Genomic DNA, 53,314 nt, shown 5'->3' on the forward strand with positions numbered 1-53,314 from the left:
TACGTATTATCCTGGGATACCTTTATTTGCCAATGTCGGATTCAACTATCTGCAGCTCTTGTGTGCGCTCCTATATCTGTTCTGTCATGTATTCAAGACTCTTCATTGAAGGACATTCTTCTCGTTTCAAGTATACCAGTGACATCTTTACTTAATAGAACACACCTGAGGTCTCACTGAAAAAAAAAACAATAACGTCTGAAAGATCGGCTTACGCTATTGTTGTATTGCCGTTGATGCTTCAGGACTTTTTGTCAACGATGTTTTATTTCAGTATAAACAGTATGCTAGTTGCATGCTGCAAATATGGCGTCTATTAATATATATTTTATCCATTGAAATATCTGCAATTAGCATTACATTGTAGTATTGTTTATTGTAACTAAATCAATACTGCCACTCCTTGTTCCTGTATTAGACTTTAACATAATCTCCATATTTCTTATTTATTTCCCGACTTTTGAAAAAAAAAGACACGTTGGCACTTTATTTGCATTACTTAATATGAAAAAAAGACAGCACTAGTCGATGTCTGTTTTCATCCTTTTTATCCACACAACAGGATATTATTGTTCGCTACCTGTCTGAATCATTACGTGATTTCCTGTGTCTTTCTATCCGGTCACCTGACTTTAGGAAAAAAAAGGAGAAAGGCAGTTTTTAGCATTTTTGAAGAATCGAAAGCCCACAGCTCTTGTGTCTGATCCTATATATATAATGTATTCAATGCAGTTCGTTGAAGGATAGAAGTCGGTAGACATTCTTTTCTTTTCAAGTGTGTCAGTGACATTTTCACTTCATAGAACACACCTGAGGCCACACTGAAAAAAAATGACAAAAAAAACCAAAACAAAACAAAACAAAAACAAAAAATTTAAAAAAAGTTTCCATTGAGATTCTAATGAGTAAATGCTTCTTAACTAATTCTTAACAGGTTCAGGTAAACTGGATGAGGTACATAGCAGCATATTACCCATATTTGCAAATGAAAAAGTGTAATTTCATAAGCATATATACTTAAACGTACAAATTAATAGTGTGCTTGATATGAAACAAATAAGCGCTTTTTCAACACTTAATCGCCCGTTAGCCGGAACAATATTTGCTCCCCTTTAGCATATTTTTGTACTGTGAATTCCTTATATATATTTGTTTTTTTCTATAATTAAAGTCGTCATTCGGACAAGCGATAAATTTGTTCACGAGAATGACATTTGCAACGAAAACCTAGTTTTGCGAGTATTTAGGCGAAGATAAGTTTTCAAGTTAGGCGATGCCGATAAATTCACCCTACATGATTTTAAAAATAATGAATTTGTGAACGATAACCACGTTTAAATGTAAAAAATGAACTAAATACAAATAAAATATGAATAAACGTAAAAAAAAAGTGATAAATGTGAGCCCACATTTTCGACCTTACGGCCTTCGTCTGAGGCAAAAGTGCATGGTTTATGTACATGTGTTTTTGTAACTTGTTGTCTGGAATGTTCAAAGTTTTCATCATAGTGTTGTATATGAGATATAAGGCTGATGTCTTTTTACATTTATGCACACAGGTACTAAAATATAATTCTTGACATCACTTGGCGTCCGTCGTCGTCGTTAACAATTTTTCAAAAACTTTCTCCTTTGATACTATAACTTGACCAATTGGAACCAAACTAAGTATGAATGTTTCTTTGGATATCCTGCATAGAAATGACATGGGGATTTTTGATCCGTCGATAAACCTGGCCGCTGTTACTAAAATAGAACTAGGGGTCAGACAGTAGTTTTTCAAAATCGTTAGGTTAAGATAAATTCTGACAAAAATGAAAGTACTTAGCATGATGAGATCTATGTGTGGTCAAATTTTCGTTTTAATCCATGAGGCCATGTTGGAGTTATTGCCCTTTTTCAACGTTTTTTGCTGTTCTTAATGTTATTTCTTTCAAAAATCTTCTCCTCTGACACTACTTGACCAATTGGAACCAAACTTGGTATGAATGTTTTTTTTTAGGATATCCTGCATAGAACTGATGTGGGGATTTTTGATGCGTCGAAAAACATGGCCACCGTTACTAAAAATATAACCTAGGGGTCGGACAGTAGTTTTTCGCATATTTTATACCCAAAACCGTTGGCTTTAGCCAAATTCTTTCAATTGCTGAAATGATCCTTATTGTAAGGCCTAAAAAAGTCTCCAGAGATAAAAATTGTCAGACGACTCCTTGTAAGAGTTATTGCCCTTGGATGGTTAAAAATTACCAGGTGAGCGATTCAGGCTCCTAGCTAGGAGCCACTTGTTACACATGCTTATTACATTCCTAGAGTATTTTGTGAGCAAGGTTTATTGTGTAAGGCACCGATCAGCTGATTATCGAATGGGTGGAGGGGGAAAGGTGGGGGAGTTTCTGGGAACCTTAAAAAAACCTTCCAAAGTTTGGAGAAAAATGTTAAAATTATAATTATTTATTTCCTCACAACTTAACAAGACAGATTTCAAATAATAGCATTGATTTCGATTGCTGCTGAAACATTTTGCGCTTACGCGAAAAAAAAATCTTTTTCCGACATCAAATCCCATCCCCTCCCCAGGATAAAAATGGTTGGTGTCTAAACAAACAGTACTCCGAAGGTAATTAAATGTTGATACTAATTTAACAAACCTCATTTTCTCAAAAAAAGATTCTATCCATAACACGTGTCCTTGTTACATGTACTATTGTAAAATAAGCAGATTATTAGACAAATTTCTCAAAATTATTTCACCAGCTCGGTGGTCTCATGGTAACGTTTCCGCATTAATTGCGTGAGGTCGTGAGTTCAATCCCAGGCCGAGCCATACCAACGATATTATTATTATATATATCTTTTTTCTCATAATAAATTGATAAAGAGAACATAAAAATACAATTTGTGAAACAAGAAAAATATGCACACGCACATACATACAAAAATATAAAAAGCATGCACATGTCTTAAAAAAGACAATAAAACAGACAAAAGGGGTGGATGCTTAGCCAGGAGTACCAATGAGGGAATTTATATTTTTTTATCAAACAACAAAGTTTAATAAGTAGATACGGCTTTTTTAGTTGACATCAAGTTCGAACACTTTAATGTAATGCATTTAGAAAGTACAATGTATCTTGGTAAAATCTGTTCGCTTTTCTCTGAGAAAAGGAACATTCGAGAATATAATGATATTCATCACCTAGTTCCTGGTTATTGCATAATACACAGTTCTATACCTTGCCATTTACAAGTTTCGATAGGCAAAAAATAATTTGTAGTTCTGAATATACAAAATTTCTTAGCTTTGGAGAAATTTAGATTACTAAGAGTTCCTTCGAATTCAAATTTGGTTTTGAAAATTCTATAGTTTAATCCCTTTAGCGAGTCATTCACTGTTGATCGCCACTTTTGAACAAATTGATCAATCAGTATCTGTTTGATTGCACAATTTAGCCATTCATTATTTAGAAAACTATCAAAATATTTGGATAACCACATTCGTTTAAGATTTTTTTAACATAAAGAACAAAATTAAGGGTAGTATTACCTTGATCAACCAGACATCTCGCAAGTTTATGTAACATACCAAGTTCACCATATATCATATAATTCAGAGTAGACGTTTTTTAAGTTCAAAAGTATTTTACAAAATTTTAGATGATTTTTTAAAAAAAAAATCGGTTTTTCCAAAGCCCAAGATCTGGCAACCATATAATAAAATAAGTTTCACAATTCTAAATATATTTGTAACTTTATATTTAGTTTAACTTTCCTTCTAATTTCAAGTACTTCATACATAGCTTTTGTTGCCTTGTGTCTGCTAAACTCTTTTTAGTAACATCAAAATTTCAAGTTTTCGTAAAAATAACTCCAAGATAATTGAATTTTTTCACTATTTCAATTAAACTCATTTTAAAAGTGAATGATAGGACGCGAGGGAGACTCCCCATACCATAAACTTGCAATCAGCTTACCGTACTGGGCATTCTACGGAGACAGCTCTTTTAAGAGTTCACCATGACATTACATCTGCACTAGACAAAAACTCGTGTGCGGTTTTAGTTATGCTGGATCTGGCAGCTGCGTTTGACGTAGTTGACCACCAAATACTATTCAAACGTTCTGAATATTCCTATAGAATATGTGGGTCTTCTTTAACATGGATTAAATCAAATTTAACAAACCAAATTCAGAAAATCTCAATTGGCTCAGTTGATTCAGTAGGAATGCATCTCAAATACGGTGTGCCTCAGGGATCGGTGTTGGGACCGAGGCTTTATTGCATATTTTTTAAACCGATTGGACAAATATGTCAACAACACGGCATGGAATATCACTGTTATGCAGATAATACCCAGGTATATCTTGTCATTGAACCATTAGACAGCTGGGGAGGACATTTGAAGTCGCATTGAAGCATGCCTAGCAGACTGGATGCGATCAAATCTCCTTAAATTGAACCAAGATAAGACCGAATTGGTCGTTTTCACACCAAAACACCGGATTAAAGACTTTTCCGATTGTAATCTTTCGTTCGACGGAACAGTTGTCTGTTATGTCTCCTTTGTTCAAAATATTGGTGTTATTTTCGATAAGACACTCAGTATGGAGAAACACATCAGTGCAACGGCTAAATTATGCTTTTTCCATGTCCGAAACATCGGACGAATACGATCTTACATTACAACCGATGCTTGTAAAACCTTAATAAACTCGCTATTAACTTCGAGATTGGATTATGGAAATGCTATGACGTTGCGCACGCTATTGCGGTTGTGTTGAAAAAAAAAACACACACCTATCTAAACTATAAATGAATATTGTTAACAATCAAAACTGTGATTGTGTGAAAGCTGTACACTGTTGAAATCAGGACAAATAATAACTGAACATTTGTCACAAATGGTACTTCTAGTTCTTTATAATCAATTAAACTTTCCAAAACCCGTAAAAAAACGTCAAAATTCCGTATGTCGGGTGTAACACAGTGTAAGTTCAAAAAAGCTAAAATAGTGAATTGCGCTATTATAGAAGGTACGAAATTCGCCAAACTCTGCATACGTTCTTTTTGAGATAATTGTCGAAATTGCGTTAATTTTAGTGTTGGTAAATGGTCAGATTTCTAAAAGTGTTCAGTAATCAAATTCTGTTATTAATGTAAGAACTTATTTACACAATATTTTTTTCCGATTAAGGTTTCCTAAAAACGTACATACTTTCAACAATTCTACGGCGGCATTTGATAAAATTTCAGTACAAACAAAAAAATTACGTCCTTTTGAAAATGTCTAACGAAATGTCAGATGTCAATATTTTTCGGGTTCGGGTCATACTTCAACGCAAATTCTACAATCAATTGGCAATTTCTTCTATGAAATAATGATACTTTGTAATTGTACATACACTTTGGAATACACATATTTCATTTTTTATGGTTTAAACTGTTTAAACGAATAAAAAATACGAACAAAAAAATGTCTAGCGATTTGTCGAACTTTCACTCTTTGAACGTTTTGAACGTTTTCCATCGATCGGGAAATGGGGAAATAAAACGGAAATAATTTCCGCTTTATATAACAAGAACCACACACGTATACTCGTCTCTGCAATTACAAGTAAAAAACATGCAACTGAAAGAGACAAAAAAAAATCGAAATCAAAGGGATATAAAAAGACTAAGAATCCTGTATTTTGTGTTATTAACAGACGAAAGAATAAACAAAAAAACAAAAAAAGAATAGAATATTTTTTTTTTATAGTTAAGGATATTCGATCGGAGTAGAATGACTGACGCGCAAAATAGGGTAGACAGAACTTTAAAAATGTATAGAAAAGCAGAATGCTAATAGATAAAATGAATGCAGAAAATGGAGTCATAAACATTTTTTATTTTGGAAAACGCAAATGAGCAAAGGAAAAGAAAATCAATGAGCGGCTATCTAATGGGTGTTGATAAAAGCTCGATTTTCTGATGATAACAAAAACTAAGAAATATAGTTATATCATTCCGACTCTCGTTTCTCTCCACTGGCTACCTGTGCGTTACAGTTGCCAGTATAAAATTTTAAAGTGCATTTTTAAATGTCGTTGTGGCAATGCTCCATCCTATCTACGAGATTGACTTGGTCCATGTTTATCGGCCTACACGGTCACTACCATCAGAGAACTGTTCATTACTCACTGAACCACGCATCCGCCCCAAAACGTATGACGAGAGACGCTTCGATAAAGCAGCTGTTAGTCAGTGGAATAACCTACCTGGTGCTCTCAGGAATGAACGATCGCTCTGCTGTTTTAAAAGAAGTCTATAGACACACCTTTTTAGATTTGCATTTCAAGATTTTTAACTGTCGTTTAATTATTGAGTCTCAGATTTTTATTAGCTGTCTTTTAATATTGAGAATTTATTAACCGACTTTTACTGACTATTTATATTGCTATGCATTTTTACAGTACGTTTTATTGCTTTTTATGCATTGCTCAATATTTCATTATTTTTACTTCACATTTTTTCATCTCTACATGATTTATTTATTTTTTTATTTTTTATTTTTTATTCTTTTTTTTTGCTTTTCATAAATTTTTAATTTCTGTTTGTTTCATTATTTTTAAGTTTGATAACAGATAATTTAAACTTCCATAAAACACCATTTTAAGTTTGTGTAAATAATTTTAATATTTTATTCGGATGACTGATATGATAATTTTAAATCTTGCCTTGAATCTGGCTTTAAATTTTAAATTCCAACTTGATATTTTTTTCTATTCATATTTTATTTCCTTTATTGTTCACAATTTTATTTTACTGTAAATGAAGTTTACTAGTTTCTGGGTTTATATGTATTATTAATGTATGTTGTAAAGTGCTTAGAGTATTTTATTGTAAATATATAATGCGCTATAAAAGAACCTCGTAATAATATAATAATAATAATTTGAATTTCCACTTGATAATTTAGAAACTGGAAATGATCGACCAGCATTTTGTAGTTAAATTATATAGGAATCTTGGAATGTCGGAAAGTTTTGTGTTCATTCACCAAAGTGTTCCATGTAAACCGACAATGTACCTGAATATTACGTACACTGGTGAACTGCTGCTACGATGACACGTACATGTACATATCTGTGTGATACATGTATTTTGAAGATATTAAACTGAAAGTCATTCATACGGCGAATTTAAATAAAAGCTTAATATAAACAATTTACAACAATAAAAAAGAAAAGAAAAAAAGAAAGTTTGAAAATGATCCCGCTTCTTTCTTTGTAACTTATCCCTTTTTGCAATTTTACGATTATTCGAGGCGTAAAAAATAAACAATCGATATTATTTGACTCAGTTCATGAGTAATTTGATTTTCCCTGGTAAGCTCCTTGAAAATATAAGATAATATATTTCATTTTCTTGAAATTAGAAATTTTTTTCTTGTTATTTCCAGGAAGTGTGCTACCGGTGTAGCATCGAATAATATCCTGTGTAAAAAAATATTTCAGGATAAGATTCCAACTGAATAAAATTATGTAAATTATGTCCTACACCGGTGCAGCTGGTTCGTACTCCCAGTTTTTAATGAAGTCCGAATGGGTCAATTACTTTTGTTTCTTTGTACGTTTATAATGGCTGTATTAGTTTTCCCTATATTGACTTTATCTCTAGATTGCTTTCTTTTGATTTCCGCTAGAATCTTGGTTCCCCTTTATTACTCTTTCCACCATTGTCAACCCTTATAAGGAAAGAATGTCAAATGTGAAAAAAAAAATAGTTATGGTTTAATTAAGCTATTGTAACTTATATGATATCGGAAATACCTCATACTGGGCATTCATTAAAGAGCTGCTTTAAAAGGTTTCCAAATATTGATATTTTGAACGTGCTTTGTACGTCTAACGGCAATACACGAGAATAGGAAAGAAAGTATCCCTCTTCCTTTGAGAATTGATTTAATCAGCAGTAAGACGGAATTATTCTTTTGTTCTGTAGTAGCTACTATTATCACTAGTCTACGAAACTTATGGAAATACAGTAAATATAAAGTCTAGAAGACATCAATATTTCGAATTTCAATTAATCTTTTTTTTTTATTGATCGATTGATTGATTGATTGGTTTGTTAATTTTACGCCCTGTGGATGATCTATATCTTCTGCATTGCAGGTGCAATCGTACCTACTCTGCTTTTTTGCCAGTACGATACGCCGAACCGGATTTTCAATTAGCTACCTCACAGAAGCAACAGTCCACAGGTAGACATGATACAGCACTATTCGTATATTTTAATCCGTTTATATTGATATGGCCCCACTCGGACACATTATTCTGACTCCGATCCATCCATTCATCGCTCTATCTCCTTCGTGTCGTTTTCAACTCGAGAGAAGCAAATCGGCCGGGGATTGATCCACGACCTCACACACTGCAGGCTAATACGCTAAGTTACGGGGCCATCAAGACAGTACGAAGTACATAACACTGCATGAAAGGTTTGATCTAAAAGGAAATATTTAAAATTATAAAATAAAATACTTGAAATCACGGTGGTTGGTGGACAGGGGATCTTTAAATGAGTTTTAAGCGACAATTAAACAAACAAAAGATCCGTATCAAAACTTAACAGATTTAACTACAAAAAAGAAAACTTAAAAAAAAAAAAATCAAAACCCTTAAAGCACTTTGGATATCATCCTGTACATGTGGATGGGCGGGTGGCATTCAAATGGACAGCAATTAACCTGCAAACAGACCTTCGTTTCCTCTTTTTCGAAATTATTCAAGGGAAGTACTCAAATTGAATATAGACTGCAAGTCGACCAACGTTGCTTAAAATCATTTACTTTTCCCGATTGCAAGCTAGATTCTTGTTATTTTATAAGACCATGATAAGAATCCATAATCCGGTTGACAAAGACTACACCGGAAAAAGAGGTCAAAACAACACAAATGAAGCTGATTGACTCAACGTGTTAAAGAACAAACAGGACCTAAAGAATAATTGAGCTTGTATGACACATACATATACGTAGGTGCTGACGGAGGTGGAAACTTGACGCTTCAAGTTCCCTGTTATTATATATGACACGGAAAGTTTAAGAATTCAACATTCTGATAACATCACTACTGACTGCGCTCCCGAAACAATTAGTAGACTTGCTATCAGAGAGATGCATAAAATTATTGATCTTTTAAAATGCATTCTTTTACTATGAGGAGGATTTGTGACTTGTCTGGCTCGAACTAAGAAGGGATTAGAAGCAAATCTAAGTCGAAGTATATTTGTTTGTTTGTTTGTTGGGGTTTAACGTCCGAGCAGCAATATTTCATCTATATTCAGACGACGAACATGATATGGATGATAAAATGAGCATGAAATGATGAAATGAAAAAGGGATGGGACAGAAGGACAATGGGGTCGACAAATTTTGATTGCCACTGGAAATTGGGAGAGGTGGGTAGGGTCGGGCAATTTAGCCTCCTGTGGCGGAGCCCTATGGTTCCTACTCCGGGAGAATACCACAGTAGGGGTTTTTTAACGTGCGAGGAACGTGGCATCTTTCCCAACACGGTGTACCACTATGGTTTGCGGTCAGGTTTTCCGTATTATAGCCTGACAACCCCAGCATGTAACACGCCAGGGGTACCCTATTCCATCACCTGGGGCACACATCCCAGTTGCTCTGTGGGCAAAGCGCCATAGCCCCCGGCTAGGGTTCTGAGCACTATTTAGTCGCCTTTTACGACAAGCTTAGCGCTGCTGCGGGCCTATTCTTTTAACACCCGGACCTGCACGGGGCCTAAGTCGAAGTAAAAGAAGGCCTTAAAACAAGTCTAAATCAAATTAAGAGAGGGGTTTGTAGCAAGTCTAGGTCAAAATAATCAATAATAGAGGGAATTGCAACAAATTTGAATAAAATTAAGAGAGGAACTGTACCAAGTCTTTGACTAGATCAAAGTAGTAGATTGACTTGTAACAAGTTTAAATCAAACAAAGAGAGGGACTAGTAGCAATTCTAGGTCGAGCTAAGTGGGGAATTTATAGCAAATCCATAGGTAGAGTACGGAGGAACTTGTAACTTATTTCATTTGCAACAGAAGAGGAAATTGAAACAAGTCTAGGTCGATGTAATAGAGAGACTTACAACAAGTCTTTATAAAAACAATGGAGGAACTCGTACCAAGTCTCGGTCGAAACGTAGTAGTCTTATTCACGGCAGGCAAATCTCATCTACAATAACTATTAAAGTTAGACAGCCGAGAACCACGATCGAGCCAAGATCCGTCTAAAATCTGAGGTTGGAGCTGATGAGTCGTCTTAAATTATGCCTGTCTTTGAAGTCTATTTGATGTGGGAGCTGATTACTCGTCCTAAATCTTGTCTGTTTTTGAAGACTATTTGATGTGGGAGCTGATCAGTTGTTCTAAATCTTGTCTGTCTTTGAATCGAACTATTTTCACCTCAGGAAATCTTAGCTCGGAAATCGAAAATGCATTTTTCGGTTGGCCCAGTCGATTCCAAGGAATTAAAATGAGTGTTTTTCTTGTACATAAACGAGGCTTATCTGTCTTTCATCATGTACCGCCCACCCCGGGAATGTGATCAACAATACCAGATCCCGACAAGGACACTAGGAATATTCGTTATTTCATATCGCATCTGAAATGAAAATTGTAATTAAAAGAAAATGGGTTGTTCCCATGCTTTAATAAAATTCCAGGATAGTAAGAACGGGGAAATGTTGTAAATCCGGAAGTAGATCTAGAGGAGACTGCTGTTGCTGCGTTGACATATAACGACGGTGTATATTTGATAACTAATTTAAGTGCTTCATGGGGTGTAGCTTGGTGCAACCGTAGAGGTAAAACACTGAACAGTTAGGGCAAGTTCTGATACGACATCAAGCTTACAAACATCTCTTAATTAAGTATAACGAAACAAAAGATAATTATCACCGGAATGAAACTACTATACAAATTATTGAGGTCTCAAATTTTTTACGAAATTACGTGGGGAAACAAAATAACCTCGGGCGACAATGATGAGCGCGACAGCATCATATTTGAATTACTTTATGATCGTTACAAACACGATTCGTCGACTTTCTTACAGTTTGAAAAAAGTTCCAATTCGTGTTCGACTTATGCTGGGCTTTTTGTACCCTTTTTGTTTCTCCGTGAATATTTTCGCTCTTACTATTTTACACAATTCTATTACTATATTGATAGTTTCGTTTCGCTTATTTCCATACAATTTGAAAGCATTTCGTATAACGTTACCAATAAAAGAGTATTTATACATGACTCTGTTTCGTGTCATTATTAATCTAGATACTTGACAGAGCAATACGACTCTGTCCACGACATTCAAGGGTGTATTTTTCATACTTATTGACAGTGACAACATAAGAATGTCAAGACATTACGAAATTCCAATTGAAAATTTATATCACTTGATTGATCAAGGTTTTGTCCTATTAAATTGATGTTTGATGTTAAACCATGGCTGGAATTTTTATAGCTTTGGAAATTATATAGGGCATTCTTAATGGATAATCGAAGATAAAGAAAGCAGATTGACAGACTGTTATATAAAGAAAACACCAGGCAAATGACACTAACCCAACTCCCTGTACAGTTTTTATAAAACAAAACTTGAAATAGTTTAACACACTTGAAGTTACTCAGATCAGACGGGCGCAGATCGACAGATTTTGGAAAATGCCCCCTCCCCCCCCCCACACCCCGCCAAATCACTTTTCAAAATCTCTCGATTCCCGGTCGAGCTTACAAGAGGCCACTTTTTCACCCTAAACATACTCGCAAATAACAAATTCATGCTTGCTCCGTCGGCATTTCCCTCCTTGATCCGCCAAACTCAATGATACCCATAGGTCATTTTTTTAACATGTCAAAATCTGTTTCTGCCTTTTCCAAATTTTCAAACTTTTCCTCCTAAAGCCAAGTAATCTACATGTACAGTATACATATGTAGCAGGGGTAAGTAATTTTAATGAGTTTCATTCAGTGATTTACTGCAGGATAATCAACTTACAAGGGTAAGTGAAAAAGGGTATTGGTCTGCACCCTAGTAGGTGTAACTTGGAATATTAAGAGAGTATTTTCAGTCGAAATGATCTACATTTGCTGTTCAACCCAAACGATCCCATCATTTCTATGAAAAACAATATACATGCAACCTTTCAAAGGGGATTATCATTGTAGATGTGAATGAGAGTATGCGTATGGTCAAAAATAATAGGAGAAGACAAGAATTCATGCTGAAGAACGAAATACCGGATCAGTGATAGAACCAACCACTGTTTTAAATCATGACTACGAGTTTTTGTTCGTTTTTTTCTTGTTTTGTTTTTTTTTATCCTAATCCCGGAGACTCAATCTTGTCGCCGACGACTGATAACAAGAACTTAAAAATTTACAATTATTTCTCATTGATGGATTCTCTCTGAGACATGTAGACATGTTAGGGATTCGCAAATGGTCTAAAACAGGTTTATTTTTTCACAAAAGACTGGACAATAAATACTGTTAGAAGAATACAATGATAATATATCGCACCGAATGACTTTCTTAGGGGGCAGACAGGTCTCCCGACCTTTCCCCACCCGCGCGGATAAGAGTCTTGAAACTGAGATTAACAACCAAACAACCGAAATACAACAATCGAATCAGACATGCGCAATTTAGTACGTTATCTTTAGAAACCTCGCGTTCGTCCTAATAACCCCTATTACCACCGAATAGTACTTTGTCATTAGCTGTGAAATATCCTAACTGAAAATGTCTATATTTGACCGAGAAACAGATACACGTATAACAATGATTTCGAAATTTTCATGATTGACGGTGACCCAAAGAACTGGGAAAGCGAGGTATAACAAAATACCTGTGTTGCAATGAATACTATTTTATCTTTCGATAACTAAGTTTGAATTAATTCATACGCTGTTTATCTATTTATTGACTTTGTTGTTTATTTTGATGTTCCCCATTTTTGACGTCAGATTAGATTGGTCTCTTGTATTTATTATATCTGTTATCAAGCTTGAAACTTTCTGAAAAGAACACCCTTGTAGTCAAAACGTAAGTATCATATCGAATTATAAAGCTTTTAAAATTACAACTTTTTAGAGTACTTTAAGGACAGTTTTGTGTTATTGTTTATCTGTTTGCGAAGGGGTGTGATTAGAGTGCGTCCTGTCCAAAATGACAAAACACGCATAAAAATGAAAAAAAATAAAGAAAAACTTTGCGAAATCGATTTCAATAACACTTTCAGTTAGCAAATTATGCACTCGTACTTTCAATTTGTAGTGTTAAAACATTAATAACTTATTTATAACTGTAGGACGGGTCCATATTTTTCAATAATAATTTTCCGATTAAGACAAAAGAATAAATATGAAATCTGAAATACATATAAAACTTACTTGTAAGTACTGATCAACTATATACAGCGACTAACAACCCTACAAAAAATGAACAAAATCCGTTTAGCAGTGTTGGAGAATTCACCTAGTTCTTCCTATTGTGTCAATGTACCAAAAGAATATAACGTCCATTCTCCTGAAAAAAAAATGTCGAATTTAAATGACGTTGTAATATGATCAATTACATATTGTACATAAAAACGGACAAACTCCCATAACTCCTGTAAAATTTGTCGAATCGAGATGGCGGAATGATATGATCAACAATATATTGTTTCAAACAATCGTACAAAATTAGTCCGTCCTGGTGTTTCATAGGAGTTGTGTTCACAAAATCATCCTATTGTGTCAATGTTAAAAAGAAACGTCCAAATTCTCCTGAAAAAAAATGTCGAATTTAACTGACGTTGTAATATGATCAACTACATACTGTACATAAGTATATTAAAATCGTACAGTTTGAACAACATTCATCCGCCGGTTTCTGGAAAGTCGCATAACAAAATCTTCATGTTGTGTCAATGTACAAGAAAAGGTCAAAGTCCTATATAACTCCTGTACAATTTTTGAAAACAAAATGACAGTGCGATATGATTAACTACATATTATAAGTAACACCTTGACAAAACGAACTATATCCGTTTAGTGGATTAAGAGGAGTTGCGTTTAGGTGAATACGGACGCACGGACAGATGGGATCATTTACATGTCCCTCCTTCTCACCGTAGCAGGGGAAAATTAGTTTTAGTATCATGACAGTATGTAGCCAGAGATTAGATATTATCAGGCATTGGGAACACTGAGAAAATTATAAAGTTGCCGATAAATGGTTGTTCGGTGGTTTCATCAGTTATTTTTTTAAAATGCTATTTGGTTGTGCAGCGAAGCATTGCTGATTTTTTCTTGTCTTGCTTTTCTCATTTTTTTTTATGTAAATGTGTCTTCTTTGCTGTGATTTATTGTAAGATTTGCTACTCATCTATCACGTGTTTTGTTTGTATACATTTTTTGTCCTCTTTCGTGTGCTCGTAAGTCACTTTTATTTGTTTTGATTTAAGTGGTAGAATTCGTTAAACTTTCTTCTTTATCAAGTGTCCCTATTTATCGGAGAATTGCCCATTGATTAAAACCGTTTTGTGTTTGGTCGGCGTTAGGTGTAATTCTGGAAACGCTTATCTTATCATATGATCGCCAAGTGAACTGAACATTGGCTGACCGTGTTTGCATGTTTCCTGGGAATAAACCTCCCGGGCCACTTCCTACATTTGTATATATATTCTGACAAAATATTTGAAAAGATCGACAATTTTTTCAAAAGCAAATTATATGAATAGGGTGGCGTTACAAAATCTCAGCCGCACTCCCTATCAATGAAGTATTGACGTGCCCACCCCATCGAGGGATAAACTGATTCACAGACAAAACAGTTCGAAACATTGTTGACTAAATATGTCACAGTTTAAGTATTAATTTAATATCCGGCACAAGAAGTACTGCTAGAATGGTGAAGCATATATTGCATGGATAAACTTGATACACATTAAAAATACAAGTTCAAGTCGTGCCGTCACGTCGGTAGTACGCACATGTATCCTACTTGTCTACAAGAATAGCTGCTATCCCGGCCGAATGCCTAAGACCAGCTCGATTCGTTGACATTCGTTACTGGACTGCAAGATATACACAACGTTTGACATGAATGCAAATTTAGGGGGAAACCGAAAACGCTACAGTGCAGGAATTATACTAAAATATTTTTGGAATGAACATGTCTTCATTATGTTAGCAGTATTTTGTTTAAAAAAACATAAAAGTATAATCGGTGTTTCAATACTTCTTTTGAACTGTAAGTTGATCTATTTATACATTACAAGTGTACATCATAGACATTTATAATGGAAATGTCAAACAGAATTAAAAAAAGACATTCAAATACGCTTTAAGGAGGTAGACCTAGGGTTAGGGACATAACTCTTGAAATCAGTATTATGATTATATCATATTCATTTTCACCAAAGCCTCTCAAGCTTTCCTTTGAAACAGAATGAAATTAATCCAAGTTACTTTGATGTTTACGTGAGATTGATGTTAAATGCTGAATACAAGTGTTCCAATGATTTGTTAGAGTTGTGCCCCCTACCATCGGTCTACCTCCTTAAGTTGACGATACTAAAAAAACAGTGGCATCCGACATTTTTTTGCTGACGTGTTCGACCTTGGGTTCGGAGCAGACACGTTTCTTTTAGAGCCATTACATAGATCTATCTAACTAGCTGGAACAACATGATCTAATTAAGAGAAATCTGGAGAATATGGTTTCATGCATGGTGTATCGATGAAAACTACCTGCTCGTGAATTCTTCCTGGTGACAAGTAATGTTCGGAAGGACGACCCATCTCCCGTTGAAACGTGATGGTAGTTCATTATCCCTTGACTAATAATGATTATATCGTTTTATGTAAATAACTAAGATAGGATACGCGTTTTCATTTCAACAAAATATTCTGCTCCCTGGGTATAAAATGTATCACTATTTATAATGAATTTAAACGGAAACTACTTTATCTGACGTGTAATCTTATGTTTATCCCGGATTTTTAATCATTTTTTCAACCATAATGACTCGGTGTACATTTTCGTTTCCCATAATTTTAACTATTTATAACTATTATCTTGACAATCTTGTCATGAAAGTTTCTCCCGGACTTGCAAGGATATTATACATGACCGAAATGGTTTTGAAAACAACGTAGTCATAATTGTGTGTGGTTGTTCCGGCAATGCGCGCGCATCCGATACGTCATGCGTGCCAGAATTTTTTTTACTTGGGTCACGTGTCCAATTTTATTATAGGCTAAACAGAATAAAATTGATTTTGAAATAAAATATGTCCAATGGCATATTGTGATTCAGAATATACAGATGCTTGCCAAAGTGCTCCTTTCTGTCCACCCTCAAAGACAAAAATCAGGTCCAGAAAACCAGCCCACCCCACAAAAAAATATCAAATAGATGGTACCTTAAGCAAAAATTGTTCTTGCACGTTTATCATAAAAAAACGGACTTATTTTGGCAGAAATTAAAAACAACGCTTTACCGCATTAAAGTGGCGTTATTCTTTAAAACTGGTATTTTTTATATGATTCAAGTTTTGAGATACAAATGTATAAACCTTTGATTTCATTTTACCGTATCATTGTCAATAATGTTTTCTTTTTTTGTTCAATACTTAACTAAAGGGCGGATAGAACTTAACTTGTCTATTTATTGTACAGTTTGTTTAATATGTACTACTTGATAAGCAACATAGTACTTTATTATTTTACAATTGAAGAAGCATTTCAAAACTGATATTACAGTAGCGCCTACGAGGGTATACGGAGCTTTTTTTCGGACCCCCCCCCTTTTGCAGGAACGTTTGTTAATATCTGCAAAATATGGGCAAAAATCAGCAGATGATAGCCTGGAACACTCAACTGAAATTTTCTCGATTCCTCCCCTGCTTTTGAACTCACTGATTGACCTTAATGTTTACAAAGACCCAGTCGAATGAGTTATTGGCTGCTATGTATCTATTAATTTGCAGCTTATCTAAGTTAATATACACAAACGCTAACAATACATCTATTCAGAAGTTTGTATGACCTTCAAATGGGAACATCAAGGTATGTTTCTGTGCGTAAGTTTCGTACTTAACAGTTACATAAAGGACAAAGTCCAGTACGATTTAATCCTTTGATCTTAGAACACTGAGAAGCCTAATACCAAGTAAGGATCTTTACTGGTTTCGTATATTTATCTATAACAGATGTTCTGTGTTTATATCTCAGATCTTAAAATTTTGTTATATTATAAAGAAAATAAATGCATGCTGATGAAAAACAGTAAAAAGCATGATTATTTATAAAAAATAATGTCAATTTATTCGTCCTCTTATAGGTTACACTTACCCCATGTTATACAACTGTATATAAATACATGTATTACATGTATCTGTTCTGACGGTGCTGCTTGAGGTAAACGGATCGAAAGGTATATAGTGTAAAGTTTCGAATACCGCTCCACAGTTTTGGAGATACATATATTAAAACTGAATGCAATTATGTAAGCTCAACTTCCTAACGTTTTGTTTACTTTTACCAATGTAATAAACAAGTATATGGCCGACTGAAAAAAAAAACAAACTATAGATCTACCTATATGGTAAGTATTGCTTTAAACCCATAGAGTGTCGACTTATAAGGGTATCAATCCTCCTTTTTTTCAAGTCCAAAGTACCCTCACTTATTGGTTCAGAGGTGGAAATGATCTCTTGATTAGTGTTTATTGTGTTTGTACCTTCTCTGACCCTTTATTATAACACAACTTACTATGTTGGTCTTGTACAAAGACTGGTACATGTATATGTATGTACTAGACTAATAAAATGATGGTTATCGACAGGGGCGGATTCTGGAATTTTGAAAAAGAGATGGGGTTAGAAACTGGTACCAGAAAAAGGGAAGTTCCAGCCTATAGTTTGCAAAGTTTGCCAAAATTTTGCACCAAGTGAACAAATTTTCCAACAAAAAGGAAGGGATGGTTCCGACCCCAGTAAATCATCCGAATCATTTGTACGTGCTTCCTCTCAACTTATATACTCTGTTTGTGGTATTTGTTTTCTCTGCTGTCTCGACAATGTCCTTATGTCTTATCGGCGTTTTTCGACAACTTTTATGGATTGTTTGTGACTACCTATTAATTAAGTCGATTATAGACGTTTTAGCTTAGATTAACAATTGCAATAATCAATAAATCACACTTTTACAGCGACGGTTAATGTTCCCTATACCGCCCAGTATGTCAACCCAGTATACCCTATACATCTATTTTTCACGCTGTTATCTGACTTGACAATAATTTACCATGAACCTTACATGCATCAGAGCTGGCACTTTGCCAATTACATGTCTGGAATTAGTCAACTGGTTAAACCCAATTAGGTAGGTCAGAAAGTATACAGGACAGATTATTTTTCTTGAGAGAACGTAGAAAGTTTACAAAAATGATTTAAACGATGTTAAATATCTATTTAGCCCCTTTTTATTCACTTTCATACAACTGAACTATCCTTATGTGCAGAATTCGATGAGTATTAACAAAGCCGAGAGACCAGTTCGGTAATCTCTTTGCAGAGGACTTGAACAGTCATAATATTAGGCATATTTTTTACTTTTTGTTTCTCAATTAAGTGGTTTTTTTTTTGTTTTTGTTTTTGTTGTTGCTGTTATCTTATCCAAATGAAAAGTATCCAGCTTTATGATAGTTATTAAGTGTTAAGTGTTAAACTAGTTCCAGGTCAATATCATAAGCAACCCAAAGATCGCTACAACTTACCTTTTATAAAACATATCATACACATGTCGATGCGCGTTTTCGTTTGTTTGTATTAGAACGGGAAGTTTACATTAAAGGATAAAATAATCAGTTAGCATTGAATTTATGTAATATTACCCAGTTGCCGATTCAAACACAGGCGTTTCTTACTATTGATTATAAAGTTCTTATATATTATCAGTACATGTACACCGATATCTATATATAGCCATTCGGGTCATAACGGTTACGAAAGAGTACGCAATAATATCAAGGGAACCAAAATTTCAACGGAAGTCCCCCGATTTTAGAGCATATCGCATTTGTACAATTTCGGATGTTTAAAGTATGCCAAAATCGGTGACAGTGAATATTTGACGATTAGCGACTTTGAAGACGTCAGTCTTTGATTTCTATTTTTAAAAGTCATTATTGGAACCCATACAGAGATTACATACTGGTATACAGGGGTTACCCCTTTAATAGGGTGAAATTTAAATAGTTTGACATCTACATCACTTGTTTTAATTTTGTGACTACGGTAAAACTAGTTAATACCACACTCAAATTGTCGATCTTTCCCGGCCGCCTAAAAATTGAAAAATACTTAAGTCTGAGAATACTCTTAACATTCAGGGTAACCCCAATCAAAGTCTTTTGAAATTGATGACGTCACAAACAGTTAAGCATCTTCCCATACTAAACGATGCTCGCTGCATTTTGTTAGATTTTCGGATTTCTCTGGTTTTCATGGCATACATATTTTTTGCTCAGTGGCCCCCGATTTCATGAAGGCCATATTAAAGATTTTTTTTGAGAATTTTTTGTGGTTTTCTTGTTATTTCTCTGGGGTTTTCATAGATAAAACCTACACAACCCTCCGAAATCATTGTTATTTTGAAATAGAGCAGCGTTTAATCTTAAAATAGAGTAAGTTTTAATTTGACATGAAAATGTTAATTCGACAAGAACAGAAAAGGACAAAATAAGCGCCTCAAATTAAAAACAAATGGTTGCTGCCTTTGCTTTTAAGAACGTTTATTTGGGGTTTTTTTAAGACAGATTTTACGGTATATATTAATATCATTTCTTTAACATTTCTATTACAGAAATAGAATTCCAAGTATTCAAGTACGAATCTTTTCAGAAGAAACACATATTTTTATACATTTTAAACGTTATAAATGTTAATATATCTTTTAAACTTAACAAATTTGCATAATTGGCCCACTTTTATTCATGATTTCTAGTAGTTATGCAATATTCATTACATAAGAATAAAACTCATACCATGTTATTTAACACATTAATGAATTCAGTTTCATTCAGGAAGTTACAAAAAGGAGTAACTCGAAAAATTCTTATATCACTTAATATTTCATTAGTATGATTTTCTTTAGTCCGCGTGTCCGTTTATTCGTCACGCCTCAAAATACGATACCTTTAAGTGTAAGTGTTTGTAAGAATCAGGCAAAATGGGAAAATCAGAAACATGCATGACAAAACCCCACGGATCTGACAAAATCTGACATGATATGGAAAACATTGGCTTTTTTCCTTGTTTCTGGTATTGCAGTCAAATTACAGTATCAAAACGATGGGTTTTTTCATACCATGTTTCACCCACTGCCTGATTCTTACAGAGACTGACACTTAAAGAACCTGTTTTTTGTATGCCCTGATTCGCCTGCAATTTTCCACAATCACACGATTTTCGGAAAAGCACTGTTTACAAGTATCTGACTGGTTTTTGGCCTTTTCTTGAAATGTTTTTTCTGTTACCCGGATGATCGTCACGGACGAATGAAGAATGGGGATACTGGGAAGTTAGGACGAATCGTGAAATTATTTCGATCTAGAAGTTCCAGACTAATATTTGCTCAATATTCCTATACGGTGCATCATTTTCAAGCAAAAAGAAGCCATAGAACCCTCATTCATCCGCCACTGGGAGCGCAACCCATATGTAGTTTCCCAGCGAGTGTTTGAATTCTCCTGATATCTACCAATAATTTACTTCATATGCATTTTGCTCTTTTTTTTCTCAAATGTATTAATGGTTTGATTTGTTTATCAGTGCCTTTATTTGAGATCGCTTTCAAATTTTTGTTATTATACAAGCTTTCAGATTAAACCTAGCTGCCCCAGATCCATGTTTTAATTCCTAGACTACAGAGACTTTCAGATTGGAATCATTTCTCCCGTATTCTGCTTCTAGCTCGTCTTTTATGTTACTTAAAGACATTTGCGTCGTTTGTTTTTAAAGTCGTCTTAAAGTTTTTGTACCGTGAAACGTTTTCGACGCCCACTTTAATGCGCAAACCATGTGATATTTGTAATATCTAATAATTGTTACTAATATCACGCCATTTCATTTAGTGTAAGATTAAATCACGTCAAAAAGGGTTATCAACCTTTGACCCATTGGTATATTTGTACACCCATTAATGCCATGCGTTACTAAATGTGCTAAAATTTTCAATGTACGGCGATAATACGCGTCACCGTAATAATAAAGTATCCCTACAAACTCAATACTCAATATATAAGGAACATTGTTGTACAAGCTAATCAACAAAACCTCTGTTTGTAGTTGGCACTTAGACGTTGAATTTGAGTATGAACCGTTCTAAGAGTCATGCAGAACATGGGCAAAAATCTGTTTTAGTTTGTACTTTTTGTATACGTATTTTATCTATATATTTATCATTGTTTGTTTGTTGCTTGTTTGTATCTATTTATCTATATGTTTTTGATACATAGTTAAACTTCATGGTTTTGATAATATATTCCTTCGAGAGCTGACATTTGATTTTTAAGGGGACAGGGTGGGGTGGAAAAAATTTGAAATATAAAAAGGCAGGATTTTAATTTGGAAGAAATAGAAAACCAGAACATGACTTAAGGATAAAAATTAAAAAAAGGCTGGATTTATTATTGACTTAATAATTTTTGTTTGTATTAATTTAAAAAAAATTTTGGCGCTTTGCGCTGAACAAAAAATAGGCAGGAACTTAATTTTCTCAAAACAAAGAGTTGCGCTCTCTAAGAATCTCAAGTAAATCGAAATACGAAGCTGCTGTATGTTTAGCTCAATATTTTCCGACCACTTATGATTACGGGCCAAATGATGATCGCATCAGTAAATGAGGTAAATGGGGTGTCGCTTTACACCAATGGCAAATTCGGAAATTCCGAAAGGGGGGGGCGCTGACCGAAGAGGAGGCCCACTTCTTTGGTTATTTTTTACTGTCTAATTAACCGAACTTTTTGAGCATATTGGGGGCTGGTTAACATGTCAACGACTACATAGATTTAAATTCTATCATCAAACTTCCCAGTAAGACGTCATAAAGCGAAACTGGCGAACTTTCTATTCCAATTCAGTAGGATAAAACAATTATAATTGTTTCCAATGAAAGGCAATTCTTGACAATTCTTTTTATAAGATACATATATTTGCTCGCAAGCGACGTTGCCACAGAGACATTGAAACGCTATCGTTACGACCATCCGTCCACCCGTCTGTCCTCCCATAACTCTCTTGAATGCCAAATTAAACGATGTTGATGTCCATTTTTTTGCACTTCCTTTATGTGGCATAGTAATTGAAAAAAAAAAAAACAACACATAAATTAATGATTGAATGTTTTTGCTGCTATGAAAGGCACCTCTCGACGAGGGCGATCTCTTGACCTTTTATCGAGTTCTTGTATCTTAGTTGCGATATTTACAAACTACCAACGTCATGTAGGCTATTGTAATATAATTCACACAAAATCCCAGATTTAAATTGACAATATGGGTTTAGATTATACCAGATGGGAGATAGAAGCTATTACAGGAGTAAGTTGCTTAAAATATTGTTCATCTTTAACGTATATTAGATAAACATTTCGTGGTTTCAAAATGTGCCCTCGTACGGTTCATTGTCAAATACAAATGACTGTTTTAGCATTTATGTTTAAATTATGCATAATATCACAACTAGGGTAACTCTTTCATCCTGCTTTATACGGTTTTATAAGCTATTTATTAAATAGATAGCAGTGATTTACCGATTGTTCCCAGTGTAATTTTTTTTTCGATAATTCACACTGTGAAATAAATTCGGTAATGTCACTCTCGCGCTTTCTCCCGCCAAATCGTCACAACACGAATATCAATCCGCCATTCACAAAATTTTAAATTTGTGTTGAAAATAATAATGAATAATGGAGGAAATCGATATAATAAATAGGATAATCAATTGGTTATCGTCAATAACCACAACATGATCACTCGTTCCAAGAACGCATACAGATTTAACTCATGCGCGGATTATGTTCCGCACACTCGTTAAATCTAGGCGTTCTTCGGCACTCGTGATCATATTTTAGTTTACACTCTTCCAATTAATTATTCTATTATTCACTATACCAAAAGACGATACATTTCGAAGACATGCATTAACGTAGAAGCGGATCTAGAGATTTCGAAATTTCGACGTTCTAGGCCATTATTTGCTCATAAATGACATAATGAATGGCGTCTTCATTTATCCACCCACAAGCACTACCAGGATCATTAAAGAAACTTATTTGGAACTGGTGTCGATTTCACAAAAAAGTCGTAAGTGTAAAGTTGAACGTAAGTGATAACGTCACAACCTAAAATAGCATTGTGACGTCATAATATACGATCAATTTTACTCTTACGATTTTTTGCGAAAAGGACCACTGGTCCGCGTTCGAGATCTTTATCGATGACGAATTCGTGTGTGACTTATGTTCAAAAAGCGATTTCCAGCAAAATACTATGAAGATGGTTTCAGGAATAAAGCAACAATATTAGCTTTGTGAGCACTTTTAAAAGATGATGAAGTTGGTACCTATCGTATATTCAAATCACGAGCATTCAATTGCATGTCTAATGAGAGAGGGAAAATATGCTAGAATATGTAAATAAGACGATAATAAAACAACAGTTGCGGGAATCCGGTTTCGTCCTGGGTGTCCAGGGCGTTGTTTTCCCCTAGACCCCCTGCGTTGTTTTGTCCTTGATAACCCCGGCGTTGTTTTGTCCTGGATGTCCCCGGCGTTTTTTTTTCTCTAATTGTCTCGGGCTTTGTTTTTTTTTCCTATATGCTTTCGGCGCTGTTTTGTCCTAGGAGTCCCCGGCGTTGTTTTTTTCCTTTTTTTTTCTGTCTAGATCTCTCATGCGTTGTTTTGTCCTAGATGTCCCCGGCGTTTTGTCCTAGATGTTCCCAAAGTTGTTTTGTCCTAGAAGTCCCCGGCGTTGTTCCCTGGCGTTGTTTTGTCCTAGATGTCCCCGGCGTTTTGTCCTAGATGTTCCCCAAGTTGTTTTGTCCTAGAAGTCCCCGGCGTTGTTCCCTGGCGTTGTTTTGTCCTAGATGTCCCTGGCGTTTTGTCCTAGATGTTCCCAAAGTTGTTTTGTCCTAGAAGTCCCCGGCGTTGTTCCCTGGCGTTGTTTTGTCCTAGATGTCCCCGGCGTTTTGTCCTAGATGTTCCCCAAATTGTTTTGTCCTAGAAGTCCCCGGCGTTGTTCCCTGGCGTTGTTTTGTCCTAGATGTCCCAACAGTTGTTTTATCTAAATGGTCCCGGTGTTGTTTTGTCTTAGATGTTCCCGGAGTGTTTTTTTTTTCTGCTGATACATCCGGCGTTCTGTAAGTTAAGCCCGGCTTCCTATTTCTAATCCATTAATGTTGAACCTTATTGTGAAATATTACATTGATTAGTCTCATATGACTTCTTAGTTCATTTTAAAACTTAAGTTTTCAACATGTCAATACCTGGGGCTTATCCACAAATGTAAGGCGAGTTTTGGATTTCAGGAAATTCCAGATATCGATAAATGGATTTCTTTACTCAAGTAAAAATAATAATTATTCACAATTTCATGAATGTCTCCCGTTTCCTTTGAAATATCATAAATGTTATTATTACTTCGAATGAAATATCTTAAGATATTCCAGAGGTTTATGACTTGATAAGGAGTAAAATATATTCATGAAAAACATAAAAGTAAGGATTTTTTTTTTTTTTTTTTTCGTTTTTTAATATTTATCGTAATAGTATATATAGACGCAGAACATCCTTCTAAGGAGAGAAATAAAATAGAAAACTCTTATTCATGTTTTATTGTCTATATTTAGACGGTTATATTGTCAGAGAGAAATATCTGAAAGAATAAAACATTCGGAACTACTCGGTTCCCTAGGTACGCTGAAGTAAAATCTCGTATGAACTAGGCGATAGAATATGTCCTAACGCTATCCGATCCGATTAATTGAATGATTTTTCGGGTTTAACGCCCGAGCAGCAATATTACAGCTATATTCAGGCGATGAATATGAAATGGATGATAAAATTAACATAAGATGATGATGACATGAAAAATGGGATGGGACACAAGAATAATGAGGTCAGCAAATTTTGATTGTCACAGGAAATAGGGAGAGATGGATAGGTTCTGGCAATTTCGCCTCCTGTGGCGGAGCCCAATGGTTCCTGCTCCGATAGAATATCACAGAAGGATTCTTTAACGTCGTGCGAGGAATGTGGCGTCTTTCGCAACAAGTTGCATCACTATGGTTTGCGGTCTGGTTTCCCGTATTATGGCCTGATAACCACAGCATGCAACATGACATGGGTACTTCATTCCACCACCTGGGGCACACAACCCAGTTCCTTTGTGGGTAGAGCGTCCTAGCTCCTGGCTAGGGTTCTGAGCACTATTTAGTCGCCTTTTACGACATGCTTAGAGCTGCTGCGGCCCTATTCCTTTGACAACCGGGCCTGCATGGGGCCCGATCGGATTAAAAAAAAATAGTACTAAACTGGTTGATTTTTTCCATTGTTTTCTTTCCTTAAAATGGGAAAAAAATCAACCTAAACTGGTTGATTTTTCTCCATTATTTTCTTTTCTTAGCTCCTCTCCTCATTCCACAGTTTTTTAAGGTGTGTCTATTTTGTTCATTTTTAGTGAACTATTTATCTCATAAATAAATCGCTATAATTTCGGCAAAAAGTTCAAGAATTTCTTTCCGCAGCCGAGATTACACAAAAATATGTATAATTATTTAGTGTTGCGAATTAGACGAGTTGTTCGGATTGAGAAACGAATGGGCTTCGGAAATATACATGTATTTCTAACACCCAAAAGCTGACCGTAACGGACATATATACATAAAATGAACTTAATTGGTAGTTCCACACCCATATGTATTTTCTATTTAACAAATTGAAACTGAGTCAAGGAAACTAAATTTTATAAAAAGGGAAGACAAGACATCTTACATCACGCAAATATTTACGTTCGGTATACATTTAAATGCAGATTTACATATTATGCCTCATACAAAGGGTGATGAGTTCATATCTACTGCTAACTTTCTTAACAGTATAAAATAATGCAGTATTTCCATTTAGTGGTTTAAAAACCATACAAAGCAGAAATGATGTTTGTAAAGAGGATATAAATTGACTAAACAGTGATGTGTGTCAGTTTCACAAGAAAATCTTTAATTCTCTCAAATCCGTCCTCAACTAAAACTTTGAAAAGTTAAGCCCTTAAAATATTATAGGTTTTGAGGATATTCTCAACTTGAAATTGTTTTTAAGAAACCCAGACCAATTGTGAAAAAACGGAATGCTTTTCAACTGCCATTTAAGTTTTCTTTATACTGCCTTGCCTGGTCATCGTCGTTTTCTGTCCCCACTTCGTATTGATATTGCTGTTGCAAATTGAAATGAGTCGTTGGATGATATCCTTGACAAGTTATTTATGAAGTTGACTCTGACTCATCGCCTGGACCTATACTTCTCTAGCAAGCGCCACGCAGCAACATTCGTTCATTTTCTCTCTTACCGACCGCTGCAGACAGACCTTTTAGAAACCCTCGGACATTATCCAAATTAAACATTGTTTACAACCTGATAACGTCGCGTAAAATAAAATCATTCGCTTTGCCCGAATGAGAGAGCTTGTTTCTGTAGTTGCACATATTTCAACATACTTTAAATTTCGATATGCTTTACACGTGTTGCAAGAAGTTACCTCTCACTAGTTGCATTAGCATTAGAAACATAGGCATAAACGGATAGGAAGATCTTAATTCAAGAACTAATTGTACACAAAAAGTACTCAAAACCAAAATAATCGAAGTAGGATGCCGAAACCATCCAGCAGCTAGAAGTTCTGCCACGTGTAATGCAAGAAAGGAAGCTTCAACGTAAATTCGTAATCAATTATGTAACAATGGACAGAGCTGCTTTCGAATGCATTTCGTCGGAATTTTAAACGGAAGATGTTACGGTATTTAATTCCGAAAAGATTTAAATGAAAACCACAGAAATGTGTTTTCTAATTTTCTAGTTTTCTATTCAACAAAGACGGTTTTAAAATTATTTACAGGTATTTTGCTCAAATCAACAGTGTTTATAATCTGTCAATTTTCATATCATTTTATATGATTATGTAATTCAAATCTTTGACGTATAATTTTGTGTGTGTGATTTAGCTTTATAATACGATTCTTCAACAGTCCAGTTATTGAGGTTTCAAGCGTGGTTATACTTTGCTGATTTCTCATTAAAAAACGAAAAATAAAACTAAGCAAAACATTACTTCCCGCGGACAGATACGATTTTATTACATTCATTCACGTACCTACGTATACCTCCCAAAGCCCAATACATAAAATTAATATCACTTGCAACTCTAAGCAGACATAGTTTCTATTGTACACAGTTTACAGTGAAGCTTGGCTTTTACAGTTGGTAAACATTGAGATGTTGTTATTTCAACAATATCTTAATGTTTCTCCGACGTGATACCTATACCTTAAAAAAAGGTAAAAAGTTGATCCTCTTTCTTTAAATTAAAAGCGACCACACTCTACGGCCATCGACTGTGCTTCTCGTCCTGTCGCAATAAATTGTCGTCGTGGGATAATGCCGCGGTGCGATCTGTGGGAACGAAAAGCCCACGTTGTCAGTTTCAATCAAATAATTAATAGGGAGCATCAATTTGATTTCTGTGGTTTGTGGTGGACTAGGACTAAATTACATGTATATGTCCTGGATTTTTCTTTTGACCTGAGTTTTTATGTTTTACCCTGGCCTGTCCTGTCCTGAACCAATGGTTCGTCCTGGTATTTTAAGCATGTATCATCGTCCTGTCATTTTATTTCAAATTTGATTCTATCCTGCCAATAAATATCTAACTTAAAGGTCGCTCCCTTAATTACACAAAACAGTAATGGGTTTGATCTAAAAACTCTGGCCTCGTTAATTTTCATCAAATATAATAGTTAGAAATATGCCAATTATATACAAAGAGTTAATGAGTTAATTTTGGATTCTATTACACCACATAAAATCGCCTACAATGTATCTTTCGAAACTTGGTAGAGATTCTATATGTCTTCAAATGAGAGAGGAAACAAATGAAGCATTTTTTTAAGAAAAGGTGGAAAATAGATAACTTAAAAATTGATGCATTTAGTTAAAATATTCAAAATTTTAGGAGAATCTTGAATTAAGTCAAGCGATTTTGCATTATTTATATTTTTAATGTTCACACATTGGAGTCCGAGTCGCTCATTTGGTTAATTTAATGTTCTTTGTTTTGTTTGTCTGTTTTCCATGTCTGGTCTCTGTCCTTGGATTCATTCTTTTGTTTTCCGCTAGAACCGTGGTTCCCTTGGTTACTCTTTATGATAAATATCATTTTCATTGTCTTATAAATTGTCAACAAGAAACACAACGTAGAACGTGGGCGTAGTCGGCTTAAAATGTATAAATTTGGTTGCCTGCGTTTTATTTTCAGTTTGGCATGGGGTGTGTATGTTTACTATGTTTACTTTACTAATTTAATATGCAATTTTTAAAGATTCAATATTGGCATTAACGCGTTCACAAATTATTGACTTGTCACCTTGAAGTTGAAGTGTCCTGGTTCTCTGAAACGTAATTATTTTCTAATGTAAGAAGATTTAGAATAATTTATGTCACCGGTACATGTACTTGATGCAGAATTTCACCACGACTAAAATAAATATTCTTTAGAAATTAGTTAATTAATTCTGTTTACATTTTCCCTTCCGACGTCGCGCAAGATGTTGGTACCACGCCTTCATACGCGTTCACCATATGACGTGTTATATATCAAGCCAAAAATGATATTCCACTAATAGTTTTTTACTGGTAATTTTTGCCGAAGTAACAATAAGCTCTCACTAGTGAACGAGAAATACGTTAAAACGGGCCCCGTGCAGGTCCGGGTGTCAAAAGAAAAGGCCTGCAGCAGCGCTAAGCTTGTCGTAAAAGGCGACTAAATAGTGCTCAGAAACCTAGCCGGGGGCTAGGGTGCTCTGCCCACAGAGCAACTGGGTTGTGGCCCCAGGTGGTGGAATGGGGTGCCCTTGGCGTGTTACATGCTGGCGTTTCAGGCTATAATACGGAAAACCTGACCGCAAACCATAGTGGTGCACCGTGTTGGGAAAGATGCCACGTTCCTCGCACGTTAAAAAACCCTACTGTGGTATTCTCCCGGAGTAGGAACCATAGGGCTCCGCCACAGGAGGCTAAATTGCCCCACCCTACCCACCTCTCCCTATTTCCGGTGGCAATCAAAATATGTCTACCCCATTATCCTTGTGTCCCATCCCATTTTTCATTTCATCATCATTTCATGTTCATTTTATAATCTATTTCAAGTTCATCGCCTGAATATAGCTGAAAGGCGTTAAACCCCAACAATCAATCAATCAATTGTTAAAACGGCATTTCAACGCTGTAGACGCGTAAAACTGTCATTGGTCGGGTTTTGTATTTCGACACCCCCAAAAGGGGTTAACGTGAACACCACCAGAGAACAATTACGTGTATGGCCTATGATCACCAGTTGTTGATGCATCTAGGTCATGAAAAAATACGTCAATCGATTGGTGGAATGGGGGGGGGGGGTACAGGAGGTTGTCACCCCATTTTGATTGAAAAAAAATGTCATTTTCTTGAATGTGTAAAATTGACAAGAAATGGCAAATATAGTCCTAGTACCCACTTTTTTTCTGAGAAACCCCGGCTGGCATCCCCTTTTCAAAGTGTTCGGATCAGCCCCTGCATTAACTCAAATCACGTTTACATGGCATGAACATTGATTATAAATGCATAAACTAATATTTGTCGAATATGAGGTTTTGACTTTTAAGTGGTATACATAGATATAAGGACATGATTAATAACTTTGCCAAACACTGGATAATTGACGATACACACTAATACTATAAATCGTTTCGGTCAACATTAACACCTTCCTTAAAGTCAATGGAGCAGAAATAATCAGTAACGACATAGAGTTCATCATTAAGAACGTACGTTTTTGTACCTAGCGAGAGAATAAGGATTTCCGGTAACACGAAAAAGCCGTACCCAACTACGGTCTACTTCAAGGGATTTCCCTTGATTTCTAGAACAAACTTGTCCTCGGCCCTATTACTCCCATCGTAGCAATTGAACTAAAGATCTTCTACTTGTTGTGAACTAGTAGTTTTCGAAATTTTGTTTATAGAAATCATATTGGCGAAGAGGGGTGTTTGGTAATGGAAATACACCGAGTTTTCTTCTGGGTTAGATAATTAAAGAATATCGGGTTTTTCAGTGATTCGCGGTTAAATTTCGTCAGGAAATTTCATTATGTGAGAAAAAAGGGAGCATTTTTGCATTGGCTATTTTTTTTTATTGGACTGGACATTATTTAAATACTTAATGTATTCAGTTACTCTGCTTGATTTATACATGTATGGTTTTTCACATATCCTACATGTACATGTGTCTTAGAACTTTCTCCAAAACTTCATGGTCATAAGATTGACCGGCTGAGGCCCGCCCGACAGTGCATTACAGTAGGTCGTTATAGACAAATGACTCAAATCTATGTATACCACTGAGTATAAACATATTGCCTTTGTTTTGAAGGAAGGTCATTTGTGTTGATGTAATTGCATAATCCTCCTTATAAATACCTAAAATATGACCTAATATGTGAATTTTTTATTTCTTTTTATTAGCATAGGACTTTTATAGTGCCGACCAAAAGGGTGAAAGTAATACAGGAAAAGCAACCGATCAGAAATCACAACGAAAAGAAAATCAGGGTAAAATAGTGTTCCTATGCCCTCCATTAAAATTAAATACTCACTCCCTAAGGACCCTTTTAAATTTAATAGTCAGGAAAAAAAACACTTTGATCTCTGCGGGAGTTTGTCTTCATTTTCACCACCACCACCACCACCACCACCATCATCATTATCATCATCATTAATATTTCATCAACAACAATAAAAACGATGATTATATCGATGAAGATCAACATTTGTTGAATTAACTAAGCATTCGTATAGAAACAATTGACAGTAGTGGATCCAGGATTGGGAAGCCGGTGATTTGAACCGTCTTTTTGTTGAGAGTTTGTTAATTTTATGGCGATAATGAGCAAGAATTATGGTATAAAAATAATAATTAAAAACATGATGTGAAAATTAATGTAGGGTAGGTCACTTTGAGTCCCCTTTCCAAAATCCCAAGTTTCAGGTTATATCATACTGTTACCCGTATAGCGAACGACCAGGTTCCCATGTCACTCGTGTCAAATGAACTATAAACCTACGGAAGGCAGTTACGTAACTTTGAGTGGTTAACGCCTTACAATCATACTTGAGTTTTAATGCATGTCAGTTGTTTTTAGCAATAACGATATAATTTTGGGCCTCGGTAAAAGTGCTAATGTTATTATAATAACATATATTAATACGGAAAAGGCATTTTTTCCGTAGATCCATGAAATGTAAATTTACTATCAGCAATTATGAACTTATATAGCATTTTACTTTAAAAATGCACTTACTTGCAAAAATTCCATCGTAAATTTAAAGACATATTTTCCGTATTTTGTAGCTTCTCGAATTTCCAATGTTTAGTTTTACCTCATATAATGATTATAATCTCAACATTAGCATAAATTTGAAATATATATTTTCAAAATGAGAGTTGATCATGAATCGTCAAATTTCTCAAGGATATAGATTAGCGATATTGAGGCGTAAATGCATTTGTGTTAGTGTTAATGAAAGAAAGCGGAAACGTCATTCACCTTAATAGATTGAAGTACATGTACCAATTCAACTCCACGGGTGCAACTATATCAGTGTCGCATCGGGGTGGGGTGTTTCGGGAGTATGACCCCCTTTCGTTGGAAAATTTTGTTAATATATGGCAACATTTGAACAAAAATGGGCAATTAACAATCTTGGATTGAAATTTAAAAAAAATACATGTGGACCCGCCCTTGTATTGTTAAATAATTCTTTTTTTAGCATTACTGCATGATTCATTTCCACAGATTGAACATATTGCTTTTTTGTTTTTAAAAAGACTCATAAATTGAGATATTGTAGTATTTTCTTAAACGTTATAAAGAATTGAACTGAATGAAATTCGGTATATTTTTTTGTAAGTTTATGTAGATACGAGGTTGTCAATATTAGAAGTTAAGTTATTCCCAGATCAATAAAACCTAATTTGAACATAATTTCTTTTGAAATTATGCTTTGGAGTATTCAGTATTCCAAATGATGGAATTGACTAAGATCTCGACGCTAAGCCTTTACATTTAAGAAGATAGACCTAGTGTAAGGGACATAACTCATAAAGTTGGGGATATATTTGTATCATATTCAATTTCACCAAATCAAGCTGTCGTTTGAAGCAGAATAAAATGAATCCAAGTTTATTAGATGCTTACATGACATTGATGTAAAATGCTGAATACAAACGTTCCAATGACTTTTAAGAGTTGTGTCCCTTACCCTAGGTCTACCCCCTTAAAAAATACCAGTAATAAATAAAATCCAAATCAAAAAAAAACACACCCATTTTCTTTGGTCTTTGAGAAATCATTTGACTGGAACCTAAACAAGTTCTAAACTACTAAATCCAAATTAACCGTGATGTAGGTCAATAGTTGAGCAAATTTTTGTAGTAAAAACGAAGAAAATTACAAATTACGTATTTCATAATAGAATACATGTATATATGAATGTAGTTTACTTATATATATATATGTATATTTTCTCATAAGTTTACATGAAAATAGTACCCTAAGGCCTTGTGTTTTCGCTACACAATTTACAGAACATGTTGTCCTGGTACCTAATTAACACAGTTGTAATGTTGCCATTTCCGGTCGAGTTAGTGAACAAGTTTGCGGAAATATTGTCGAGTTTTGTTCAATCTTCGCCCATTAGTTTCCTTTGTTTACACAACAATGACAAAAAGTAAAAACCATGTCTATTTGTACATTCCTCTGTAGACATATAATACAATTCGGGACAGGACATTGATGGCATTTATCGCTGTTTTGATTGGTGAATTGACCCTATTCCATATGGGCATGTGGCTACCTTTCTGTGGTATAAATATGCACAAAATCAAAAATTATTGATATTTCAATCACCAAGGATTGATTTGCGGTAAGATAACTATAAACCGATAGGTGAAAAAAATTACTTAATCGAATAAGCGGATCTAGAATATTAAAAAAGGGGGGGTCTTTTCCAAATTGCTCTTTCTAGTTCATTGGATTTCATCGCTCTATTAGTTCAAAACTTAGTCTTTATGTTATGGTTTTTGTTTTCTTCAAAATATTTTTTTTTCTTTTATGAACCAGAGTCTGGACCAGAATCATGGCTGGCGAGATAGTATTACCGAAGTGCCGCAAAAATACTTAATTTTTTTCCTACCATTGACAAAAAAATTGAGTCAACTTAGATGAAATATACGTATAGAATTAAGTATATGGACCTCAGAATTGGTCTTCCAGCGGCGACAAGGTCAAGAAAGTTGTAAAGTTTACGCTGTATCTATTGATATAATCATTTAAGTATACATAGTCCCAGTTAGTATCATTACCAAGTATTTGTACTGTCAAGATCCCCAGTTATCCTATGTTGACTATTTGTCATTTTCAGTCGTCAGATGTACCAACATTCAACGGTGGGGTACGTTCATATTTTTTTTAACCGTATTTAAGTACTGTGATTAAAAATTGTCTTCCTGTTTCTTTATCTGCTATTGGGTGTTTTAAATTAAAAAGTGCAGTTGTGCATATTTGTGCACCTTTAAGTATGATTTTATAACTTTTACATTATTTCCATGTAAACAATTATGCACTTTACGTGCATCGAATGTAAACAACCTAACGCGGATCCACGGCAATATAATAATTAAGGGTTTATAGCCTTTCATGATCAGTATAAAGTTCCGGATCTCTTCCGGCACCTATCCTGTTATTTAACAAGTATATTTCGGAAAAGACCCCGAGGTACCTTGTGATTCCGAATGACTCAACTTTGCACTATCAAGTGTTATGAAAAACGTAACGATTTCCGAATAAGAAAATAGCTGAGTACCATTGAACATACCGAAGGGAATATTTGACAATCCGGTTTTATTATTTATAATGAACTTATAACAACATTTTGATTCGCTCATATACATTTTTGCAGGAAAAATAAAATCGAACCACGGTAAGAGATTGTTTAAACTTTTAAAAATATTTTTTTCATCATCAGATGTTGGTGTTTACATTTAATTATAATGCATTTCGGTACATCTGTATTAAAGAGTTAGACTTTGTTTATCAACTTCATCTAAATATATCTTCGAACTTTAATGTGAAGGCTTCATTATTGTGTTGCTTGGAAGCGAAACTATTAACTGTTTTAATATCCAATGATCAGCTGAAATGTGTGAAAACAGGCTTCGTTCTTGGGTACGCTGTAACAATCAAAGTTACGAAATGCTTGTTTGTAATTTCAGAAACTCATTATTTTAAAGGCGCATTCAGTTCACATTTCGCTGTAAGCGTCTATATTATATAAAAAATATGTAAGCATAAGAATTGTATTTTCTTTAAAATATATTGTTAATTATAAAATGCATACATGTGTGTCTTTTACGATATGTACCAAATCTTTTGACTGTTTTTATTCATTTTGTCTTTGTCTTTCAGATAGTATACAAATTAGAATGATGTTGCTTTATTACTCGTGTTTCCTCGTCGTGGTGCATTTAGCAACTATATCAGTATGCGGTAAGATCAATATTTTTTATCTAATTAAGTTTTATTCATAAGACACATGCACAAACCCAGAAAAGTCATATTTCCACAAGGTTTTCGGTTCTCATTAAAAACAAAACCCTAAATATTTATAATTCTTAAGTTTCCATAACTGGATATAGATCCAGAAAAACATCACTTCGTTTCCTATTATTTAATATTTAAATTTATGTACATTTTATTAACCATGTAATTTCGCACGCCCCGAAGAGACCGGGAAGTAAACACGACAGCATGTAGTCTAAATGGTAATGTTATAATTGACAACTTCATATTCTTCCCATGTCATGTATACAGGTCTGGTCTTTACGGTGTAACCACTTCCGTCGAAATTTCCGGGTTATTATCTACCCCTAAATATTGAGTTTCTGTTTTAGTGTTTTTAGGACAAAACAGTGCGTGTGATAATTAGTGATTCCGGCTTGAGACATATCCACCAATTTCAGTTTTATTTCGTGTAACCTTCATAGATCACACAACTAGTCTTAGTTTTTCATTTGGGTGTTGCGCTTTTGAATTAAAATTTATAGAGACTGTACATAAAATTAGCACTTTGCAAGAGTTATTGTTCTTGATTTGGTTTGATTTGGTTGATTTTAGTGGCAGGTTAAAAAGTAGTTTTCAGTACAGATCTATATACAGAAAGGACTATTGCCACTTAAAATGCACATGTTGACCAAAAAAAGCATCGTCGGATCCATGGGTTTTCTACTCAATGAATCACCTTACTTAGGCAGTGTCTGAATTTTATATGAACTTGTACTAAAGTTGATCAGGTTGACATAACGGTAGTTTAAACTGTGTCTATTTAAGACAGATTTTCGGATTACTCAGGGTTCGGTTCAAACATGACGAATGTGTCACTGTATTTTATTGAAAATTAACAAGTACAAGTTTGGTAAACATTAAAGAAAAAAACAAACAAGCAAAACAAAGCAAAACAAAGAACAAAAAAAAAACAATAGGATTTGGTAACTAGCTTGTACAGAGCATCTCATATGTTCGACCGACTTAAAGAATATACAAATACAACGCTCGATTAATTAAGGATTTATACTACAAAAAATGGTCGATTAATGTGATTTTTTGATAAAATTATTTCACTGACAGAAGAAAAGATTCGGTTTAATATACAGATATACTAAGGTTTAAAACACACTTAAATTGATATGAATGGACTGAAAAAAAAGCGTCTTGTTCATAAATACACGATATGAGATTACATGTATTTAAAGTTCGGTTTAAGCGTAGGTTTCACTATATATAAAAGCTTTGTGTCAAAACTGCTTATCAATACTTATGAAAAGATTATTCAGGTTTCCATTAAATGCATCCCCCACTTGATCAGTCAAACAGAAACGACTCTAAGTATTCATCCAATATAGCGTAGCACCTCATCACAGAAACCATTAAGAACAGACCAGTGACTACAAAATCCAACACTAGATACATGTATCCTTAATCTTTGTATCTGGTTACATGTATGTTAATACTAGTATTTTTTCTAACTAAATTTCGCCGACTTTAGGTGTTGGTTCACGGTTCACACTTTCTTCATCCATGTCTACTTGAATGCGACGGAACATTATTTCGAAGGGTAATACGTGAATTATAAATGCTCAAAAATTAACGAAACATAAAAACAAAAGTATGGAAATATATGATATTCCCCCAAAAGAGAATAGGATTACTTTCTACATACGTCATACATTTTCTGGTGTATGACACAACATCCCTTTCTTTACCGCCGCGCACTTCCTGGATTTCAAACGAAAACTTAAAGGTGGTAATTTCCTATAACCCCGACATTCTTCGCCAAACCTACAAGATTAAGCGATTTAGTTTCTCCTAATTTAAGTTGTGAAAGCACTAAAAGAAAATTGTCCAATTTTAAATTCTTGTGAAATCTGGACTAACAAGACGAATGTTTCTAATTTTATGTGACGACCAGGTGAGGCGTTCACTTCAGCTTTCTGTTTGTTACCTGTTGATACATATATATATATGTAATGGTTAGGGGAAGACCATATTTGATTCTGTTGGAGTGGAATTTTTCGGGTCAGAAAATTTATCGGGGCAAGATTTATTTCCTTTTCACGGTATGAAGTATCTGACCTGAGGTCAAATTGTATCTATTTTCTAGGGGGTGTTGGCCAGGATATCTGTTTTCATCTTTTTCATGGCCAGAATATTTATTTTCCAAAAAAAACTGCCAGCCCATTCCTCTCAGAATCAGGTATCCCTTATGGTTTTTTTATACGTGACAATTTGTGAATGTTTACGTCTAGACAGTTGTAATAACACTGCCATATCCCTTGTTTCACCTTACAAAATATACACATAATTCACTCATAGAGTACTTTAAAAACTTGATTCCTCCTTTGTAGACCATCAAATTCATCAACCAGATTACCAGTTCAACCTTGACCCTGCAGGAGGTGCAATTGAAGGATATGTGACATCAAAAGCTAAGGAGGGGTCAAAAGTTCCAATAAAACTGGTCGAAGGTCAGGCGTTTGAAGAGGACGGGAAAGAGGTTCAATATCTACAAGTCATAGTGAGGTCCGGGGCAGGAAATGGGGTAGGTCGTCAGAAATAGGAATAAAAAAACAACGGCAACAAAGCGACCTTCAGTCATTAAGGCAGAGCAAAACATAATTATAAAAATCTGTTATAAATAAATATTAAACAAACAGTCAATTTGTTTGAGTTAAGCATTTATCTATCATTGAAAATTATATAGAACCAATCATAAATTGTCAAACATGACCCAAACTGACCCAGGTTCAACTCTTAAGGTTTGCTTGCATGATCATTGAAATGTCAAAGTCTTGTCTAGTATACATACTAAGAGGCAAATTGAAGCAACACACATATTAATCCTGATTTTTATTCTATTTCAAGTCTGAAGAGTTTGTCGTTGAAAATACAGATGCGTTTCGAGTGGGCAATAATGGTTACATACTAGTAAACAATACTGAAACATTCGATCATACTCAAGCTATCGAATTTTATGTAAGTATCGATCATATATTTCAAAGCTGTTGACATTTCAATTTAACATTTTATACTGAATAAGCATACTAGAAATGAATTCAGTAAAATGTAATTAAGCAGTATATACATGTATATATATATATATATATATATATATATATATATATATATATATATATATATAAGGGTCTGAAAAATTCCCAACGACGGTAGAACTGTCAAATTTGCGAAGCAAATTTTTGGTCGTTCCCTCCGCGGGACTCGAACTCGTGCCGCTGTGACATCAATGGCAACACCGCTTGCACAAAGTCCAGTGCCCTAGACCACTCGGCCAGCTAGGCTACATAAGAATATAGCTTTCGCTAGCAAAAAGCTTCGAAAGCTATATTTTTATATATCACAATGGATTCGTGTCTGTCAGTCTTCGTGTGCAAAATCGGTCAATTATTGACAAACGCCAACACGTTTTGTACGGTTATGCGTTGCGTTGACCACTCGTAATTGGATACAACCATTCGTCCAAAACACCGATGCAGCAATATGCAAATGGAGATGATACATAGAAAAATCTATCTGCCATGGATGGAAATATTTGAATGAACAATATAGAAATGACCATCAAAGGAAAATCCCTACACCAATGATGTTGGGACTATTAGCACTTTCAAACAATTTAGCCTCAAGGTCGTGACAAAGATAGTTCAATCACGCCACTGCCCTATGTGTACATTCGACCTGGACACCAAGACAAAAATAGATTTTACCTAGTGTAGTAACCACCGCTTGATTTCCAAAAAAAGATTTAGAAGAAATGTAGTTTAGTGCAAAGATTAATTCATTTCCCAGTAATGTAGATAAACAAAACCGTAAGCTGTCGTGGGGGCTTATAACCAGTGTATGCTAAGAAATTCCGAAAAGAAGGGCAGGGGCGTTCCATTAATTTCCAGTTTGTTCTATATAACCGTTGGAGTATAAAGTTGGGCAGCCCTGTGCCCCCAAGTGAGAACCTCCATGGTTATATAAAAGTCTGGACATATTTGACATATATAGCAGATGACGCTTACCCTACCGGTGCACCTGGTCCATGCTCCCAGTTTTTAGTGGAGTCCGAGTTGCTCATTTACTTTTTTTACTTTGTATGTATGATTTTAGTTATTTAATGTTCTTTGTTGTGTATGTCTGTTTTCCATGTCTGGTCTTTGTCCCTGGATTACATTCTTTTGATTACCGCTATAACCTTGGTTCCCTTGATTACTCTTTTATCCGGTTAGCAACAAAAGTTAAGATCATGCATACCTATTCATCTTTAAATTGTTTTCATTCTAAAATCTGCCATTGTATTTGCAGGTTGTTATGTTCAGAGGTGATCTAGTAGTTTCAGACCCGGTACCATTTATTGTTCGTGCTCAGAAACACACAGACGACACAACATATGACTATAACCAGACAGCAGCTATATTTGCTGGTGTACTTATTTGTTTGATTGTTGTCTTTGCCTTGTTAATACCGTTTGTTGTGCGAGCAAAACGGAGGCATAGGCAAGGAAAACCCATTTTTAAGCCCGGAAGTTATCCTTCAGCTTTATCAAAAACAACGGCTAATGAGAAAGGTAGTCAGACTAATTTAGCCGTACACATGGTCGAAAATAACTCAGAACCACGTCTAAAAAACAGAGTGATGACGGAGGGAGACTTTTATGACAATTACGGATATCGACTTGAAAAGGAAATGGAGCACGGAAAACACGTGTTATCCAATGATTTATTGGCTATTGCTAGTCACGTGAATGAACTTGATGAAGCTGAAAATGTAATTCAGCTGCGCAAAAAGCATTCTAGTGACGATTCCGATTCGGGCGTATCAAGTGATGTAAAAAATGACCAAACGAAAGGTATTTTAAGGAATGGTAACGGCACAAGTGTATATTCAATTGAAATGGAGCGAAAAGGTTCAAATAAGGATAGAAAACCGAAACACATAGAAGAATCTGCACATTTGTAGTATATGTCGCGTAATAAATAAAAGTCCCCTTTAGAAAGTGCTTTAAACTCTCACAAATGTGTTGTAATTATTGCAACATTTTGTATGTTACGTATTTCTTACAAACTGCGCTTGATCATTAAGATAGACCTAGGGTAAGGGGCATACCCCTTACAAATCATTGGTACGTTTGTGTAAACCATTTGACAGAAACCTCATATAAGCTCCTCGGTAACATTGATTTCATTCTACATTTAAGGAATACTTGACACGCATTGCTGAAGTTGAGTATGGTATAAACATATCTCTGATTTTCAAGAATTATGTCCCTTATTGGTATAATACCACTATTAAGGGGAACCAGACGCCTGCACATACCAGGAAGCAGTCCGTACAAAATATTTAGTAGTTCCCAGGATGCTTGGTATCTTTTTTTCTGATTAGCCAGGTTATGAAAACTTGGTATCATCTTAAAGCGTATTATGTAAGGCACACACTGAATACAACAGTTTTTTTTTTTAAATTAGATGAGAATATTATTTTAGAGCCTAGATCTTAAGTCCCTTGATTTGAAAAAAAAACAAAAGTAGTGTTTTCAGTACCTGTCTACTTTCACCTCGGTTCTTTCTTAGAAGCCATTAAAGGTTTGCAGCAAACTTTTATGAGAGAATATTTAAAGATCCCCTCCATAATAAATCCTGTTAAATTTCATTTTAACAAAATTTTAAAACGATACTTTGAAAATTTCTTAATTTAACATAGAGGTTTTTAACAGTGGTATCACATCCTACCCTAGGCCTACCTCCTTACCTGTTAAAATGTTAGCTTTAAAATACGTGTAAAATCGGTAGTATAAAAAAGCTTCTGCGTAGAAACTGATTTTCAGAACTATAATAATTTTATTTAATATCAAAAGAATGAAATTAATATGAGTCGAATATCAACTTGACCCACTTCGTCTGCAAAAACTTCACATTGCAGACTTAACATTGGCGCACACATTGTATTTGACTGGCTACAAGAAGTGTTTGTGTTCATTTAAAATATCATTATATCTTACCAGACCAATGCATGGACAGTAGAGACATTTTATTCATGTCACAACTCTTGTTCTTATACGGAGCTAGTGGCCAATATTCTGACTTCTTGTTACGTCATCATTGCCTAAGAGACAGGCTTTTGGACCAAGGTAATGAAAAATACGTCTCGTTCGCTGCCTTAAAAAGTTTTATTTCCGATATCCAGTTCTAATTGAGAAATATTCTGTTTGTAACAAACAAATAATAAATGAGGGTTTTCATATACATGTAATGTGAACAAATTTATTTTCTCTAATTTTTACTTTGATCTTGCTATTCTTATCTTGAACTTGACTAATTTTTACCACAAAGTTCAAGACTTACATGTATTTTTAAAAAGTGTCTTTTTTGTTGTACCTTTATTTTAACTGTATTTAGTTCTTTTTATTACCACTTTTTCTTCATATCATCTGTACCGTTATGACTACTGATTTTATTAATTTTTATTAGTAGCGATAGTATGCTGTCTTTTTGTAGTGTAATATAGAGAAAATAATTATTCGTCGTGAAAACGAGGGAATGAGGTAAGCGCGCTATAAATCATGGTTAAATCCTGAATGTCCATCGGAAATCCCTGTACTAAGTTAGGATCATTGCAGGGCTTTTGATTATTCACTGCTTCCTTGCCTAGAGCTTTTATGTTCGGTAATTTTGTTATTACAACAAGTACTGGACAAAGTCTTGTACTAGACTAGTGTATAAGAGGAAAGTAATGAGATTCTTAAAAATTAATTCGCAAATGACGATTTGTCGACAGAGCAGTGACAAAAGCTAAACAAACTTAAAGCAAGCAATTAGTTTACAGTCCACTTTTATTTGACGAGTATTAAGTTTATAAAAAACTCCTTTTTAAAATCGATCACAACTGGAACGAAACAATGTCGACTTGCCAACATTGTTAAGTTATGTAAATTGTCGAAAAAACCTTGTACTCTTATTATGGCATTAAATTAGAAAATATATAATTTATATAACAAGAAAAATGTGATGTAATGTGTTTTACTAATTATATTTTTCATTGAATGTTATGACGTAATTTGTTACTATTATATATTGAATAAAATATTCAAACTAAACATTTTGTATTTTATTTTCTGGTTAATTCTGGTCAGTATACTATAGGACGCTTACCCTACCGGTGCACCTGGTCCATGCTCCCAGTTTTTAGTGGAGTCCGAGTTGCTCATTTGGTTTTGTTACTTTGTATGTATGATTTTAGTTACTTTATGTTCTTTGTTGTGTATGTCTGTTTTCCATGTCTGGTCTTTGTCCCTAGATTACATTCTTTTGATTACCGCTATAACCTTGGTTCCCTTGTTTACTCTTTATCAGGCTAAATAAAAGGAGGCAGGTACATGTGACCTGAAAGAGGGCCAAGTAATACACTAAAGAGGTCTTATCGATAGACATGTCGCTTCTTTTTGGTTATATACTAGAAAAATCTCCAAAGACACATCCAGCACTTTTTCTGACCTTATTCGATCCACACGCCTCGATTAAATTTACTGATACGTGACTCAGTCATGGGCAGCGTACAAGTGTCTTACGATGTCGCACCTGTATCAATGAAGATGAAGTGTCAAGGTGTCTTCTGGCTATTCCAACATGGAAAAGAACAAGAGGTGTTTTTTTTACAATATAAAGTGTAGTCATGATAATTAACCCCTAATTAGATTTACAGCTTAAGATAAAACAATTATATTGGAATTAAAAGTAGATTTCTTTATTGAAGATTCTAATCATATATTTTTTAAATGTTGAATTTCATTTCAAAACAGTTAATCAATGGTTTTCCGAAGCCATTTTGATTACACTTATATTAATATCGAACTCATTTCCGGTAACTTGATACCCCCCCCCCCACACACACACACACACACGCACACTTCCCTATTTGATAGCATGTACTTTTTGTCCATATTGATTTGAAAGGGGGTGTACAAAAGGAACATGCAATAAAGATTATGAGATGGTTGAATCCAATTCCATTCAGTCATATAGGAAAAGTAATAGATAACATATATGTGTCCCATGTCTCCATATTCACAAATGACAAAGTCCATATTTTGTTATGTGAAACCCTCAAATTGATTCGGATCAAAATCTTAAATTGAAGTTGTATAAAGGAACATGTAATAAAAATAAAGATTATGTGAAAGTTTTATTCAATTCCATTATGTGGTGTAGGAGGAGTAAGGGATAAGAGATGGGTCTTTCCTGTTAAGGAATTAGAATACTATACTGATTACCCTCAAGAAAAACACACTTTCTCTAATTAAAATCTGACTCTCAGTGATTCTCAACCATCTTGTAGTTATAACTGTATAAGTCATACTGTATCATCAATTTCGGCCATATTACAAAATCATATAGACATATGCTTTTTCAATAAGTACAACAGGGCTTAGATGAGCGCAGATTGATACGACAACAACGTGTTGAACTCTGTTCACAGTTTAAGGGGGGTGTGAACACAATTTAAGTGTTTGACATTTAAACGTTATTATGCACACCACCGATGGTTTTGACACAATAATGCACAAAATTTAAAATAAAATTAAAGTTGAAAGATTAATTGTTGGGGTTTAACGCCCGAGCAGTAATATTTCAGCTATATTCAGGCGATGAACATGAAAGGAATGATAAAATGAACATGAAAATTATGATGATGAAATGAAAAAAGGGATGCGACACAAGGATAATAGGGTCGACAAATTTTGACTGCCACAAGATAAAAGGGAGGGATGGGCAGGGTCGGGCAATTTAGCCTCCCGTGGCGGAGCGCAAAGGTTCCTACTTCTATCGAATACCACAGCAGGGTTCTTTAACGTGCGAGAAACGTGGCATCTTTCCCAACACGGTTCACCTCTATGGTATGCGGTCAGGTTTTCCGTATTATAGCCTGACAACCCCAGCATATGACATGCCAGGGGTACCCCATTCCACCACCTGGGGCACACTTCCCAGTTGCTCTATGGGCTAGGTTTCTGAGCACTATTTAGTCGCCTTTTACGACAAGCTTAGTGATGCTGCAGGCCTATTTTTTGATACCCGGACCTGCACGGAGCAGTAAAATTATAAAAAAAAACCTTATTTGAAAAAAAACACTCATTCACTAGTAAGCAGATCCTTTCAGTAAAATGTAATTATATACAAGGACTTTCATAATGGCCTATCAAAATCCTTTGGTTGTTATATAAAAAAAAAGAAGTATTTTTGTAAATGATAAAATTGGATAAATGTGGATAATTTCATGCAAAATTTTGGTGAAAATGAGGAAATATTGGACTATGACACACCTCTTTTTTCTGGACCCCCCCCTTTTAGAACCCACTTTCAAAATATCGGTTAATATACGATACTACACAGGCCAGGTGACGAATAGAATCGCCCTGAGGAAATTATAACAATTTTAATTGTTTTATGGCTCACACAGAACAGGTGACTCAACAGGTGACAGGAGTTACCTGTCCGATATTGCAGTAGAATAGGTTCGTACCCATACGGTTTTGATCATCAGTGTGTATAAAGTGTAAACTATGAATTTGAATAAAGTGCAATCCTGTTATTTATATACAAGAAGCTGTTACAGATGAGACGAAGACAAAGGTATATTAGTATATTCCAACATTACAGTAAAATCCTTAATTGTATATAGTTAATAGCAATATTTCAAAATCGCCTGCATACCTACATGTATAGGGAAACTGAATCTCTAAAGTTTGGCATATATCTGGTTATAGCTACAATTTATATGATATACATTAAACTGTATTGTACATACGTGTTGTAAGATTCACCCTTTCCACTTTCCGAAACGCTACGGTGGAATTAATATGTACAATCTATACCAACATACTATTTTGTACAGAACATATTGGTTACCAATACTTAGTGTCTACACATTGAAGTACAATGAAAGTGTACATTGCGTTCATTTACGATTCAACTTTTGCGCCAATTGGATAAAAAGTAGTTTAATTGTCCCGGCATATTTCCCCCGTAGTTGAATTGCGCTTAAAGACTGGCACTAATTATGTCAGTTTACCTGTAAAGGGTAGTGATTGCAAATATTTCATAAAAATAAGAAAATAAAATACAATCTGAAAATATATCCAAAAATGCTTAAAAGATGTAATCTACACTTAGATAGATTTATCTTGTATTTGGGGCTAGTATTACAATATCTTTTAAATGAACGATAACCCGCCGGTCCCAAGTCAGGATAAAAGGAAGAGGGTCCATGTTCACCATGTCCATATGTTTAAATATTTTCATATTTCGAGATATATTGAATTAAATTATTTCAATACTTATCATTATAATGATATCGAATGAATTGCAAATTTACATTTAGTTTGGCGCAATTCAACTAAGAAATTTGAAAAATAAACTGTCACAAAAGAGTTCCTTTTTAGGAGCAAAGGAAGATTGCCCGATTTATCGTGACAAAGTTTGTACCCCAGTAAGTAACAATTATTTAAATCATTTGTCTCCTGCAATGTTTATTGACATATATAAATACATGTACTTTCTTCAAAGTTACAGTGTGTATTGTTGACACCATAAAACGTTGAATGTAGGTTCGTCGATCGTATGTTGACTATATTTGAAAAGGTGTGACTAGTACATTTATCAAGTCAAAAGCACCGTACTGACTATTTATTCCCCTACTGTACATCATGTACTACATGTATGTAAATTTATCCGTACCATAGACTTGTAATTAATTAGGCCATAAATTACAGGCAATTAGCCTTACACAGGACTTATTGGGTGTATATTCAGGTGCATGTGTTCCAAATTCGCCTCAGCTGTGAATTACAGATAAAAATATAACGAGAATAGGTATGGGGTATAAGAGGCAACAACCCCAATGGGATGAAAATGTCAGCCCAAGACCACCTATTGGTCTTCAATTAACGACAAGGAAATCGTCATATCACAGGTTAGGCTGTATATACGCAGATGGCCCCAAAACATCATTATACATAAACACAGCTAGACAAATTTAAACCTACAAAAAGTTATGTCCCTATCAAATGTAAAATCAATTCCAAATCTTCCCATGCGCGGTTGAGAGCCACGATGCATCATAAGTCATACAATAAGGGCACAACCCATGTCATGTCAAAAAAAAACTGTTTTAAAATATGGTGGTCCATTTCTATTTAAGACTCTATGAGCGAATCAATGTTAATACCAAAAACAAATGCCATCCTTAAAGATTTGACAAGAATATCATAACTTATAGCCCTTACGAATAAGGCTCTTCAACGGTTTAGTTAATTTACTGGGAGAGTATCGAGCTTTCCGTGCTTTGTGTAGAATATTACCGTAAAACAAAGGGTGAGAGACATACATGAATATTTGTCCATAACAAATGAATGGTAATTTACAAAGTTATCGAAGTGATAAACTCTATGTAAGAGTCAAAATGGAAAGTCCGCATAACATTTAAATGGTATTATCAAAGTAAAACCGGAAAGTTCGCAACCATCGCAATGGTCATCATCACTCGTTACAGGCATTTCCATTGGAAGTCGAGTATTAAACCAGGTTTTATGGCAGCTGTCCTTGGTCCCCTTCTAAATTGATTTTTTTAATGTGACATTTGTGCATAAGAAAATATAATCAAACAAATAGTTCCTTAACATATTTTTCGCAACAGTGAATAGAATGTATCATTTTCATAATTTTCTTGGGAAATTTAGGGCCCCATGTCAGCTCTTTTTTTGTGAATCTCAGGATCTGCCACACGAAACACGTACGAATTTATTATCTAGGTTATACCTAGTTGATTTTTTGTGGATAGGGCCAATTATGTCCCAGCAGGAATTTTAATGAAAGAGGAATCAGATTATAATATCAAAATCGGACAAAAATAGACTCCTTATACCATGAAAACCGTATGATACATCTGACATCTAATTGGAAAACGCAGGCAGGGATTTCCATGGAGAATCACATTGAAAAAAATCAGTCTGAAAATAAATAAAAGTTGATTTTTTGGGGCGAGGCCAAATTATGTACTCGTATAAATCAAAAACGGCTAATGATTGGTCTATTCTGTAAAAAAATCCCCTCAAAACAGAATTTCATAAATAACTGAATCATCCGGTAGATGAATTTTCTTTCAATTAAAATTACAACACCTATTTCCCCTTTAAGCCCTTCATTTTTAAAGGTGTTGGCCAAAATCTCCAATGACCACATGGCCATGATCCACGTCTCTCTGAACAATTTGTTGACACTTCAAAAAGATCAAATACGCTTTAACTCAAGTTGTCGTAAATAAACGACAAAGACAGCAATGATACCATTACACGTAGGAAATATGTTTGCAGTCGTGACAGATGTGTTTGATATGAATAAGGATATGAAATGATGAGTAAAAACAAAATGATATTATGCATGGTACAAATACAAATATAAGATTGTGTCCTTCAATTTTAACACGTATTCCTACGAGCAATAAAATGTATAATAGACTTTTAATGAACACATACTGCAACCAGATCATTTCTAGAAGAAGTCGTGGAAAGTTATTAGTCATTTCTTTCCTTTCGGTAATTAGTTTCATCTTAACTTACATTTTTAATAAAATCATCACCTGCTGTAGAAATTATTTATAAGCTAAATATAAATTCGTAAAAGTGCGAGTGCGGTTCCTTCTTTTCATTGCACTTACACATGTACATATGAATATAGTAACACTGTATTTTCGCACATTTAAGAAAAACTTGTTTTTACTTAAGTTTGTAAATATAAATATTTCCACCTCAGAAAATATTCTTAGATTCAGATAAACAAAGAAGTACTATATTTTTCTGTTAAAAGCCAATTGAGATCTGAGATTTGCAGAATTTCGGTCTTACATTCGATATAAGACAAACACATGTATCATTTACCCTCTGTTTAAGGGGGCCGGGGTGGGGCACGATTTACAAATGTAAGATTCCCAAAAGGAACCGTCGTTACCTGTCCACAATCAGAAGATGTTGGTCGTTATTGTGCTTGTGTTGTTATTTGATTTTTTTATTTTATTTTGAAGAAGTGTTATCGTTCTGTTACCGTGGATTTTATCACTTTTTTATCAGGACCTTTCAGAGCTTACTCAAAGATGTATTTACACTCATTGAAGACCTTTAAGTGATCTTTGCAAGTATTATGTGTCAGCGGTTTGCGTAATATTAAAGCATCTACAAATATAAGTGATGTTACTGGCTCGGAGTATCACCATTGGACAAATCACGATAGAGCGGGTCGACCAATAATAAGACACTAATAATTTTATCAACAAAGGGGAGGCTGAGATTGTTTTTTTTTTTTACTAAATTTTAGCCGCCAAAATTTCTTTCTCGGTCATGTACAGAAAGCAAATATGAATCAACATTTTCCCTATTGTTTAACAATCTAGATTTTCATTTTCAAATAAAAACGCTAACTCTACTGCTGTTGAATACAATATAATGAATTTTGCGTTTACGCAAGAAAAAAATTCTGAACAAAAAATTCTAGTCTCCCCTTTCAGAAAAAAAAATAGTGCGTGCCAATGCTGGTCGAATGTTTACTTCTGACAATGTTTTAAATTAAACTATGCATGCTATATTAATTGGTAGTACATGTATTCAGATTTGAAATAACTACTTTAAATATACAAGCTCTCAATAACCCGAAGAAGAGACTACCTTTTTACATGTACATAGGCAATTTACAATTAAAATGACAACACGTACGTGAATTAAAGTCATTCTTATAATGGGTGATACATGTACATGCATTTCTTAATTCTAAACATTTGTTTTGTTGCCAATCCTTCTGTAGGCCTCATAGAAACTGTAACAGGAAATATAAGTGCAAATAAAAGTAGTCCACTGGAGATATTAAAGCTTAAAATTATGTTACGTTCTACTACAGAAAAAGTACGTGAACATTTGCCGCCAGAATTTTTATACTACAACAAGTTAAAAGATATTTCACGGTAAATAGCAGATCCAAGGACATCAAAAAAGGAAGAGTTGTTTTTTGGACCTTACAAATGTATTTATACAGTTTCATTGATTATCTTAAGATACGAAGAATCACACCCTTGTCTGGGTTTTAGGCAGAACCATACTTTTAGACATTAGAAAAATCAATAGTCTCAAATCTAGTAAATAGAAATATTTAAATGACATTATGTAAAATAATATTGAGAAAACATATGTTGTGCAACTCACTTGAATACAAATAATGAATTAAAATAAAAAAAAAAATAAAAATAAAAAAATCGAAAAATTGAAATGTAATGAAAAGTCTAAATGTATCGAACACACATAAAAATGCTCCATTATTCTTTTGTGTAAATATACAACAAGATAAAAAATGATTATTGACTCGTAATTCTCCCTTTATCTTCAAGCACAAGAACATGTTTTTGAGAGCGCTTATATTGATTCAATGGAAATTGAAACGTAAAGTGTGTCAACGGATATTACCATTTTCATTGATATTGCTCAACTAAATGAATTGAAGACATAGATACTTCCTCCGGCCTAAATATTTTGTATTTTCTGCCGTACAGCTGCCCCAAACCTGTGTGAAGCACATTGAAAAGATGTAATTACTAAATACACAAATCAGACGGGAAGTGATTCATTCATTTAAAAAAACAATACCGAATTCACATTAATGTATAATTCAGAAACGCCCCGTGCGGGTCCGGATGTCAAAAGAATAGGACCGTAGCAGCGCTAAGCTTGTCGTAAAAGGCGACTCAATGGTGCTCAGAAACCTTGTCGGGGGTTAGGGCCCTCTAACATGAACAAAGCAACTGGGTTGCGTGGCCCATGCGATGGAATGGGATACCGCTGGCATGCTACGTTTGGGTCTTCAGCCTATAATAAGGAAATCCTGACGGCAAATTTCAATTTCACCGTGTTAGGAAAGGTGCCATGTTCTTTGCAAGTTTAGGAAACCTGCTGTGGCGTTCGATTGCAGTGGGACCCTCGACCAATATCACGCCGCGGGCCGGTGGCCTTTGGGGGTGATAAAGGAGTCAGGCGCATGTGATACAGATTTTGACAAGTAATATTCAGGATATGCGTACATGCATGTCTTAATACATCTATAATTTGACTCAAACTTATATGTAGCAACAATAAATTGTTCTTGAAATCTGAAGGTATGGGACATATATAATAAATAGTGCCGATGCACAAAAGCAAATCTTATTCCCTTTTTAATGATTGATGTTGGTAGCATTAACAACAAAAGTCTTAACACTAATAATTTATGGTCGTCTCATGAAAAAAAATCATAATTTTGTAATGTTTTGTAACGAACTTCAATTTATGTGTTAGTGACAAGTCAAATAACGATAGGTTAATTTGTCAAATGTGTATTTTTTAGTCTACAGATAAGGCATACGACTTGGCTATCATTTATAGTCTGGACTGTTTTAGCTGTGAAAAAATAAAATGACTCTTGTGGAGTTCCATATACCATGTAATAGTATTTATTTAAGAAATATGCATACGTTCCGGACTGATACCGCCAAATAGCTGGCCGAGTGGTCTAGGGCGCTGGACTTTGTGTAGGCGGTGTTGCCATAGATGTCACAGCGGTACGAGTTCGAGTCCCGCGGAGGGAACGACCAAAAATTTGCCAGTTCTAACATCGTTGGGAATTTTTCAGACCTTTCTATACGCAGATCTTCCCTGTACCAATTTGATCCGATGGAGTAGTGTAGGGAATAGAGTCGTTACATTCTGAGACGTTTGTATATATATATATATATATATATATATATATATTAATAAACAGGTTCCAGTCCTGAATTTCTTCACTAGAACACACACTAGAATTGTAGTCGCTTTTATACAACAAATTTGCCGACTCCAAAGCAAAGAAGCTTTTAAAAGAGGCGTCTAATCCAATGGATCCTTAGCAATTTTTCAACTTGTATATAGTGAGGAAAAAGACAACGTGGATTGTAGAAATAAAATCAAGTTAGTTTTCGTTTATCTCCTTAAGTACTGTGAAACTTGTCTTAACTGAACCATGAAAGACAGAAAACCAGTATACATCAGACACTTTTTTATGTCCTTAATGCCAATTTAAATGTATTTTAAACCTTAGTAATACGAACATCTGGCTTAATTGAATAGATTTTACTGTCCAAAAGGGGTTTGGTTTTAATAGGTTTCACTGTACGTCGAACCGTGCGTACATGTCCGACGGAGAAATGATACAAAAAACCACAAAGTTCTTGCCGTTGTTGCCTTTCTTCGTATTTAGCAGTCTTATCTTTTCATTTATCAATTATTCATACATTAAAGTTACTAAGCTGTACATTTACTGTGAAACCCGTGTAATCTGAACCCCTTTTGCACATACACTCCTTGAGACGTTTAGGTTTAGCGCACGCACTATACATAAACGCACACTAAACGCTAACCAAACGCACGATAAATAAACGCTTCTACCGTGCGTTTAAACAAACGCAAAACGATGTGTAAACGAACAATAAACGATGCACGATTGCTAAAATGGGAAAAATGAACGTTCCAAGGAGTGTTTACTCGGTTCGTGTCAGACAGATATCAGTTTGCTAAGGAACCGTTCAATATAGATGACTTTCACATTTACTTCCATTCCGGAAACAAATCTGCAATTATATCGAACTCAACTGTGATCAGCAGGCATACGATCGGATGATATTGCAATGTCAGCAAAGGAAAGAGAAACTTCGTTCGATTTCTGTCAGGAATATTTAAATGATACATATATTATATAAGCATTTCCGATAATTTTTGAAATGTTTGGAGAAGTATTTCCACATACCCATTACATTTCTTGTAGCCTCCGAATCCGATATCCTTTCTATGTCTGGTAAAAAATGGCGAATGAGGAAGTCGTCTATTTATCGAAATACTTCGTCGGTGCAATTTTTCTTCCCTCCTCAAAATACATATCTACCCAGCAGATCCATCAGCAAAAAATTCTACAATCCCAAGAGCAGTTTAACAGTCAAAGTAGAAAAAAATAATTTCCAAGCAAGATATTGTATATGTTTGTTCATAAACCACCAACTTTTTAGACTGTTTTTCTGCACAAAGACAGATATACCTGCCTATATTTTATTGAAAAAACTGCAGTAAATGCGAGTAAAATAAGACAACATACCTTCATGTACTGTACTCATTTTTTATTCAAAATTATATTTATTATTATTTATAATTATATATATGTTGATTTCATTTTCTTTTTCTTTTACAATTTGGTGTAAAAAAATTGCTGACCAGCACCTGTACATTTCTAAAAAAATTATGCCAAGTTGTAAGAGGATAAAAAAAAAGCACTTTATAAAGTCACTTTATACCAATCGAAATGTCTTTTGAAACTTGGTAAACCGTTTACCTATCTAATCCCATCGATCTAATTGTAAAATCCGAATGGGTTCGGTAAGGATTGTTTCACTGTACATAGACGAAGAAGGTTTAAAACATTTTTTGTTTTTTTTTCTGTAATTTCTATTCGACAATGTATTTATTTTTCTTTGTGCATTCAATGCAATATTATCAAGATTTTAGCGTTTGTACCATTTCGGATGAAAGTTAGCCAAAATCAGTGACATTGAATATTTGACAATTAGCGACTTAGAAGACTTCAGTCTTTTATTTTAGATATTCATATCAATTATACATGTATTTAAAGTAAGCAAAATGTTAACCTAAACGCAAAGCAAGAAGTGGTTTATTTCATCACTATGGCAACCGTTTATACCTTTATTTCAACCATCTTGGAAAGGAAACGAATATTGTCAGAATCAATGACATTTATGATATTTCTGATATACTCTCATTATCTTTAAATGCTATTGTTTAAGGTAAAGCTCCTTATGAACATTAAAATCAATGAATTCGTTCATATATAATTCACTGTAATAGAAGCGCCCACTTGATTATCTGAGAACGAACAGGTTCAAAAATCTTTGCGTTACATTACGATTAATATTATGGAGAGGACATGTTTTTTCTACACTATATTAATCAAGAATACGATTTCAATAGCTAGAATACTAAGGTTGACTGTAACGTAGAGATCGAGGTGTTTAACGGAACTAACGTTTGACATGATGTATTTGTGATATTTGCAAAGTGTAGACGATCAGTGAATTATACAGGAGACGAAAATCACAATCACTATTGTGTATTAACTGATCACCAAAAAATGTACCAGTAACAAAATCAAGAGAGGTAGACGGTTTATATGGACGCACTTCTGGATGCAAA

The 53,314-nt window shown here is 34.6% G+C and overlaps 1 protein-coding gene and 1 long non-coding RNA gene across 15 annotated transcripts; one reads left to right on the forward strand and one right to left on the reverse strand.

The window, feature by feature from the left end:
* Window positions 1-8,055: 8,055 nt before the first annotated feature.
* LOC148601606 (uncharacterized) lies at window positions 8,056-14,181 on the reverse strand. 3 transcript variants are annotated; one of them, XR_015916972.1, is made up of 3 exons: window positions 14,061-14,181; window positions 13,443-13,578; window positions 8,056-8,490 (listed from the first exon to the last, which is right to left on the reverse strand). It is a non-coding gene; the product is annotated as an uncharacterized LOC148601606 (long non-coding RNA). The 3 variants fall into 3 exon arrangements; XR_015916970.1 differs by lacking the exon at window positions 14,061-14,181 and adding an exon at window positions 13,899-14,038; XR_015916971.1 differs by lacking the exon at window positions 14,061-14,181 and adding an exon at window positions 13,873-14,038.
* On the forward strand, window positions 12,965-42,112 carry LOC148601607 (uncharacterized). Of its 12 annotated transcripts, XM_088554324.1 has the most exons (9): window positions 13,057-13,095; window positions 17,383-17,475; window positions 30,872-30,958; window positions 33,529-33,691; window positions 34,367-34,387; window positions 34,873-34,953; window positions 37,368-37,561; window positions 37,885-37,995; window positions 39,325-42,112. In XM_088554324.1, exons 6-9 carry the CDS (start codon window positions 34,890-34,892, stop codon window positions 39,976-39,978), a joined length of 1,023 nt encoding a protein of 340 aa, XP_088410450.1. In that variant the 5' UTR covers window positions 13,057-13,095; window positions 17,383-17,475; window positions 30,872-30,958; window positions 33,529-33,691; window positions 34,367-34,387; window positions 34,873-34,889; the 3' UTR covers window positions 39,979-42,112. The 12 variants fall into 12 exon arrangements, with proteins under 12 accessions (XP_088410449.1, XP_088410453.1, XP_088410452.1 ...); XM_088554323.1 differs by lacking the exon at window positions 17,383-17,475 and having other exon boundaries at window positions 12,965-13,095; XM_088554325.1 differs by lacking the exon at window positions 33,529-33,691.
* Window positions 42,113-53,314: the final 11,202 nt, after the last annotated feature.

Source organism: Perna viridis, chromosome 12, assembly GCF_037379345.1.
Source record: "Perna viridis isolate PV_CMFRI_1.1 ecotype Kerala chromosome 12, ASM3737934v1, whole genome shotgun sequence".
NCBI classification, from domain to species: domain Eukaryota; kingdom Metazoa; phylum Mollusca; class Bivalvia; order Mytilida; family Mytilidae; genus Perna; species Perna viridis.

Coding starts and splice junctions, on each gene's coding strand:
- LOC148601607 (XM_088554323.1), top strand. CDS start 34,890: ATGATGTTGCTTTATTACTCGTGTTTCCTCGTCGTGGTGCATTTAGCA. Junction 34,954..37,367: donor AGCAACTATATCAGTATGCG/GTAAGATCAATA, acceptor CCTCCTTTGTAG/ACCATCAAATTCATCAACCA. Junction 37,996..39,324: donor CTCAAGCTATCGAATTTTAT/GTAAGTATCGAT, acceptor TTGTATTTGCAG/GTTGTTATGTTCAGAGGTGA.